The sequence below is a fragment of the Pinus tabuliformis genome, chromosome 2_1 (assembly GCF_031772625.1).
Source record: "Pinus tabuliformis cultivar Carrire ecotype Pingquan chromosome 2_1, CPIR1, whole genome shotgun sequence".
NCBI classification, from domain to species: Eukaryota; Viridiplantae; Streptophyta; class Pinopsida; order Pinales; family Pinaceae; genus Pinus; species Pinus tabuliformis.
In genome coordinates, this window is record NC_142299.1 from 603,054,017 (window position 1) to 603,126,105 (window position 72,089).

Consider the following 72,089-nt stretch of genomic DNA (forward strand, 5'->3'; position numbering starts at 1 on the left):
GACTTAATTTATTATATCGATAATATTTTGCTCCATGAACAAGGGTTTTCTTCATATTTTCAGGTTATGCAGCTGGTATTTCGAAGGCAGAGGCGCATCTATTGCAGATCATTAATCCCCTGCAACGGATCAGTGGTTTTCCGGGCTCAAATTTGTAAGGTAGATATCGTATTATTGTTCTCTTACCCCCTTGCATGTGCATTACTTGTTAATGCCTGAGAGAGGATTTCGATGGAATTCATTCAATTTAAAGCGATTTAAACATTCAGAAGGCTAACTATATATTTAGGGCACTATTTTCAGCCGGTTCGTTGTAGCAGAAGTGTCAGAGAAACTATCCACATCTCAATTCACTATTTTCTATAATGGAGTGGTGAATGTTTACGATATTCCTGCTGAGAAGGTCTTATTTTGATCCGAGCAACTCATATAATACATCAAAAAAATTTGTGTAAATTTTCATAAAACGATATGATTCTCTCATCTTTCTGCCTTTTACTTTATTTCTGACTGAGTACATTGCCATTCTCTGGGCAGGTTGAAGACATTATGAATCTTTCCAGCTCCAATAGCTCGAGCAACAAAAGAACCTCTAAGATTACCAACCGCAAAATTGAAGAGATATAGGGACAGCAGCCTTCTGAATCTGCATTGAACGGTGTCAATGAAAATCAACCTCAAAAAGTGGCAGCAGGTAAGACATGTATGACACATATGTCAAAGGGGTTGGATACATAGAATGTCAAAGGGTAAATGAAGGGTTTTTTTTGGTATAAATTGTTTTAACATGGTTTCTTATTCCGCGTGCAGGTTTGGAAATAGTGAAGAAATTATCTCTGCAACGCTTCCTCCAAAAGCGAAAGGAGAGGTAATCAAACTCTAGCTCGTCTACAATTTCCCCTCTATGTATTTAGATGATTCAATAGGAAATGAAACGAATAGATCATTTATCGATTATTGTTAGTTTAAATTGAGAGGATTGAATACGCAAATTTGTATTGAAGCGGTGGTTTTTTTTTGTGGGAGCTCAGATTGAACAACGTGGCTCCTTACAGCACGGTGGAGACGGCGACATTGCCTTCGAAAGTAGCGAAGGATTCTGATGAGAAGATCATACTATCGTTGGGTTGTCGGTGACAACAAATTTAAAATGTGGGTGGATGCTATTGACCTTTAATTGCATCCAGCGGGAAATATTTTACCTTAAACGATCTGTTATTTTCGCCCTTTTAATTGATGGAAGGGATGCGTATTTGTACGGCCGATGACGGCAACGCGTTTTTCGTATTGGGGGCCGTAAGTAGAGTGTAACAGGTGAAGCTCACCGAGCATGGGCGTAACTTGCAACAAATGTCAAGGTAGCTTCGTTGCAAGTGGCATGAAATTGCAGAGCACTAGACAACAGGCATGCATATATTAATTTTGTACAAATCCTATCCTCCACCCCCACTAGAGCTGTATTATATTCTATATTGGAATATGTTTAAATCTTTCTAAAGTTAAAATATTTACTAAGGTTATTTTCGCGACTATTTCTATCATCACAGGATTCCACTTCACGCTACATCACAAAAAAAATATATTATTTCACAATTTTGTTGATTTTATTTTTATTATTAAACCCACATATTCTTGGAATTATGGGGTGCACACATTGATGATGTAATATAATTTGATAATCCTTCGAATGGCGTGTGTTACTGGCAAACAAGAAACAATCTAGGGAAGAACATGTAATAATTAATTTTAAACTTAATAACATAAAATTCATAACAAGAAATACTTCGCGGTTGATGTTTATTAATGGGCTTTGTTACCAGGTTGTTATAAAGAAATATAAAGAAATATCTCATATTATTATCCTCACTATTATATCCAATGGGAGGCCATTTAATTGATTGCCGAATAAATTATAAAACAGACATATTGGGTGTTCATTTTTTCCTAGTGGGCGATTCACCCTAAAATAAGTTCACACATCTTTTTTTGGAAATGAAATCTTAGAAAATGTTTCACTAGAATATAGATGAGATGAACAGATTTAACGAAACCTGTTAATTATAAAACATATATATTGGGTTTTGTTTTTATTTATTTATTAAATATTGAAAATGTTTTATTAGAATAGAGATGATAGGATTGGTGAATTTTATTATAATTGGTATAATTATATTTATAAATATGGTTGATATATTTTTATAAGTATATATTATTAATATTTTATATTACAGCCAATTGAATTTTTAATATTATAATATTAAGGTTATTTAATTATTTTTTAGTCAACTTTATTTTAAATTTTATATAAATTTTTTAAAATCATAATTATGAGATTTGGAAAATTTTATTACTTTTAATTTTTCTAAAATACTTTTAAATCACCATCCATATCTAATGAAATAAAAAAAATATACTATCAACTAAATAAAATATATTAAGTGAATTTCCAAATTTAATAAGCTTGCAATGTTTCATTCTCTAATAGGCGAGTGCCTTCATTCCCTTTTCATTTTTTTTGGTTATTTATTGTGTGTAAATATTTAAAATTGCCTTGCTAGGGTTCATATAATTGTGGTCAGTGCCTCCATCCCATTTTCATTTTATTTTTGGGTTGTTTATTGTGTGTAAATATTTAAAATTGCCTTGCTAGGGTTCATATAATTGTGGTCAGTGCCTCCATTCCATTTTCATTTTATTTTTGGGTTATTTATTGTGTGTAAATATTTAAAATTGCCTTGCTAGGGTTCATAATTCCAATAAGCTTACAGAAGTTATTTATTTTTTGGTTATTTATTGTGTGTTCTGACAATACTTCATTATGGTTTACCATGTACCAATAGCCTTCTTTCTTTTTGAATTAAAAAATATTAGCGATATAAAAAAACAAATAAGATAAGCATACAAGTAATTTAATTGTATACATATTTATTCACTGAGCAAGAAACAGAGAAATATGGTATTATGGTTTACCATGTACCAATAGCCTTCTTTCTTTTTGAATTAAAAAATATTAGCGATATGAAAAAACAAATAAGATAAGCATACAAGTAATTTAATTGTATACATATTTATTCACTGAGCAAGAAACAGAGAAATAGGGTATTACAAAAATGGAATATGGTGGCATCTTCTTCTGTTCTTCTCACAACTATCATCGAGATTCTTGCCATAGGGTTTACCAAAATGTCATGGCACAACATGGCCTCTATGAGAATACGGGAAAAATACTCTACATTATTCTGTCCAACAACCATTTTGTCATCCAAGAGGTGGCCATCAAGAAATTCTTTATGATGGGTTCTTGAAGCTACCTGTTTCGTTGCATATCACGGTATCACTTGTCGAGCTCAAAATAAGAAGAATGGCAAGGATTGTGGGATTCCCTTCTCTTCTCTGCACCACCATTCTTTGCTCTATACAAATACATATTCATATTCAAGGCCATAGGGCCTTCACTCTCTGCTCCCACATTCTGATGGAATGATAAAATAAAAGAGAATAAATGCGATTATGCAACCCACTCCCCGAAATAGAAATGGAACATCATAAAATAAAAGAGAATAAATGCGATCATGCAACCCACTCCCCGAAATAGAAATGGAACTGGTGATCTCAATGTTGAAGGTACAATCACATTGAAAGTCATTGCAATATTTCCCATATCTATGTATTCTCCCACAAACCTAATTTATTTTGGTTCAATTTCGTGTCAAGTCCATACTTGCATGTCATTGTTCGGCAAGAAAAATGAAATTCCTCTATCGATATAATAGGAAATGCCTATACTAATGAATTCAAAACACAAAACATTATTCAAATTTCTAACATGGCTAGGATGGGTGATGGAGGACGTGAGTTGATGGAGATGTAAAACACACAATTGTTATGAATTTTTTAATTAAGAAACCTTTTAGAAATCCCTAATTACATCTGTCCAATTATATACAAGGCAGAAGAATATTCTCAAGAGAGGAAATCTTAGCGATTCATTTAATAGAAAAAATAAAATTCTTCAACCTTAATTCCAATATAGACTACATCTATCAGCTTAATAAGTCCACATGATTTTTCATTAAAATATTGAAAGTGCTCCTTTGAAATAGAGATGATCGTACAATTTGTAACTTCAATTGTAAATCACATCATCATCTTCAACATCAAAACAAGACTATTTATCCACTGAACATTTACTTTCTTTTCTATCTATGCATTAGTACAATATTTATGTGTATGGCATTATTTAATTAGGTGTTTTGATTTGGAAATTTATATCGAGCTCTTGTAAAAAAATGAAATGGTTTATCATGAGCATCAGTTGGCTTCAACATCTCTGGCTTCAAGTCTTACCACTGCTGAGATCTCTCCTACAATAGAATTAGAAGAAAAGGGTTTGAGGGTCCTTCAATTTTCTTTTCTTTTTTTATAGAGCCAACAAGGAAGACATGGAGCACCTCCTTAACTCTTGCAACTTTTTAGAGAACATATGGGATTGATTTTTGCTGCTATTTAGGCATTTTGATAGAAAATATGCAGGCCTCATAACTATTTTTTATCAATATTATCATGGAATCTTCAATAATTTTATCTTTCACAGAGCTTGGGTTATGATGCCAGAATTCCTCCTATGACTCATAAGGGAAGATCATAACCTCAAGCTCACTCTATAAATTTTGTGGTTTGGCAAATCATCCTCCATAGCATTCGGGAAACAATTTTATCCTCTCACTAGAATCAACAAAATTGGGAAGCAAGCCTAAATGAGTAGCTCTTTTACCCAGATTTGAGCTCTCCCCTACTATCTCTCCCCATTTGGACCCTGTTTCCTTACATCTTGGAGTTGGTTCACCTGAAATATATATCCCCTGAGTAGGGATTATCAAATTAAATTTTGATGGTGCTTTAAAAGGAAATCATGGCGTCAAAGGTATCTATAGCAACTATGCTGGTAAAAAATTTTTGTTTACTAGTAGTTGTGAAGTGAAAAACAATAATGTAATGGAATTATTTTCTTTGGAATCATGCATTTGCTTAGCTATTATCAATGGCTTTATAAAGCTTCAAGTCGAAGGAGACTTACAAATGGCTACTAATACTTAGAATACTCTTATTAATAGATCTTCTCCGTCAAATATCTAGCAAATCCAAATGCTTGAAAACTTCATCTCTCACATTAATTCTTTGATTCCCTGATTTCATGTCCTCCTTCCCTCACACTCTTGTCAATATGGAAATAAAGTGGTTGACTATCTTGCAAACCTGGGATGTAAGAACCAAAATATTAATCTTGATTCCCCTCAAAGCAATGAAGTATGCAAAGAGAGGAGTGACCATTTGAACATCCTCATCACCTCTGATCAATAATCCTCGATGTGTATGTTGAATTTCATGCTAAGGGATGGGAGAAGTTGGCAAGCCCATCACCACCTCGTACATTAAATAGGGGGTGTCGTAGCCAAAAAACCCCATGCATTCAAATAATACTAAGAGTAATGACACCTCAAAGCAATAAACTTAGAGACTTATCTTCCACTTCATCTTCTTGCTTTAGCTAGTGGCTCTTTGTAGTTATATCGAGTCTTTGTTATGTATTCAAACCACTTGTAGGATGTTTCCTCCCCTTGCACTCAAAATTGTTGCAAGTCGATTGAGGAAGGTCTAGGCCCTTTTGGCATGGCCTTCCATTTTCATTCTCTCTTGTTGATTTTATGTTATAACTCTTAATTCTCATTTATGGAGAAAGTGGATTTTTTTTCCTTTGAAGGCATAATGGCATGCCCCAAGTTTCTTCTGGGTTTTGTTAGAATTTGTCTCTTCGAATCTTGTTGGTAAATTTTCTTCCCTACTACCTTTGTAATTAGTGTTTTAGTTTCATTGTTGTGCCTCTTATTATTAGGTTCAGGTGGTCGATTTTGTTCCTATGGTCGGTTTTATCATGTGTGGAGGCTTCACGACCTCTCCGCCTCTCAAGGAGGGTTCTCTATTTTATGGTTTTGGTTCCTATTCCTCTCTATGCTTCACTTGGCTCTATTCTCCAACCCTATTTCTAAATTCCATAACCGTGCTCACTCTATATTGATTTTCCTTTGTCCTCTAGTCTCCTTCCCTTCTCCTACCTCTCATGTCTACTCCTGTTGCAACCCTTCTTCTCCCCATCACCATGTCATGAAAATGTATCCACTCATGATGGGGATTTGATGGTTGTGGCCCCCATAGCAAATCTCAAAACCAGTCTTAGGCTTAGTCTGCAGTGTCTATCGTTCATTCATCCATCCCTTGAGAAGTTCAATATGAAATCCATATACTTCAAGCTTAGGCAGTTCACGACAAGAGTGCTCACTCTGATTCATGAATTCATGTTATTTCAGGCTACATTCTAGACCCTATACACATCATGGGTTATAGTAATCAATACTTGCAGTCCATAACCTTGTATCAATAGATGAAGGCCATTGTGTGTCATTGCATTTGGGAGAAGCAAGAAGAAAAAAATGAAATTGTTTCTCACCTCAACAACATCTAATTGATCCAAAAGCATATGTGTTCTTGTTTAGTTTTCCTACATGCTTCACTAGCCCAAATATATATGCATTTATGTTGTGAGAGGTAGTCCACACTAAGTCCAAGAAAGCGGGATCCACCCCCTTCAACTTCTTCTAAGGAAGGATGCTATCCCATGTAACGCCCTCCTCCCATATCTACCCAAGCAACCAGCTAGCTGGGGATAAACATGCGATTAGGGGCCTCTATGGATAAGATTCAACCTCCTTGGTGACTTTAAGGAAATGGAATCAGAAAAGAAATAAATTGAACAAGATCATAACCAAAGCCCCATTAGCCATGACAGATGTTTTGTCAAACCTATCATCGATATGTAATCTAGAGGTGTAAATAACATAATTAAGTGTAGGGATCTCATACTTGTCTGAGAATTGCTATGAAACATTGTTCCCTCATGTCATTTTCTGCATTATCCTCCATTAAGTCATAGACACATTATACATTCACATACAAGTAAAAACATGCTGGGAGCCATACATAGTTGCTATCATAAAATGTGCATATAACCAGCATAATAGGAACATGAATACAATGAACATATCAGCCATCAAATCCATAAATACATCAATACCTTTACACATGAAAATAAAGGGAATGGATTTATCATTAATGAAAGCAATTAATGAACCGGAGATGGGACTACCACGTTCCACATGACCGTAGAATGGCTAGGCCAAATCTCTCTTCATCCATTCACCCTCGTTCCATATTCCAAGCATGAATGTGGGATATCATAGAACACATAAATCAAAACTCATCCAGGGCTTCCAGAGGCTATCCACCTAAAGCCATCAAATAATGGTTCCACCTCACGATCGGACATCACCAAAAAACCATCATCAGATTGGTTTCCATCCAAGCCTTCCATGGCTTCCATAGCATTTGTCCAACCAAGGCTTCCAGAACTAGTAACTCAACCCACAACTTATACATGGCTTCCAGGGCATTTTTCCAACCAAGGCTTCTAGGACTAGTAACTCAACCCACCAAGGGCTTCCAGAGTGTTTTTCCAACCAGGGTTTCTAGGACTAGTAACTCAACCCACACCTTAGGAAACATGGTGTTGGTATCATCCCAAGACCCTTTTTCCTTCCTAAAAACATATCATTTATCCATTCCTTTTCATCATATATCCCTTAGAATCCTTGAAAATTGATTATTAATAGTCTTATAGTTATTAAATTGCATAGAAATTGATTTAGGGGTTTTATGTTGAAGAATTAGAAGTTTTTGATGAAATGGTTACAGGAAGTACCCACATCCTGTAATGAGCTTATCGTTTGACATGTGGCGCAGCAGTTGGGCTAGAACGAAAGGCATGGACGAAAAGCAGAATGTCCAAACATGGACAAACACCTATCTCCCAGCCGAATCGATCCTCCTATATAAGCAGTCAACTCAAGTCAAAGCAGGGCACTCTGGCAGACAAAAGCAACAACAACAGCTCGTTCTATTTTTATTTGGTTTTTTTTCTTTTTGAAAACACTTAGGATAGAAACATTTTGAAAAGGCTTGATGTAATAAAAGCGGCAACAGCCGAATGTACATTCATTGTAGCAATGACATGGCTGTGGATATACATATGTAAATACAGTCCGGTTAATGGTTAATGTTTGATCGTTGAATCGTTCCAGAACAGAGTTTTAAGTTTAATACTAAGACCTATTCACAGTTACGACTTGTGTATCTCGTGCATTGATTTGGTAGCCGATCGATTATAAGCCAGTGTACCCTTCGGACGCGGATGGGCCCTGCATTCAATCGGTACTCTGTCCATTTATTTCTTTTGCATTTCGGTTACTGTATGGTTGCACAGTGGTATTGATTGGATTTTGATTTCAATAGGTTTTATATGGTTTGCATAACAGTTACAATTACATAGCTTTCGATTTCCATTGAATGTATATGGTTTGCGCTTATGGTTAGTTTGCGTTTATGGTTATGCTGCACAGTCACCACTGAGATTTGGAAGTGCGTCCTGTAAGGGATTCATCTCTGTGTGTCTCGTAAAAGCACCATCATAAACTCTGTTTTTATTCCACAATTCATTTATGATCTCTATATAGTTTGATATAGTGTAAATATCATTGAATGCTGTGTGTGTTTACTGAACAAGGGTTTTCTGGGTAATATCTTTGTAAGGAGATTAAAATCATTGTTACAGTCATACACAGTGCTTAGATTTAGTGTTTAATTTGGTAAATGCATCTCATGACAAGCATTGTAATCAAGTATATCAGTAGGGTAATCTGAGTGTTTGAATGATAGGCTACATATTCCAGTCTTCCGTAAAGAAGCCTTGTAACCTACATCATAATCACTTGGCCAGCAATCCTTTATGTCTATATATTTTAGACCATGCCTCTAAGCTTACGCACCTTGGTCGATATTAAATCTAGAGTCTAGCCTAGTACCCTAGCTAGAACACTACATTTTGGCGCCGTTGCCGGGGAGGCGTACTTAAAGGATTCAAACAAAAAGAAAAAAATTCAATACACAAAAATAAACAAAAACACAGTTAGAAATCATGTTCATTTATGCCTAGACTTAGAGACAATCAAGGGAGATTTGTAAAAACCCCCCACCATCTAAACACTAACCCATCATCATCAGGAGCAGACTCTCTAGGGAATACAACACCAGCTGAGGAGGATATCCGAACATTGGAAGAAATATTTTATTCAGGACAACAAATTACTCTTGCTGAGAGAGAAACTCTATTTGCACATAAATCACAGCAGAAGCCCTTTCCTAGATCTTCTACACAAGGGAAAAGTAGTATAATTACCAAGCAATCTTCCTTTCTCTCTTTTCCACCAAGTGACACTGACACAAAGAGACCAATTAGAATGGCTGAGGAGGGATCTGGATCAGTTCCCCACCAAGAGGAGGAAGAGTCAACTTTTAAGTTCCCTATACAAGAACCACAGGAGGATGAGGAGATCAAAATGAAAAATATACCCCCATCCGTGCTACCCAATTTCTATGGTATGGCTTCAGAGGATCCGGACTCATTCTTATTCGAGTTTGACATTGTATGTTGAACTTATGGCTATACAGATGATGCTAATAGGCTCAGATTTTTTCCAGCCACATTAAAGGCAACAGCCTTGAAATGGTTTATGGGGCTAGGTGAGCATGCCATAGTTGATTGGGATGGCATGAGGAGAATATTTCTAAGGAAATATCAGCCTTATTGCAGATCCAAAGACTCTAAAGATGACATCTTTAGAATGAGTCAGCAGGAGGATGAAACCTTAGAAGAATATTTAGAACGGTTTGTCTATAACTTGCAAAAATCTAAACACCGAACAATGCCTCCTGATCTAGTCCGCACAATATTCTTGAAAGGTATCCGGGAAGAATACATGGATGATCTCAACTTAATGGGCAAAGGTGACATTTCTGCCTTACCCTTTGAAGAAATAGCTGAGCTGTGTGAAAAATATTCAAGGAGTAAAGCTAAAATGGGAAAGAGAACCTTGTCATCAAGGGTCACAAAAACTGCCTCTGCTAGTGTCACCCGGGCTGAAATTGGTAATCTTCTAGAAGAATTTAAAACAGATTTGTTGAGCACTCTAGGGAACCAAATTGATACCTTAAAGGCCAAAAAGAAACAGGAAGAAGAAGATAATATCATGGCTATTTTCTGCCCCAAATGCCGCAAGAAACATGCATTAAAAGACTGCCCTCTAGAGAATATCCAAGTTTGTGCTTTCTGTACTGAGCATCATGATATGTTTAACTGTTCTAAAGTGAAAATTTTGCAGAACTGTAACATGGCAGCCAGTACATGGGCGCAAAGCGACCATGGCAGCCAAGGCAAGCACCCCAAGGTATGTTTCCTAATCAAAATCTGCTATTTCCTATGAATGATCAGATGTATGCACAAAACTCATGGAATGTACCCATGCCATGGCAGCATGGAAACCAACCACAAAATCAATGGAGACCGTCTCAACAGTACTCACAATCTTATCATCCATATCCGCAATCATACCCACCTTACTCACAACCATATCAGCAGTACCAACAACCATATCCATCACATTCTCAAACATATCAGCAACACCCTCAGCAAGTTGTTTATCAGCCCCAACCTTCTCAACAAGAACTGCCTGCTCCTCCACCAATAAATGTACCACAACTGCAATTTCCAACTAACCCACAACCTCCCAGACCCACTTAAATACCTGCTCAAACTGTTCCAAATCCGAATAATAGAGTAGAGAGGCCAGCCTATAATGTAGAGGAAGGAACTTCATACTCCACACTGCCTTTGCAAAACATTAATCTGAGGTCTGGTAGGGTGCTCCAAAAGGATTCTCCAATAACAGATCAGCAAGAAGAAAACTCAGAAAAAGACAATGAAATGACAACTCAAACAAAACCAAGCAGTGATACCAAAGATAAACAGATGCAATCACTGCACCCACCTTTTCCAGACCGATTGGTCCAAGTAAAACCACCACTGCCTCCACCACAATTTGATGTCTTGGATGAACTTAAAAATGTCTACATAAAAATCCCACTGCTACAAGCTATAAAGGACATTCCTATCTATACCAAAGCCATCAAAGACATGTGTCTCAAGAAGCCTGCTAGGAAAAGGATTGATCCTCAGACCATTCATGTTTTAGGAAATTTAGCAGGCCTTATGACCAATACCATCTCCATGGAGAAGTATGTTGATCCTGGCATTCCCAAAGTAACCACCATCATTAACAACATACGGATTCCAAACACTTTGATAGATCTTGGAGCCGCAATCAATGTCATGACCCTTGAAACCATGAGAACACTCCAGCTCATGAATTTGCAACATACCACGATTGTTCTTGAACTAGCTGATAGGTCCAAAGTCATTCCTGAAGGGATTTTGGAAGACATCATTGTCTCACTGGACTCTTGGGAGTATCCAGTGGATTTCCTAGTCCTTCAACCCAAATCCAATTTAGGAGGACACCCTATCATCCTAGGTAGACCATGGTTAGCGACTGCTGATGCATTCATTGGATGCCGATCAGGCAACATGATCATTTCCAGAGGGACCGAAAGAAAACAACTCACCCTCTATCCATCAGCACAATCACCAGCAGTAACACATAACTTGTGGCTTGATGATAAATTTAATGATAAAGAGGAGGTACAATCTGTTTTTAGCATTGACCAGATCTATGATTTCCATGAAGACAATAATGATTTGGTAGAATTATTTCTTTCTCAACCCGATGTATCTGAAAATTTGAGAAATGAACAATATAATGCTGCAGATGTACTTTTGGCTCAAAACTTTCAAGAAACATGCACTATCCACTCTTTGCAATCTACATTTCATGACATCTTTCCAGTTCAATCCATCACCAATACACAGAGTCAGGTCATAGAGATCAGTCCAGGGAAAACTTTGAACATAGGCAACCACCTAGACTCATCTCAGCAAGAGAAATTGATTAGACTCTTGAAGAAGTACCAAAAAGCCTTTGCTTGGGATTACACTGACATGCATGGGATTCACCCCGACACATGCACTCACCATATCTACACAGATAGCACCATTAAACCAGTGAGGCAACCACAAAGAAGAATGAACCCCATGCTCCAAGACATTGTCAGAGAGGAATTGCAAAAACTTTTGAGAGTCAACTTCATATATCCTATTTTTGACAGTCAGTGGGTATCCCCATTGGTTATCGTGCCCAAGAAAAATGGTAAGTGGCGCATCTGTGTTGATTACAGACAGCTGAATAAAGCAACGCTCAAAGACTACTTCCCACTGCCATTTATTGACCAAGTGTTAGACACCCTAGCTGGCAAATCATCATTTTCTTTTCTTGATGGTTTCAGTGGCTACAACCAGATCAGGATTGCCTCTGAAGACCAGGACAAAACCACATTCACCTGTCCTTGGGGCACCTATGCCTACAATGTTTTGCCATTTGGACTTTGTAACGCTCCAGCTACATTTCAGCGAGCTGTGTTAGCTATTTTCGCTGATTTAATTCATGATTGTGTTGAAGTGTATATGGATGATTTTTCAGTATATGGCAATTCATTTGAACATGCATTAGAAAATCTTGAGAGAGTTTTAAAAAGGTGTATTGAAGCTAACCTGTCCCTCAGCAACGAAAAGTGCTTTATGATGTTAAATGAAGGGATAGTGTTGGGCCATTATATCTCTTTTCAAGGCATCCAGGTTGACCCAGCCAAGATCCAGATTATTGCCGATTTGCCTATTCCACAAAATCAGAGAGAGGTAAGAAGTTTTCTTGGGTATGCAAGCTATTACCGCAGATTCATTGAACATTTTAGCAAGATAGCTTTACCTTTGTTTAAACTTCTAACCAAAGATGTACTTTTCAACTGGACTGAGAACTGTCAACATGCATTCGAACAACTCAAAAAGAAACTATCTACCACACCAGTCTTGAGAGGGCCTAATTGGAGTTTACCATTTCATATTTTTACCGATGCATCTGACACTGCAGTAGGTGCATCATTAGGCCAAAAAGAGGAATCTTGTACTTATGCCATTTATTTCATTAGTAAAAATCTAACACCTGCAGAGCTCAACTACACAGTTACAGAAAAGGAAACACTTGCCATTATTTATGCTGTGAATAAATTCCGACATTACATAACTGGTTATGAAGTCTTTGTACATACTGATCATTCTGCCATTATACATCTCATGAATAAAACAATAACTAGTGGTAGAGTTACCAGATGGTTACTATTGTTACAGGAATTTAACATCACAGTGTTAGATAGACCAGGCAAAGAGAACCAGGTGGCTGATTTTCTCTCTAGACTGCAAAATCCAGGTGAGGTTGTTCCAGTTGAAGATTCTTTTCCGGATGAACACTTATTTGCAATTTCCATAGTAACTCCTTGGTATGCTGATTTGGCTAATTACTTGTCTACAGGAAGGACACCTCCACACTTCACTGCAAAGGAAAGGAAAAGACTAATCAAACAAAGTGCTAGATATTCATGGCTTAATGGCGATCTATTTTATACTGGTTTTGATATGGTCATTAGGAGATGTGTAAGAAATGATGAGGTAATTGACATTTTAAAATCTTGCCATGATGAACCGTGTGGTGGGAATTTTGCAGCGAAGCGGACAGCCTTCAAAGTTCTTACTCTTGGATACTACTGGCCATCCATTTTCAAGGATGCCAAGAAGTATGTAAAGAGTTGTGACAGCTGCCAAAGAATGGGCAGACCAACAGCTACCGATGAGATGCCCCTTCAGCCCCAAGTTCACTTAGAACCATTTGATAAGTGGGCTCTGGACTTTATAGGACCTATTAACCCAACCTCCAATGGTAAGAAGTACATCTTAGTATGTACTGATTACGTCACAAAGTGGGCAGAAGCAAAAGCACTGGTGAGAGCAACCAAACACACAGTAGTAAATTTCCTTTTTGAGGAGATTTTTGTGAGGTATGGAGTACCACGGGAAATTGTAACTGATCAAGGTACTCAATTCACCTCAAAGCTCATGAAGGACATCACAGACAAGTACCAAATAAAGCATAGAAAAAGTACCCCTTATCATCCACAGGCCAATGGGCAGGTGGAATCCACAAACAAAACTTTGGAGGGGATCCTTACCAAAACTATTGCAATGAACCGGAAAAATTGGGAAGAAAAGCTCAAAGATGCACTCTGGGCTTACAGGATTACTTGGAAAGATACCACAGGATTTACACCATACCAATTGGTGTACGGTAAGGAGGTCATGCTTCCTATTGAATTCCAAATTCACACTTTTAAACTGGCTGCAGATTTACAAATTGATTTGGACCAAGCACAAAAAGAAAGAATCCAGCAGTTGAACCAGCTGGATGAGATGAGGCAGCAAGCAGAACAAACCACCATCCTCATGCAAAAACACAGGAAGCAATGGCATGATTCACACATTAAGAAGAAGCACTTCAAGGAAGGTGACTGGGCTTTACTTTTTGATTCAAAATTCAAGGATCATAAAGCCAAGTTCACCACCCATTGGATGGGCCCCTATGAAATTGTTCAGGCTTATGACAATGGTTCAGTCAAGCTCCAAACTATTGATGGCGAAGGTCACTCCTTCACAGTCAATGGTCATCGCCTGAAACTGTACACCAAGCCCATCAGCAAGCAAGATTTTCTCCATACACTATCTCAGCAAAGAGAGGTTGAGATACTGCAGCCCTCAGCTGCAGTATCACTGCCTTAGTTTCATTTCCTTTCAATTTCAAAGTTAAAAAGAAATTAAAAATATATATATATATATATATATATATATATATAAAACAAAAACTACAATTTTTTTTTTTTTGAAAAAAAGAGAATATAAAAAAATAATGGGTTAGATGTGAAAACCAGTCTCTGGCGGGTATGAATTCTCTTTCTTTTGTTCACTGTTTAATTTCTCAGCTGAATCATGACTTGAGGACAAGTCAACCTTTAAGTCGGGGAGAGAGGCATCAGCATTCTGTTATGTTACTTTTATCTCTCCCTTATAAATTCTTCAAGATTTCTTATTCTATATTTTCACTGTAAATTTCCAACAGCAGCTTGTTACCAGCATGCCAAACTTCAATAAATAAGTTGTTTTGTCATGATTTTATTTCAGAGGGACCTGGTTATAAACATTTTGCAGGGGGACCTGTTCTGTTCAGACATCTATGCTACCAACACCAGCAGTAATGGGACCTGTTTAAGACATTCAGAAGAGACCTGTTAAAGAAATTGACACCAAGGGCTACTTCAACAGAATTTCATCAAGCTTCTACAAGGATTTGGGCATTAACACTCCGTCAAATGCCAAGCTTAGTGAACCTGTAACAATATAAGGAGTTGCATGAACATTTTCAAAACTTTCTAAGGGACCTGTTACATTCAGTTTTCTAAAGGGACCTGTTACATCTTCAAATTTTCTCAGGGAACCTGTACATTCAAATTTTCTAAAGGGACCTGTTACATCTTCAAATTTTCTCAGGGAACCTGTACATTCAAATTTTCTTAAAGGGACCTGTGCATTCAATCTTCCTCAGAGGACCTGTTACAACAAGCAAAAGAACAGTAAAAAAAGGGACTAGCTACTCAGCATGTCAATACAATAACGATCAACAAAAGAGTAATGTGTTTCTGTTCTTAAACATTTAATTTCCTAGATTGATTTTTAATGTAACTTTGATGACTATGAACTGTTATGATTAGTTTCAAGGACACCTACATCAATCTCCTATCACCCCTTATCCCACCGATTCTCATCATTCCCATACATCAACCTATTCATATCCCTAAAACCCATTACCAACACATCCACCTTGTCATATATCCTACAGTCATACCAACATCCTCTATACGACCGAATACCAACTGAAAAGGGCACATGGTGAGTTGTGTTTTTAAATACAAAGGAAGAGACAGATGTAAAGCGGCCTATATATATTTCACTCCACACAGCCAAATCATAACTTCACCACCCAACGTACCCAATGATCAAAAGGGGCTCCCCGAAATCATACCCAGCATTATAGATACGCTACCAGCGCTCTTGTGGTGACATCCATGCAAGCGTACAGTACTCCTCTGTTTTTTAAAATGAATGGTTGCGTTGTGAAGTGAGTACAGGGTTATCTCACCATCATTTCCACATTCGATTCCCATAACTTTCAAAGTGAGAATCAGAAGCAAGGAGCGCCGAAGAGAGTATTATCATTTGGGTTGATTTACATAGTGAGAATCAGAAGCAAGGAACGCCGAGGAGATTATTATCATTTGGGTCGATTTACACAGTGAAGATTGAAACCAGTGAGCGCCGAAAGAGGAAGGTATCACCACTCTATTTTTGACTTCCATCACAGTCATATCGACCGGCCGAGCATCATATTGAAGACTGAAGGAAGCGATACACCAGGTAACCAACTTGAAATTTCTGTGTTAAATTTGTAAGAGTATAGACAGAGAAGGGTTAGAGGCACGACCCTCTGCCACCACCATGACTAATAGGGTCGAACCGAGTGTGTTCGACAGTTCACAATACCATGAGGATTGCATTGAGATTCTCAGAGAAATACAGTGGTTACCATTTCTAGAAAAATTCCATGGGAGTAATGAGGAAGTCACCAAGCAATTTGCCTTCACCTTTAATGGAGAAAAGGCCCTAATAGGTAACTTCTCCTTCAGAATTTCAGAGGATACTATAGCTCAGGCAATAGGGATTAGCCCAGAAGGGGAGAAGTACTTTAAAACCAAGCAATTTAAAGAGAAATCATGGACACAGTTCATGTCTAGATCTAGAGTTTCCTCAGTAAACTGGAAGAAGGGTGTTCCAAGAAGCTGGTTAGTGCATCCTTGGGATGAAATGGTTTACATCCTTCAAAAATTCATAACCTGTGAAGGTAGGTACAGTATTGTTTATCTATACCACATCAAACTACTCCTCCATTTGAAGAAACAATGTGTAATCAGTGTGCCATATTTTCTGCTACAAAGTTTAACCAAGATGGCCAAGACTATCCAGAAGCAGAAGGGGAATGAAGACAAAAGCCTGTATCATTTTGGCTTAATTAAAATCCTCATTGAACATGAATTGCAAAGAAGAGGGAAACCATGGAAAGAATTCCTAGCTGTCAATCAAATCAGAGATGAGGGAGAAAAAGAAGAAGTGCAAGAGGACTCAGGGTTTATAAAGGACATTGATGAAGAAATTCCAGTATCCAAGGCCAGCAAAGCACCTCTACCTGTGGGCAGCATAAGGACCAGGAACATGCAAAAAGAAGATGCTAAGAGGGCCGAAAAAGACAAAATTTTTACCACTTACTCACGAAGAACAAGGCGGACACCAAAAGCCCAGTTGCAAGAAGACCAGTTTGAATCTCATACACCTGCACAAATGGATGTTGAGAGTGGTGACCATTCACTACCAGCACCAGAAGTGGACATGGAGGTAGAAAGCAATAACAAACAGGAAAAATGTTCACCGCCTCCTATTAAAAGACAGAAGAAATTAGAAAAACAAATTGAAGAATTGAAGGAAGAGCTCATGGAAGCTAACATGTTGGAAAAAGTTATTAAAAGAGAAAATGAAATGCTCAGGGCGCAAAGCAAAGAAACACAGAAGAAAAATGAAAAGTTAAAGGAAAGAATCAGTGAATTGGAGACTGAGCAAACTGAGATTTCTAACTGGGCCACTAAGTGGTATAATCAGAAGAAGACCCTTAAAGAGAAATATAAAAAGTTAAAGCAGGAGCTCAAGGGACTGAAAGATAACCAGGTGAAAAAGAATGTGGACACCTTGCTCAAGGCAGCAGAGATCCAAGCAGGGACAGAGTTCAAGGGAAGCACTTCGGGGGTAGCATGAGGACATGCTAATCCTTAAGTTGGGGAGAGATGTTGGTATCATCCCAAGACCCTTTTTCCTTCCTAAAAGCATATCATTTATCCATTCCTTTTCATCATAAATCCCTTAGAATCCTTGAAAATTGATTATTAATAGTCTTATAGTTATTAAATTGCATAGAAATTGATTTAGGGGTTTTATGTTGAAGAATTAGAAGTTTTTGATGAAATGGTTACAGGAAGTACCCACATCCTGTAATGAGCTTATCGTTTGACATGTGGCGCAGCAGTTGGGCTAGAACGAAAGGCATGGACGAAAAGCAGAATGTCCAAACATGGACAAACACCTATCTCCCAGCCGAATCGATCCTCCTATATAAGCGGTCAACTCAAGTCAAAGCAGGGCACTCTGGCAGACAAAAGCAGCAACAGCAGCTCGTTCTATTTTTATTTGGTTTTTGTTCTTTTTGAAAACACTTAGGATAGAAACATTTTGAAAAGGCTTGATGTAATAAAAGCGGCAACAGCCGAATGTACATTCATTGTAGCAATGACATGGCTGTGGATATACATATGTAAATACAGTCCGGTTAATGGTTAATGTTTAATCGTTGAATCGTTCTAGAACAGAGTTTTAAGTTTAATACTAAGACCTATTCACAGTTACGATTTGTGTATCTCGTGCATTGATTTGGTAGCCGATCGATTATAAGCCAGTGTACCCTTCGGACGCGGACGGGCCCTGCGTTCAATCGGTACTCTGTCCATTTATTTCTTTTGCATTTCGGTTACTGTATGGTTGCACAGTGGTATTGATTGGATTTTGATTTCAATAGGTTTTATATGGTTTGCATAACAGTTACAATTACATAGCTTTCGATTTCCATAGCTTTCGATTTCCATTGAATGTATATGGTTTGCGCTTATGGTTAGTTTGCGTTTATGGTTATGCTGCACAGTCACCACTGAGATTTGGAAGTGCGTCCTGTAAGGGATTCATCTCTGTGTGTCTCGTAAAAGCACCATCATAAACTCTGTTTTTATTCCAAAATTCATTTATGATCTCTATATAGTTTGATATAGTGTAAATATCATTGAATGCTGTGTGTGTTTACTGAACAAGGGTTTTCTGGGTAATATCTTTGTAAGGAGATTAAAATCATTGTTACAGTCATACACAGTGCTTAGGTTTGCACAGTCATACACAATGCTTAGATTTAGTGTTTAATTTGGTAAATGCATCTCATGACAAGCATTGTAATCAAGTATATCAGTAGGGTAATCTGAGTGTTTGAATGATAGGCTACATATTCCAGTCTTCCGTAAAGAAGCCTTGTAACCTACATCATAATCACTTAGCCAGCAATCCTTTATGTCTATATATTTTAGACCATGCCTCTAAGCTTACGCACCTTGGTCGATATTAAATCTAGAGTCTAGCCTAGTACCCTAGCTAGAACACTACACATGGGAACTAACCAAAACAAAAAAAATGAAAGTAGATCCATAATCACCATGGCTATCCCAGAAATGGCAAGGCTAGGCAATCCATTGTCGATCCAGGCAATCCATTGTCGATCCAGGCAATCCTCCATGCCAATGACAGATCACAACCAAGAAACCACATGCATATGCCATGCATGCCCAAAACTAGTGAAGAAATAATACATGCAACTCAGTACCTAGAAGTGAATCTGATGTAGCTGTTGATGTCGATGCCTTCTTGCACTTTCATGCTCTCCCTTTTTCTTCTTGCTCCACGAATCCAAGTATGCCACACCCACCAAGAGTGCTCCAAGAAAACTCGAACTCTCCAAGAGTATGAGAGAGAGAGAGAGAATAAAGAGAGAGCTCCAAAACTGAACTGACAACAGGTTCACTCTGAAATGAAGAAGCTTTCCAACTCATCCTTAGAAGCCTTTTTATTAATGAGGCCTCTATTTTCTTCATTTTCCATTATTTTCCTTCATTTTCCTCCTCACATGCAACATATGACCTTTCAAATCCTTTTTCTCCTAATTTGCATTATTTTCCTTAATTTTCCTCCTCACATGCACCTTGTGACCTTTCAATTCCTTTTTCTCCTAATTTCCATTATTTTCATAAATACATGTGCCAAAATACCTTTTTGACTCTTTAATGCCTTAGCCATTTCCTTAACCATAAAAAACCAAATGAACACCCACTAGGATGTCCTGCCCACCATTAATCTTGGAATACGTGTCCCATCATCTGTGGTATTTAGATATTTTTACATGGAATTTTCACCAGGGCTATTACAGAACCCTCCCCCTTGGGGGAACAGAGTCCTCGGTGTTCAATGACACCTATAACCAACATGACTACTGAAAACAAAACATACAACCGATGGAGCTTTATAACACAGTTCATTGCAATATTTACAATGAATGACTTGCTCAAAAGCAAAACATCATGACAACATGACTAGATAAAAACCATACCGCATATTGGATCTTTATAACACAACTCATTACGTATTTACAATGATATACACATATACACATTTTATTAACCAACAAATAAAGGATACGAGGCCCATATCAATCAACAAGGGAATCCATAGGCTCACACCTCCACCATCAATGTAATACCAGGGTTCACCTCCTTCCGAAGAAGTCTAGAATCCACTACAAAGTCAAATCTGCATTTGATATCCAGCTCTGAAATCCTGCACCACTTTTCCTCTCAATGATCAGTTACTAGCTCATTATTCCAAGGTGCACTCCTAATGTGCATATGATTCCATATGGAAATGATAATGACCAAAGAAAATCCATCTGTGACCTTCCCTTCTCTACTACACAGTCCCTCGGGAATCCAGCCACCCCTTCTGTGCAGTCACTCACCTTCCAAGTTTCGCAGGCATCCCCATCCTAGAAAGTCCATCCCTTAGCAAGGCTTCCTCGCATCAGAAGATACAACAACCAAGGCATATCCCTACCTTAAAACCATCATACCAATCATAGCATGCTCATGGCAATCAATGGACGCTATTGGGTAGCACTGTCCCACAATGGACCTGCTCCTGAATACTTTACCAACATGCTGCTGCATGTTCCAATTTCTTTGTTGTTGCTGCCAATTCTTGTAGTTGATTTTAACCACCCAACCAGGGATTTCCATGCTTCCCGTACTAAGCACATAACTTCCACTAGATTCAAAATAAATTGAAATAACTTCAAATCATATGTCATTGGTTGCTCGTCAATAAGGTACATTTGCAATCAAGTTTACTTCATGTCACAACAAGTCAAACTAACTATTTGATCAAAACATCATGTATAAACATATCACATATGGTTAGCTCAAAACACAACCATCATTTATCAACATCATAAATCACATGTAACCATATAAACTAGAATCAGGCGTTTCCCTCTGAAATGAACTCCCCAAACTGCTTTCGTGTCAAAATATGTGCCATTCGATTTTGTTGTTAGACAATTGGGTAATCATTACTTGTTGATTTGAATTGAGCAATTCCAGCCGCGACGGTTGTTACTGGGTCATTGGATCCTCCAATAACTGTCAATTATCTTCCTTACGAATCGTCAACCGACTTAACTTATTATATTGATAATATTTTGCTCCATGAACAAGGTTTTTCTTCAGATTTTTAGGTTAGGCAGCTGGTATTTCGAAGGCAGAGGTGCATCTATTGCAGATCATTAATTCCCTTGCAGTGGATTAGTAGTTTTCCGGGCTCAAATTTGTAAGGTAGGTATCGCATTATTGTACTCTTACCCCCTTGCATGTGCATTACTTGCTAATGCCTGAGAGAGGATTTCGATGGTGATTTTCACGCCGGTAATGAGAGTTTTGTTTTCTTAAGCGTTTTCCGTTTGCTCGAAAGTGCCTCTCTGAGATGGCTGAGGTTTTGTTTTGGGTTTGGTAGATATCACTGGATTTTTTTGTTTCTGGGTGTCGCAGTAGTCCAGCTTTTGTTTGGGGTATGACAACTCTTTTTATCATAAATCAACTAGGGTTTATATTCTTGTAGTTGCTTTTATTAATAGTAAATACTACAATAGTTATAGAATGTAATCTCCTTGGGTATTTTTTTGAGAGGGATCTGGCATCGCATGGTAACTATGTTATTACATGACAACAGTTCTTTGGAGAAGGAAAAATGCCAAGCGGTGGGTTTCGTGTGCTGCATCTTGTGAAACCATTTCTTTCAATCTTACTAGAAGTCCAGACAGCTGAAGGAAAAGTACCCTTTAGGGAGAAGGTTCTTTAAATTGTAATCTCCCTTTTAATCTTTCTCGTATGCAGTTAGTTGCCTCTATATGGAATACATTCAGCAACCAGTGCGGATCCATTCTATTGGATGCGTGTAATTCTGGCATAAATGTGCGCATCAATCAGTTTGATAAAAATGGAAAGAAGAAAAGAGGAGTTGGAGGTTATATTTAAGAGTGGATCAACACTAATAAATTCGTTAGCGATTTTGGGATAGTGGTAGACGTAAGGAATAATTTAATGAATTTCGATATACACGTAGTCTTGTATTACATCACGATTGATGTGGGGAGAGGTCATGCTGTCGGAGAGCAATGGCATTCATGGGAGCAGTTTATTTCAATACCAGAACTGTGTATGCGATAATCTTATCTTGGCGTCTTGTTTGTCAAGTTTCACAATAGCGTGTGTGGACAGTATGTTAAAAATGAACATAATAAAAGCGAGCACTGGTTAAATATTGTCCAAGCGTCACAATATGCCCTGCATTACATTCCGTATATTCTGTATCTTTGAAGTCTGGACAACTATCACAATTTGCAAGTTGCAACTAAGGTGCATTGAATATGCTTCGATGTACTTTTATGGTCATTATCATTAATAAAACAAAACAATTACATGAGATATCGTTGAAATCCATGTGGGATAATTTAAAATATAATTGAAAGTGCTAAATGGTGTTCTTAAAAGTTGTTTATTAATGATATTAATAAAAAAATAGTGAACAAGTACATGACATATCGTTGACATCCATGTGGGATAATTTAAAATATAATTGAAAGTGCAAAATGGTGTTTTTAGAAGTTGTTTATTTCAATCTCTATTTAATTAATAATATTTCATCTATTTTAAATGTATTATAATTATTAATAATTAAAAAATAAAATAACAATTATTATAATTTCCAAAGTTATGAGAAACGCCATTCAATTACTTTTTATTACACTTAATATCTCATAGTACCCACTCATACATAACTTACTCTATATAATTTGGCACATTATTGCATACGCTTTTTTGTTAGTTTACTACATTTTTTAAAAATAATTATTTTAAATATTAAAATACAACTTATTATAAATTGAAATTTAAGAAAAATGATCTTAGCATGCATTATTTGAACAAAATATTGCAGTGTGAAGACTCTTGTATGTGATATGTCTCAGCCCTATTCAAAGTTGTAAAGTGTGTTTTCTGATGATCTCCTTGTTACTAGTGGTAATGCTTCGAAGGACAAGGGCGGTCCTTTGATAGACAAGAAGATGGGGCAAATGAATAGAGCAAACATGATGGGAATTGAATAAAATCAAGTGGTCAACTGCAGAAGAATGGGGTTCATCTGAGGATGGGAATGCTCTTTTTGATGGCAGGTCACATCCATTGCAACAATTTGGATATAACGAACACCCACTCTAGGATTTCGTGTTTCTTGGCTCCGTGATGAAAATAATGAAGACAAAATACATGTTAATCTGTTACTTGTGTTATTTGATGGAAGTTTTGTAATGAATGACTGAAAAATACACGGTGAGAGAAAAATGCATATTATGCTAATTAAGGAATGTTTTTCACTTGTTGAACTTGTAGTATTGAATTTAACACACTAACACTTTACAACAATGAACTAACAATCTTCATGATGAAAATAGTAATATGGAAGATTTATTTACATAATGAAAAAGGCAATATGGGATATTCCAATCACGTTCCAAGGCATTTTTTAAAATGTGGATTTGAGAAAAGGTTGTTGTGGAAGGTGTTGTTTGTATATGGGAAAGATTTATCTACATAATGAAAAAGGCAATATGGGATATTCCAATCACGTTCCAAGGCATTTTTTAAAATGTGGATGTGAGAAAAGGTTGTTGTGGAAGGTGTTGTTTATATATGGGAAATTTCCTGATCATGGTATGTAATCCTAATGTTGATAGATATGTCTACTTTAAAATGTGGATGTGAGAAAAGGTTGTTGTGGAAGGTGTTGTTTGTATATGAGAAATTTCCTGATCATTGTGTGTAATTCTGATGTTCATAGATATGTCTACTAAGTGGTTCCAGTTAATGGGACATTGATGTGAGCATTCAATATATTTTTATTCTTTATCAAAGTATTTTTTTGTTGTATTTGCATAATTCAATTTATGCCTTACGACGTTCCCTTTGCAACATTTAGTGCAAATGCTAGTTTTTAGCTCTTCTAAAAAAAGCCATGAGCGTAAAGAAAGACTAAGAAAAATTCAATTTTGAACACGGGTCGCGATTTTCTTTTATGTTTGACACTTCTGATAAATCAAAGCCATCGATCGACGTTAGATTCGTTTTGTTTTTCCCCTTCTAATTTTTAGAATTCGATTCGTTTTGTTGTGGCCCTCTCTAATTTTTAGAAGAGTGAGCTAGATTAATAACGTTGAGTATGTTTTATGATTACATGAATTTAAAACTGGTTATTTACCAATCTGTTTATTTATTTTCTCTATTGATTTCTTAACTTTTTAACATTATTATTTATTTTCATTTTCTTTTTAAATTTGTTTATTTATTTTATTTTTTCTTTTAAATTTGTTTATTTATTTTATTTTTTCTTTAAGGGAAATTTTTTTAAATTTGTTTATTTATTTTATTTTTTTGTTTAAGGGAAAATTTGTTTGATTTTGTAACTTTTCAACATTATTTATTTATTTATTCTTTTCCATAGAAAAATTGAATTTGTATCTTTTCAATAGCAAAGTATTTTAGTAATCCGACCTAGATTAATTCAGCTAACGCTCAAGCTAACAAATTAAAATTGACACTACCTGTCACATAATTCCTTGTATTCAGATTTCAAGATCACTACAAATATACCTACGTAACCTGTTTTCATACGCCTACAGTGTTTTTGAATTTTAATCGTTGCTTTGTATGGACAGTGTGTAAAGTTTTCTACCCTACTTGAATTGGTGATTGCCTCTCTATGTTTTGACGATTAAAGTTGGTTGTTTACTTCAACGCCTATACTTTTAAGTTACCTAGAACTTTAATAGAAATTCTGTATTGATAGTGTGTAAAGTGGTTGTTTTTTTTTTAATTATAAATTGTGGAGTTCAGTTGTAATTGTCTTTTTATAATTTTAATATGACACAAGGGTGGTTCTACATTCTATTTAAGTTATTTTAAATTGTGATTTTGTTTTAATTACATTTGTGAAATAATTTAATTTTGAAATAATTTTTTTTTTTAATTTTTTATTATCATTTTTAATATAAAATAAAAGATTAATAATTTAATTTATTAATTATTATAGATATTTTACTAAAACAATTCATTATAACAAATTTTACAATATTTTTGAAATTTTTTTATGATATAATTTTTATTTTAAATTTTAGAGTTAATATCATGAAAGTAACACTCAAAATTATAAAAATAATTGAGATCAAAAATTTGAAGTTAATATCAATGATTGCCTTTTATGTTTTTATGATTTCAAAATGACTCCATGTTGATTGTTTGTTTTTGCTCCTATTACTTGAGTTAACTTGAATCTGAATTACAACTTTGTATTGATAACATGTGTAAAGTTTTTTAGTTTTGAATTGGAATTTCAATCTTCAACAATAATCTTACAATATTTTGATTTTTTTTTATTATGTAGTTTATTACATTAGATTTTATATTTAATATCACTACTATAACAATCAAAATTATGGAAATCACTAAGATTAAAATGAAAGAAACAAGAAAATCTACACAAAATTTGACTAGGGAAATTCACTACTAGAAAAAACATTGTGTGAGAAGGTGAGGCCTATGCTAGGCTCAATTATGAAATGAAAGTACAAAGAAATGGGGTACACAATATAGAGTTGGTGTGGACACTATGTAAGTTTCAAACCTTTATAATAAAATAATGCATACATAGATTCTTTATAAACATAAAAGTGAACAATAATCACATAATACATAGAGATTTATCCTATAAACCTTTAACACAAAAATAAACATTACCCTTAACAAAAAATCAACAAATGTTTAGAGCCCCATCTTTAACTCTCATTGTATTTTTCTTGCCATTTACAATATAATATAAGATCCCATGGCATCCAAAACCCTAATTTATTAACCTAGAGTGTATTCCTTAATTGAAATTGCATTACAAGGCTAAAAAATTAGAGGTTGAAAAACACAGAAAGGGGCCACAATCGACCTAAAACAACCAAAAGAAAATTCCTTAACAACTACACCCCCAAGCCTTTGGACAAGAGGAGTCTACCTACCCTCCATGCGACCCAACTTGCTCCCATTGCAATGTATAATACATGGGTTAATTATGCAAAGAATATAACACATACTCAACATTATCCCACTTGTTGTATTCCTTGCACATGACGGGCTTAACAAGCACATGGTCAATAATCTAAGGTAGCAATGCCCATTTATCTCTACACCAAGAAAAAATCTTAATTTTAACAAACTTTTGTTGAATTAAGGCTTCTGTAATCCATGTCAAGTTTTTTGAGGAGAGTCTTCAGCTGATCTGGTCTTCCGCACTAGCAGAACACGTGGAAAAGACTAAACATCATGTTTGTATTGAAGAGGCCCATGTGATTTCCAACGTTGCGCATTTCCATCACTGGAAATTTAGGGAAGCTATAGAAATTGAGAAAAGACCAAGCAATCTCAATAGATATGACAGCTGGAATATTAGCAGTTGTTGGGTTCCTGCCCTTTCTTCCTAGCCACCTCCCCCCCAATCCTCCCTGCGTGTTGTGTGTTGTTCCTTTCTAAGAGGTCTTCTCTGCTCTTTTTTCCCCCCTCGTCTTCTGACCTGTCCCTCCCTCTAGATTAGTAAGTAATAATAATCCTTTCCATTATCATTATGATATAAATAAATGAAATAGAATTGTTGTTAGAATTTTAAAGTTATGAACTATTGATCTTACCAACCCTTTGGGTATAGTCATGAATGAATTAACTAGCCTATTAGGAATAGCTATATTCTTTATCTTTAGTTCTTTAATTTAATATTCTAATTCCATACTGTTAGATTTCTTTAATTTAGTATGAGGTCAATTGGTTAATCTACTTAAATAAACTTTTATAAAAAACTTTGTTATTATTAATGATAAGATATTGTCAACAGGGTAAGTTGGCCTCTTAATAAACAATTCTAAAAATTTCTCATTTTTTCATTCTATATTAATAATATTAGTTTGTTTGTAATTTGTATAGCTTTAATAAGAATAATAAATCTATCAAATTAAACCTTAGTTAATTATTAAGATGGTGTAATAATTAATATAATTAGTTTCACTTTAATAAAGAAATTTAATGATTGGTGCTAATTACCCCATTATATCTTTAATATAAATGAATAAGAAATTAAAAATGAATTTAACTAATAAAGGTCCTTTGATTTAATATCTAACTAACTAAATAATATTAATTTATATTTGATTTATATTATTTTAATAATAATAATGAATCTATTATTAGTTTATACTCATTTAATATTAACAGTTAAATTTATTCCTATTTAGTAATAAAGTTAACATAACAAACTTTTTAGATTGGCCCTATCCCTATCCCTCGGTCCCGTACAGTTTCTCGGTCAAATATAGTTGTTTCCTAGTCAAATATAGTTGTTATTATAGTTGTTGGTTGATCTTCTCTCCCTATTTAAACTGCTGCCATGATTTGGTTCCTCAACTTGTCCTAATGATGAACCACACTTGTTGGTTCGAAATGCATCGACAAATGTATTATTATGTGATTTCCACCGAAGACTCTCCTCAAAAATTTAAAAAACTTTGTTAGCGAATCTACAACATTATTCAAATTGTCAACTTTTACCAACAACACTTTTTTTTCTTCAAACATCTCTCTCATAGAGTCAATATGCTTCGTCTTAAAATGATAAGTTGGGTTGTTTGCAAAAACATTGTGCTACAAATGTTGCAATCTAACCTTATAGCTTGTTGTACAAACACAATATTTGTAACCAAATAACTTCCTTACTTGCATGAGTGGTTCCATGTATTCAACTTCCACAATTGAAAGAGTAATTACAAACCATATGTTGTTCATCTAACTAATTATTTATCCAAATATGCTAAATAGATAACCACTCATAATCACATAATACATAGAGATTTATCCTATAAACCCTTAACACAAAAATCAACAAATGTTCAGAGCCACATCTTTAACTCTCATTGTATTTTTCTACCCATTTACAATATAACATAAGATCCCATGGCATCCAAAATCATAATTTTTTAACCTAGATTATATTATTTAATCGAAATTGCATTACAATGGGCTAAAAAATTAGTGGTTGAAAAGCACTAAAAGGGGTCACAACTGAGCTAAAACAATGAAAATAAAATTACTTGACGACCACACCCCAGCCTTTGGACAAGGGGAGTCTACCCCCCATGCAACCTCCCTTGCTCCCATTCCAATGTATAGTACATGGGTTAATTATGCAAATAATATAACACATACCCAACATTATCCCACTTGTTGTATTCTTTGCACACAACGGGCTTAATGAGCACATGGTCAGTAATCTAGAGTAGCAATGCCCATTGCTTCTCTACACCAATAAAACTTCTTAATGTTAACAAACTTTGTTAGTGAATCTACAACATTATTCAAAGTGTCAACTTTTACCAACACCTTTTTGTCTTCAACCATCTCTCTCATAGAGTCATCTTGAACATCAATATGCTTCGTCTTAAAATGATAAGTTGGGTTCTTTGCAAAAAATATTGTGCTACAAATGTCACAATCTAACCTTATAGCTTGTTGTACAAACATAAAATTTGTAACCAAGCAACTTCCAAACTTGCATGAGTGGTTCCATGTATTCAAGTTCTGCAGTTGAAAGTGTAATTTCAAACCATCTCTTGTTCACATAACTAATTGTTTATCCAAATATGTTAGATAGATAACCACTTGTAGATCGGTTGTGAATTACATATCTGTAAACCAAATCCCAACCCCTTATCCATCCTGGGTCGTATGAGGGTTATCTGTGTGCCCTAATCTCTAAGGTTTGTTAGGAAGATGGGGTTACAACAAGCTCATTTTCCAAAGTTTTCAAAACTTAAAATAAATACAAGTATTGTGTTTAGTTAGTTGAAAGATTTGCAACGATATAAATTTTATCTCAATCCAAGTCTTGAACCGAAAGTTATGCTCATTAGAATTTAGGCCCATTAAAAGAGTCCAAGTCATCACAAGGGTGTCACATAACACCCATGCGGCCTTCGCTTGTTCCAAGTGGCATTGCCACAAAATCATTACTAGGTCCACATGCACCAAACTTTGATGGGTAGGTTTATGCAACCAAATACCCAACAAACCTTGTAGACTACAATGCGTGCTTTGGGTGCCATTCCTTTGGAGATTTCGTGCACATACTCCATCATGTTGGCTCCATCATCAAAATAGCATGCGATGATGGAGGTGGTTGGCGTGCCATGGCCTTGTTAGTCCCACACTAAACTAATTTCATTCAAGAGGCTAAACATGCCTTCATAGCCTTTGTAGAAACATCGTGCTCAAACCAATACAACCACATCGACATCGACGTAATAATAAACATGGTGAAATGTTAGCATGTAAAAATGTGAAATTATTAATAATTATTTTGAAATTCTATATTTAAAATTAAAGGTGTAAGATTTAGAGTTTTTTTATTAGAAATTTTGTGTGCATGTAAATTTTTGGTAAAAATGAATATTTGCTTATCATCTTTATGTTGAATGTAATTAAATTTATTTAGTTATTTGTATTTTATAAATAAAAAATTATGATTATTTGTGTTATTAAAAGTCTTTTGAAATTATGTAACTAATTTTGAATTCTAAAATATAATTATGAACCTATTTTTGGCTCTATTATGGGGAGATGATCTTCCCAAATCTTCTATTAGTTGGGTGTATCATTACACCTTTTGGGGGAATTGATAGCTATAAAATGAGTTAAATTATATATGCTAATGCTAATACAACTATTTATCAATAGCACATGTAAAAAAAAAATGATAGCTATAAGAAGAGTTAAATTATATATGCTAATGCTAATACAACTATTTATCAATAGCACATGTAAAAAAAAAATTATCAATAGCACATGTAAAAAAAAATTATAACGGTTATGACCACCAATAGGGTATTCCAGGTGGGGTGGTGGCCATTGTGGCATGGTTTTTCTTGAATAACGGTGATGTGGTTAGCAGCTAGAAATGGTTCTTCTCATTGCTGGTTTGACAATTAAGTTAGGATAGGTTTTACTACCTATAAGAAAAATCATAATAATTTTTAAAAATCTTTAAAAAACAATTTAATATTAAAAAATTAAAATTAAAATATTATTATTATTATTATGAAAAAATATAATATATATTTAATTAAATATATATTTAAATGAAAATAAATAAATTTATTAAACAAATTAACTAATTATTTAATAAATTAATAAACATTTATTTTTTATCCTAATTTATCCCATAATATTTCCTATAATTGTATTAATATAAGTTTATATATATTTTATTTAGTTTTAAATTAAAAAAAGGATAATAAATTTTCTCTAGATAATTATTTATTAAGCAAAGTCTTTTGGTAGAAATCACATTAGAGAAATTTTTGGCATATGAACATGCAAAGACTTAGGTTTAATTTCTTAGTATAGGTTCAATCTTTTTTTACTAATATATATTTTAAAGTTTTTATTAAACATTATATATATATAATAAATAGGTTTATATATCTAAATAGGTTTATATATAAAGATAGTTGAAAGAATTTTAGTTAAGCATATATATTTAGTTACATATATATTTAAATGAAAATAAATAAATTTAATAAACAAATTAACTAATTAATTAATTAATAAACTTTCTCCTAACTCTTGGCCTTGACAAATGTATCTATTTCTTTTCGTCAAAAATAGTGGTTTCTTTCTAACGGTTTGAATGACCGGTCTCTCTATTTAACTTGTTGCCATAATCTAATTCTTCATCATCATGATAAACTACAATAACTGGGTCAAAACAAGTAGACAAATGAAATTTGATGTGATTATCGCCAAAAACATATCTCAAAAACTAGATATAGATCAGAAATCTTAATTCAATAGAAACAATTAATGCAAAACCTGAATTGCAAAATCTACTTGTCTTTTAGTATTTTCCCCGGAACTATAACCTTATCTTTTCAATGAAGTGAAGTTTTTAGCTTGTCTTTAAATTATAATAGCGCCTTACGAACATTGATTTTGATGATCACTACCCATTCAATTGTCAAATGGAAACCATGTTATAATTTTAAACCCGTATGTTTTCTGGGTATGGATCGGGAGTTTTAGAAAACATAAATATAAAGGCAGGAGGTTTCAACAGTGAGCGGCAGCATTGACAACTAGTGATTGTCGACACTCTGCTCTCACGGTTAAGACACGACGGAATTTGAATTTTTATAATTTGAATTTGTAGAGCTGCAAGGTAACAACCTTCTTTACCAAACATTGAAACATTGAATCTATAGTCGAAGATTCTAACGGTTATAATTTTGTAACGGCTATAGAATCGAAGAAGATTTAAAGAGCAAGAAAATTTTACTGGAGTTGAAATTCATTGATATCTTAAAACCATTAGCCTGTTTTGGCTAATTTTAGCTCATCGCTATGCCTGCGTGAGACCAGTCCTGAACTTCATTATGCCCAGACAACGAAGCAAAGATCGGATGTCTACGAGTAGAATATGGCAGTGTAGAATCTGTGTGTGTGTCTCGGTTTGTTGATTCAGATGGGTTTCAGTGTCCAACACCCAGCCTATCAGCTCCGCATAATAACAATATAGTTGACACATTCTTAAGTAATTTAAGGGCTGTTTCCATGCAGATCACTTGCCCTCAGCTTTCACATAATAATTTGGATAGATTTCCATCCGGGGATAATGAATTATGTTAACACATTCTTACGTAATTCACTAATTGTTTAGTGACCAAACTCAACAACAAATTATATTTACTTTGGAAATAAATATCGAAGGTTCTTATCCACAATTTGAAAGACCCGCGTTTAGAGTGCATGAGGATGAGAGTTTAAAAAGCGCGTGTATTCTAAAAACAACACTTATCCTCTCCCGTTTCAGATACACCTTCCTCTGCGCCTTCTTCTGTAGTTCTCCACACCTGCGCTTTCAATAATCGCGCGTTTCGATTTACCAATTATTATTTATGGCTCTGCCATTCCTTCACACTCAACATATCCCATCAACGTCCGCTGCATTGTGCTCGACTTCTTCCACTGCTTTGACCGCCCAGAACATTCTGGTGGCTGTGGGCTCTTGACTTCCGCGCTTTCTACGCGTTATTCTTTGCTTAATAGCGAAGGTTCTTATCAACTCCCGCTATATATAACAATCACTATGTTCCTTCTCATCTCATCGGCAAGCGTTTAAGTTTAAAGTACTGCGACTGTGTACAAACCATTCTCTGCATTTTCGTCGATTGTGATCGAATTCACTTACAAATCATTCGAAAAGATGGGTATCAAGAAACATGAGCACCACCATCATAAGGAAATGGAAAGCAAGAACGTCGCCTCCGGGATTCCTTACGCTGGCACAGCGAGTACGTATAGGTTTAATGAATCAGAATACGAGAGTGTTAAATTTGTAATTTTGAACAGCGCGGCGGCTTCAGGGAAACCACCCCGGTCTCCCCGCACCACCTTTCGGCGAAGGCGGTTTCCGTAGCGGGGTGCTGCCGCAATCACACTCCGCCACGCGTCCCTAGTACGACGCCGAAAACTGCCCTCTCCCCGGCCGCTAAAAGTCGTTTTGTTTGCGCGACCTTGACGTGCGAATTGCGTTGGATCGGGTCAGGAGGCTCGGATCTGCGCAAAGCTACGCGGACTTTAACGACCGGGCCCGACGAATGAGGTGGCGACACGTGGCACCGAAATGACCCAACCGCGCCCGCGTCAAATGAATTTTTTTTGTCGTTTTGTTTCGTTGACCGCCGCGGAAGAAAAGTTATGGTTTTAATGCTTTTACGTAGATTAGATGGATGCCTTTAATATAGTTATGGGCATATCTTTAATATAGTTATGGGCATATAGTTTTTTTTATATATGTTTTATATATCGTTATGTAAGTTAGCGTGTGGCAGTTTTTTTTATGTAATGTGTATTGTGGCTGCGGCAGCGCATAGTGGAGTGGGCGTTTTTTTTGGTGCACAACAGTGCGATAATTTGGAATACCACAGGGGATGTAATGCTTTTGTTCCCCATTGTAAAACTGAAGTTTATGTAATTTCCACAGCAGTGGAAAATCTGTGAGAGCGAAAGAGACAGAGTTTGTTTTGTGAATCCCTCTTTGCACAGAGGATGAAATATGTATCAGTCTTTCAGTTTTAAATTAATAGAAATGTTTTGCAACTGTGTAATGCTGTCTTCTGAGTTAATTTGGTTTTAAGAGGTTCCCTATCAAAAGATCTTGGACAGAGTAAACAGAGCATCGTCTCTGTGGTGGTTATTTTATTGGTTTTGGTATTTTCTCCATTCAAAAATACCCAACAGTGGTATCAGAGCAGGCTCAGGCTCTTTAAAGAAGTTAAAGAAGCTGAAGGGAGAAGGTTGTTGCTGCAGCAAAACTTCTCAGGCTGACAGAAGACTCAGACAACGAAGGATTCAGGTATTCTTCATAGCTATCTTGTTTGTTACTGTTGAAGCAGTCAGTTGTTTTAAAACACACAGTCAAGGATTTAGTGGCATAGATAAGAATGCAAGGAATGGCCAGCACAAGCACTGGTATGGGTATGTTTAATACCCAGCTCCCACAGTTTAATGGGAAGAACTATGACTACTGGTCAATAACTATGACAGCCCTGTTTGCCTCCCAAGACTTATGGGAAATAGTTGAGGAAGGTTTTGAACAACCAGCAGATGAAACTGAGTTTAATAGATTAACTCCAGCAGAGAGAGATCTGCTGAAGAGCAATAGGAAGAAGGATTCAAAAGCCCGTATGTTGTTGTATCTAGCAGTAGACCAGAGTGTGTTTCCAAGGTTAGCAGCAGCTAAGACATCAAATGAAGCATGGGAAACCCTTAAGACAGCCTATTAAGGCATGGAGAGAGTGAAGACAGCAAAACTACAATTGCTGAGAAAAGATTTTGAGAACTTGAACATGAAGGAGTCAGATAACATTGACTCATTCTTCACTCATGTGATTGGTGTAATCACACAAATGAGAACTCATGGAGAAACCATTGAAGATAGAAGGATTGTGGAGAAAATATTGAGGGTCTTGCCCTCAAGGTTTGATGCCATAGTCACCACCATTGAAGAGACAAAGGATCTCTCAAACTATTCAGTTGATGAGCTACATGCATCACTGATAACACATGAGCAGAGGTTAAGTAGGAATGAAAACTCATCTCTTGAGCAAGCCTTCAAGACCCAGATGTCCTTTGGAAGAGGAAGAGGTCAAGGAAGAGGAAACCGAAGAGGAAGAGGCAGAAGCCAGAACAGAGGTGGAAGGAACAGCCCATCAAATGCACAAGGAAGAGGCAGCAATACAAATCAGAACCAAGGTCAAGGCAGCAGCCAACAGAGAGAACAGTATCATGCTCAAGGACAAAGGTATGATAAATCTAATGTTCAATGCTATTATTGCAAAAAGTATGGACATTATGCAAGTGATTGTAGAAAGAAACAGCATGATATGAACAGTAGACAAAATGCAAATGTTACAAGAAAAAACAACAGTCAAGAAAATGTCCTGTTAGCTTGTAACATGGCTGAAACACATAGTGAAGACATTTGGTTTTTAGACTCAGGTTGCAGCAACCATATGACAGGAAACATTGCCCTCTTCTCAGCCTTAAATCAAAACTTGAAGTCAGAGGTCACACTAGGAACTGATAGTAAAGTGTCTGTTATGGGAAAAGGGGAGGTAAAAATATTTACAAAACAAGGAGAAAGGAAAACCATAGCAGATGTCTACTGTGTCCCCGGAATGAGATGTAACCTCTTGAGTATTGGACAGCTTGTCCAAAAGGGTTACAATGTTTACTTTGTAAATGATGTGTGCACCATCATGGATATACCACCCAGCAAAAGATGCATTGCTGAAGTGAAGATGACAAGGAACAGGATGTTCCCTCTCCGGATGAGGGCAGACTTGAAGAACAAGAAGGAAATGGCAGCAGTCACCCAAGAGGCCTTCCAAAGCGTGCCAAAGGATGAAAATTGGTTATGGCACTTGAGATTCGGGCATCTAAATTTTGGAGGTCTAAACCTATTAAGCAGAAAAGGAATGGTAAAAGGATTACCATTGATAGAGAAACCGGACAGCCTATGTGAAGGTTGTATATTGGGAAAACAACATAGAGAAAGTTTTCCATCAGGTAAAAGCATAAGGGCAAAGGCACCCTTAGAGATCATCCACTCAGATTTATGTGGACCGATGCAAGCTCTATCATTAGCAGGCAGCCTATATTTCTTAACATTCATTGATAATTTTACAATGAAGACTTAGATATATTTCCTTAAAAACAAAAGTGAAGTGTTTGAGAAATTCCAAAATTTCAAAGCATTTGTGGAGAACCAAAGCGGGCTGCATATAAAAGTTTTGAGAACTGATAGAGGAGGTGAGTATATCTCCAATGAATTCCTAAAGTTTTGTAGAGAAAATGGAATTCATAAACAGTTTACAGCCAGGTACACCCCACAGCAAAATGGAGTTGCTGAAAGGAAGAACAGGACCATCATGGATATGGCGAGGAGCATGCTGAAGGCAAAGCATTTGCCAAATGAGTATTGGGCTGAAGCTGTACATTATGCAGTTTATATTTTGAACAGGTGTCCTACAAAAGCAGTGATGAACAAAGTGCCAGAAGAGGCATGGAGTGGGAGAAAGCAAGGAGTCACCCACATGAGAGTTTTTGGATGTGTGGCCTATGCACACATTCCAGATCAGCTAAGGAGGAAGTTGGACAACAAAGGGGAGAAATGTCTTTTCATTGGATACAGTGATGAATCCAAAGCCTACAGACTGTACATCCCATCTACCAAGAAGTTCTTTGTTAGCAGGGATGTTCAATTCATTGAGGAAGAAGCTTGGGATGGAAGCATAGAGAAAACAGTGAATGTTAAAAACTGTTTGTCTCATGATGAGGATGAAGAGGAGGTGGCTGAAATGAATCCCCAAACAGCAGCACCAACACAAGAACAGCAAGGTACACCATTGAGGATCAATGAGAGTGCTTCTCCAAGCACACCACAAGGAGGAAATTCAAGTGCATCTTCAAGCACTTGCACACCAAATGAAAGAGGTAAGAAGTTTAGAAATCTAAGTGACATTTATGATGAAGGAATGAATTCCTTGTTTGCCTTGTATTGCCATGTTGATGATCCTATTCATTTCGAGGATGCAATCAAAAATAGGAAATGGATAAAAGCTATGGATGAGGAGATCAATGCCATAGAGAGAAACAAAACATGGGATTTGGTTGAGTTACCAAAAGGCAAAGAAGTCATTGGTGTGAAGTGGGTCTACAAGACCAAGAGCAATGCTGAAGGCAAGATTGAAAGGCATAAAGCAAGGCTGATTGTCAAAGGCTACAAGCAGCAATATGGGAGAAATTATGAGGAGACTTTCGCACCGGTTGCAAGAATGGAAACAGTGAGAGTAGTGCTGTCCATAGCAACTCAAAACAAATGGAAAGTCTACCAAATGGATGTGAAATCAGCATTCCTAAATGGAGTGTTAATGGAAGAGGTTTATGTGGAACAACCTCTCGGATATGAGAAGAAAGGAGAAGAGCACAAAGTGTGCAAATTGAAGAAAGCTCCTTATGAGCTGAAGCAAGCGCCAAGAGCATGGTACAGCAGGATAGATTCATATCTATTGGATAATGAATTCGACAAGTGTGAAGGGAATGCACCGTCTACATCAAAGAAAAGGATGGTAAAATTTTGATTGTTGTCTTATATGTTGATGATGTTATTTTCACAGGTAATGATGATCAGCTCATTGAGAATTTTAAATCAGTCATGAAGGATGAATTTGAAATGACTGACATGGGTTTGTTGAGATACTTCTTAGGCATAGAAGTAGATCAAAATGAAAAAGAAATTTTTATCTCACAAGCAAGATATGTAAATCAAGTTTTGGGCAGATTTAACATGCAAGAGTGCAAGGCAGCGATCACTCCCACAGTGATGGGATTAAAGCTCAGCAGAGAGGACAGCAGCAAGGATTTTGATCCTAGTTTGTATAAAAGCATTGTGGGCAGCCTTATGTATTTAACAGCAACTAGGCCTGACATTATGTTTGCTGTTAGTTTAATTTCCAGATTTATGGAGAAGCCAAAGGAGGCACATTGGCAGGCAGCAAAGAGAATTTTGAGGTATGTCAAAGGTACCAAAATGTTTGGAATTTTATATCATGCCTCAGAACATTCAGATTTGGTTGGATACACTGATAGTGATTGGGCTGGAAGTGTAGATGATCGGAAAAACACTTCCGGTTATGTTTTTCATATGGGTTCAGGAGCCATTTCATGGGCTTCTAAGAAGCAGTCCATTGTAGCATTATCTACAGCAGAGGCTGAGTATGTGGCAGCGACAGCAGCAGCATGTCAGGCAGTATGGATGAGAAGAATGTTGAGAAGCTTAGGCCAAGAGCAGGCAAAAGCAACAGTGGTTTTTTGTGACAATAGCTCAGCTATTGCTTTGTCAAAGAATTCAGTGTTTCATAAGAGAATGAAACACATCGATACAAGGTTTCACTACATCAGAGAATTGGTGAACAATGGCGAAATCGTCCTAGAACATTGCAGGACCCAGGAACAGGTTGCAGACATCTTGACAAAGCCACTGGTTCAGAAGAGTTTCAAATTTTTGAGAAAATGCTTGGGAATGACCGAACGCGCGGCTGTTAAAATTAAAGGGGAGTGTTAAATTTGTAATTTTGAACAGCGCGGCGGCTTCAGGAAAACCACCCCGGTCTCCCCGCACCACCTTTCGGCGAAGGCGGTTTCCGTAGCGGGGGTGCCGCCGCAATCACACTCCGCCACGCGTCCCTAGTACGACGCCGAAAACTGCCCTCTCCCCGGCCGCTAAAGGTCGTTTTGTTTGCGCGACCTTGACGTGCGAATTGCGTTAGATCGGGTCAGGAGGCTCGGATCTGCGCAAAGCTGCGCGGACTTTAACGGCCGGGCCCGACGAATGAGGTGGCGACACGTGGCACCGAAGTGACGTCAGCCGACCCCGCCCGCGTCAAATGAATTTTTTTTGTCGTTTTGTTTCGTTGACCGCCGCGGAAGAAAAGTTATGGTTTTAATGCTTTTACGTAGATTAGATGGATGCCTTTAATATAGTTATGGGCATATCTTTAATATAGTTATGGGCATATAGTTTTTTTATATATGTTTTATATATCGTTATGTAAGTTAGCGTGTGGCAGTTTTTTTATGTAATGTGTATTGTGGCTGCGACAGCGCATAGTGGAGTGGGCGTTTTTTTTGGTGCACAGCAGTGCGATAATTTGGAATACCACAGGGGATGTAATGCTTTTGTTCCCCATTGTAAAACTGAAGTTTATGTACTTTCCACAGCAGTGGAAAATCTGTGAGAGCGAAAGAGACAGAGTTTGTTTTGTGAATCCCTCTTTGCACAGAGGATGAAATATGTATCAGTCTTTCAGTTTTAAATTAATAGAAATGTTTTGCAACTGTGTAATGCTGTCTTCTGAGTTAATTTGGTTTTAAGAGGTTCCCTGTCAAAAGATCTTGGACAAAGTAAACAGAGCATCGTCTCTGTGGTGGTTATTTTGTTGGTTTTGGTATTTTCCCATTAAAAATACCCAACAGAGAGGGCAAGGAAAGACGAGAAGCATCATAAGCGTATGGGACATTTGGGGGAAATGGGAGCAGCGGCTGCCGGAGCGTTTGCAATGGTACTGCATATTATATCCTTTACTCATTAATTCTAAATTTTCATATCCAAATGTCGAGTAAAGTATATTTAGGTCCTCCACGATATCAGTCAGATCAACTCATGGAATATATATCGTTGTATCGTTTCTTGTATTTTGTACTGTCCCCATAAAAAGTGAATATGTATGTTACATGTGTGCAGCATGAGAAGCACCAAGTAAAGAAGGATCCGGAACACGCAGAGAGACATAAGATGCAAGAAAAGATTGCGGCCACAGTTGCAGTTGGAGCAGGGGGATATGCCGTCCATGAACATCACAAGAGGGAGGAGTCGAAGAAGAGAGCAAAAGAAGCTCATGGCAAAAAACATCACCACCATCTATTTTAGCCATCCACACGCACATCATGTATTCGTTTAAAATAATAAATGTGTTCACGTCAGTCAGATAATTTGTTCATTTGTTGGATGGTTCGTCCGCTAATCCAAATAATGTATTTAATGTAATTTGACATGTGTGCAGCATGAGAAGCACCAAGTAAAGAAGGATCCGGAACACGCAGAGAGACATAAGATGCAAGAAAAGATTGCGGCCACAGTTGCAGTTGGAGCAGGGGGATATGCCGTCCATGAACATCACAAGAGGGAGGAGTCGAAGAAGCAAGCAAAAGAAGCTCATGGCAAAAAACATCACCACCATCTATTTTAGCACATCATGTATTCGTTTAAAATACTAAATGTGTTCATGTCACTCAGATAATTTGTTCATTTGTTGGATGGTTCGTCCGCTAATCCAAATAAACATTGTATGGAGAATATTATATTGTTATGAAAGTAGAATGTATGGAGCTTGTGATTCAGCGCCATTTCTATTATTTGCAGAGTTATGTATGAAAACCACCTCGTTCGTTTTTCTCGCTTTGGTCCTTGCTTTCCGGTCAACAATTTCGCATATTAATACACCCAGCGTAAATATTTTCTCGGTAATCTATTTTCGCAAGTTACAACGGGCAAAACAAAGTTCAGCTTTCAAAGTTTCAAACCAAAAAAATTGCGTACGTATTACTATTTTGAAAGAAGGTTTCACCTCTCAAAAATAGTTATGTTATTTTTTTATTATTTCCGAAGTACAAATATTATAGTAAAATCTATTTATATATCAAAACGTATCGTGTTTTGATGAATATCATCATTTTAATATTAACCCGACATTTAATATGATTGGGGCCGTAAATTTAAAATGGCCATTAGATTTATAACGAGATCTCTATTACGAACCAACCTCTAATATCATAGAGAAGTTTGACTATGCATAACATATTTATATTATTGTAAATTTAATTCATACCGGGATGGATTTCTCAATCAAAAGAAGAGTGTGAACAGTATGGTATTATGATTTAATGAAAAAAAACATTAAATTGATTATTTTGTTATTTTTATAAACTAGATAGTAATTATATATTACTCATTTAATATAATGTATATTCTTAAAGTTTATAGTTTTGGTTGGATTAAAATATAATTTAAAATATATATAATAACTTGTTTAATAAACTAGATTTATTTATGCTTATGATTGTATTTAGGTTGTTAATAGTATATATAATCAAATGGTAAAGTAAAAATATTTATTTAGATGAAGAATTGACCTAAATAGTGTCTTGTAAATCACTTTCCTCATTAGATATGGATAACTCAAGGTTTGCAAGTTTCTTAACTAAAATCATAAGTGTCAATTAGCTCCTTTATGTCTTTATATGTCATTCAAGTACTAAAACTTTTCCCATTCAGCTACTAATAAATGTCCACATTTTGCAAGTATCTTGCTTTTCTAGTATGCACCCATCTCTCAACATCAATAATGGGTTATCACTTAATTCTCACTTCTCATTTTACATCTGCAATTTCCTTGAAGATATGAGAAGCCATAGACTACACATATAGGACTATTGTTGACCTCTCAGCCAGAGGACCACTAGCAAGAGGCAATAACTTAACACCTTATTCCCTTGCACCTACATGAATGGGATGAAAGAAACGGGACTACAAAAGAACTAACCAAGTGCACAAAATGGTAATGGTTAAGAAAATAAAAGTTAAAAAAACAAAGGGAATTTTTTCCAATGGATGAGTGAAAGAGATGGGGAAGAGTAAATTAAAAAGAAATGATAGTGAAATAAAAGAAAATGATGAAAATGCAATTTATAAAATTAATTTCTACAAACATATTCTTAATTAAAATAAAAAGTATACAATAGAAATCACACATATTAACACATAGCTTTTATCATACATATCCAAATGAGGAAAACCAACAAAAGATATATATATATATATATATATATATATATATATAAACTTTTGAACAATATTACAGTACAATTTATATCCCTAGGAATCATCAACCATTGAGGCTTTTACCCTATATTAAAATATAATTATAGTTCCTTAACTAAAACTATAAAACCATGGGAAAAACCATCATGTGCCATATAAATACTTTTAGAAAAAACTATGTGCCAACAACCACCAAATGTGAACGCAAAAAATAACTCAAATTTTATTTTTAGGGGTCCTACCCCCATGTCCCAGTCATTCCACCCCAGGTCCCCATCCCCCGCAAACCACCCCAATACAGGGGCCTACCACCCCAATGCATTGTGATAGTCATGCAAAGAATAAACACATATTCAACCCAACATTCAAAGACTCGTTATTTTCTTTGCATGCAATGGGTCATAGGATTGCATGATAAATATCTAGGACATTAATTCCCTTTATTTCTCTACCCCAAGAGAACTTCTTAGTGCTAAAAAATTGTGTTATTGAATTTACAACATTCTTCAAAGTTTCTAATTCTTCTAATAGCACCTTCTTTTCTTCAACCATAACTCCCATGAAAGATATTGGACATCAATATGCTTTTTTCTTTGAATGATAAGTTGATTTCTTCACCAAAAGTTGAATTCGTTGGATGCGAATTTCTCCGGCTTTCTGCGATGTTTTCATTTCTTTTCACATTTATAAAAGTAGCCACACCGTCCCGTTTATTTTATGACAATAAATATAAGATAATAAAATAGCAAGTTTGAGTTCAGAGCAGAGGGATTTTACAGTTAAGGATGCAGAATAAGTTTATATATATTATATTAAAAGATAATATAAATACTTTTATATATATATATATATAATCTTCAAAACTATTAAATTATATTAATAAATAAATTTTTAATGAGAAAAGATATTAAAAAATAATCACGAGGATATACCAACCGAAAGTAATTCTTTAATATTAACTTTCGAATTAGTAATTAAAATGTTCAATATGTAACTGCAAAGCTTGAAACTATGTTATTTATGGTAAATTTGAATAAGTTGGGTTTTGATAATTAATAATGCACAAATATTTTAGTAAAAATGATGAACACTTTGTAATTGAGTGACTTGTATATTAAAATGATCTTTGATATTTTTTTAACTATTTAATATAATAATTATCACTAATTAGAATTGGGAGGATGTGGTATAATGGTTAGATGGGGAAGTTTGGTCTCTACATATCTCCTGGTCCAATCTAAGGCATGGTAGATGGCCCTTTGTAATAGCTACTAAAAGCATAGTAGATGGCCCTTTATAGTAGCTAATAAAGACATAAGTTAGGGGTGGCAAAAACTAACATCAAGACACTTACATCATTATACATTTCTTATTGTTAAAATAAAAAGAATGATACAAGTTAAATAAATTATAATTTTATTTTAAACTATTATTACTAATAATTATAAAAAGAGTTAATTTTAAATTATTATTATTAATTACGCTCAAGTTGTACTTTTTTTTTTTAAATTTTAAATTTGTCACGCTAGGCATTCGTCTATCCTTTTCATCTTTGTTAGGTCTTTTTTAGATACCTATCCGTTTGTTGTTTTGCCTTAAATACCTATCCGTCTATTGTTTTGCCCATTAAATGACATTTGTTAATATTTTTATTCGAATATTTGTTGTTGTCGCCACCTAGTGTGAACTCCGCAGGGTAAATGATTTTCATGTACCATCTTCCCATGGAATTCAACGTAGATATCTTCAAAGAGTGTGAGTCCTCGATTTTACACACATCAAGAACATCTTTGTTGTTTCGGCTATTGCAATTTTCCTTTATGTTTGACACTTTTGATCAATCAAAGCCATCGATCACGACATTAGATTCGTTTTGTGGGCTTTGGCTCATATTTTTGTTGCCATCCCCTCTAATGTTAGTTGGTGCAACCACATTTCTCCTAACCAACCCCAAACTAGTACGGTATCTCCACTGTTTTATCAACCCGATAATCATGTTAAGAAAATGTTTCTCTAAAATCCTCGAGAGACACATATCAACACCTTCTCTTACATTTTAAAGTCTTGATTTTCTCACTATTTTAGCCATTTTCGTGATAGGTTCAGAGGAGCACATTTCTGGTAAATACAACAAAAACAATAGGAAAGTTCAAAACACAAGACAGAGCACAAGACAACAACGGAGAAAAGACTTCTATTACACACAGGCCTTGCCTTGGCTTTCATTGCTCATGAAGAGGAGAGATTAGAAATTTTATTTTAGATTTTAGAATTAATATCATGAAAGTAACCCCCAAAATTATAAAAATAATTGAGATAAAAAATTTGAAGTTAATATCAATGATTCCCTTTCTATGCTTTTATGATTTCAAAATGACTCCATCTTGATTGCTTGTATTTTTGTCCTAATACTTAAGTTAACTTGAACTTGAATTACCACTTTGTATTGATAACATGTGTAAAGTTTTTTAGTTTTGAATTGGAATTTCAATCTAGAACAATAATCTTACAATATTTTGAATTTTTATTATTATGTAGTTTATTACCTTAGATTTTATATTTAATATCACCATTATAACAATCAAAATTATGGAAATCACTAAGATTAAAATGAAAGAAACAAACAAATGTACGCAAAATTTGACTTGGGAAATTCACTACTAGAGAAAACATTGTGTGAGAAGGTGTCAGATAAGTACTTTTGATTAAGTGTTAGATAGGGATAGGGAGAGGATCTGAATAAATGGAAATCTATTGCGGAGTGGAGCTTGAGGAGGTTAAAGAGGGTTTTTGTAGGTTTCCCTCACGCACGCTATTAGTCTTTCACCCAGGGAAACAACAAAGAACACAAACCCGACCCCGTGGGCCATTACAACTCGCAGCTATTAACTTGGATCTGACCAGACTGCCCCCTACGCATCCTTACCATGAATCTTGAATTTTTTCTTTTGCATGGTCTAAGTTTGGTTCTGGGTTGATCCTTTCCCCCACGAAGCGCAGCAACATTCCCAGATCTGTTAAAGATCCAATAAAACTGGTCATCCAAAAAAACGTTCGGATAACCTTTTGGCCAGATCCAGGGGTCAGATCATGTCTACATGCTGTGCTACACCAGATCACAACCCCAAAATGCCGAGAAGGGTATGCAAGGGAAACACTATCAGGAACTTGGGGAACACATAATCTTTTGCTAACCCTAATATCTTATCGAGAACTTGGCTTCTCCGGGGAACATTGGCACATGTAGTGGACAGAACTGGTGTATGCCCCATTGCAAAGCTTCCATGGCCCAGATATGACAAATCAAGGAAGAGATAGTATACCGCTCTGCCCAGATCTATCAGATCCAGATCTATTGGCAGCAGATCGATCCCTTTCTCAGACAGATCCACCCACTACTGATCCAGATCTGATTCAAATCTTCATCAAAACGTTGCAATGAAGGAATATATGTAGGAGGATCAGGAAGGGGAGGCAGATCAAAGACTTAAAATATGAAATCGAGACTCACCTAGGCATACTAGCATGCATGCAAAAATTGATTTACACAGGACATAGTTTACAGTATAAACGCACACTACAGGATTATGGTATTGTCTCATATTCAAACATCATCGTCGATCTGAGATTGCGAGGTGGATGATCTGGAACCAACTTAAAGGGCACATTCTCTTTTAAAGATGCAGTCTAAGGGAAGGAAAAAGCCCAAACCAAACCAACATCACATCCAGAACTAGTAGGGCCCTACATCATGGAACAAAAATCTCAGACTCATGCCTTAACAATCTCAATTCTTGAGGTAAATGAGCTATATTCATATTTCTATACCAAATCAGTCATATGTAGATTTAATGGTTTTTGGCCTAAATCTGATGCTCTGCACCAATGGACATTTTCTACATGGACTACAAATTGTCAAATTCATTTATGTTCCAAGGGGTTTTTTATTTTCATATTCAACACAGTTCAAGATAAGGAATATGTCCTCAATGAGGGACCATGGTTTTGGGGCAATGGAGGACTCTTCATGATCCCTTGGTTCCCAGGTTTTGATGCCAATACAATGGTGGTATCAAAAATGCATGTATGGGTCAGGTTACACAACATCCCACTACACTTATGGCATCATAAAGTCTTAGAAGGTATAGGGAACTCCTTGGGTAAATTTCTCAAGATTGATGTAGATAGACTTACAAGAAGCATATTCACTTTTGCCAGAATATGCGTTGAAGTAGACCTTAGAGAAGGTCTACCAGATTGTATTATATTGATTCACAATAATATATAGTGGGCTCAACCATTAGACTAAGAAAATACGGCTTTTCGATGCCATGGATGTCTACAAATAGTTCACCTTCATAGTGCATACCCACAAGCTAAAAAAGACCCCAGAAGGAATAAGAAGCATCACAAAAAGCCAAAGGGTTAGAAATGCACAGAGCCCTTGGAAGAAGAAGCATAGAGAACAGAAAATAATGTAGAAACGGATGTATAGAACGTACAGAACAACGCACAAAAGGAAGAGATAGATGACACGACTGCCCGCATTCTGAGGCCCAACAACCCTTTGCAGCAGCATGAGCCCCATACATCAGGAATGGAAGTAAGTGGAAGCAAACAAACTCATCGATCATAGGGATCTAATTATGACAAAGAATATCTAGTAAATTCAAAAGAAAATCAAATGTTCATTATAACATCCACTCCCAAAACTGGAGGTTGGAGAAAAGTGGAAAAGAAGAAAGGTAGAAAAGAATATGTTAGCTATAATTTTTTAGTTTTTTATGAATTTTGTGAAAACAGGATCAAAAAATATGCATATGCTCTTTAGCATCTACAACATGTAATTTTTCTCATTATGAATAAAATTACGATTTTTCAAAGGGATTTTTTTTTTGTGAGAAGGTGAGGCCTATCCTCTCCTTAATTATGAAATGAAACTACAAAGAAATGGGGTACACAATATAGAGTTGGTGTGGACACAATGTAAATTTTAGAGCTTTATAATAAAATAATGCATACATAGATTCTTTATAAACATAAAAGCGAACAATGATAATCACATAATACATAGAGATTTATCCTAAAAACCCTTAACACAAGAATCAACAAATGTTTAGAGCCACATCTTTAACTCTCATTCTATTTTACTCACCATTTACAATATAATATAAGATCCCATGGCATCCAAAACCCTAATTTTTTAATCTAGAGTATATTCCTTAGTCAAAATTGCATTACAATGGGCTAAAAAATTAGTGTTTGAAAAACACAAAAGGGGGCTAGAACTCACCTAAAAAAATGAAAAGAAAATTCTTTGACAACCACAGTCCCAAGCCTTTGGACAAGGGGAGTCTATCTTCCCTCCATGCGACCCCCCCTTACACCCATTCCAATGTATAATACATGGGCTAATTATGCAAAGAATATAACACATACTCAACATTATCCCACTTATTGTATTCTTTGCGCAAAATGAGCTTACCGAGCACATGGTCAATAATCTAAGGTAGCAATGCCCATTGTTTCAGTACACCAAGAAAACTTCTTAATGTTAACAAACTTTGTCAGCGAATATACAACATTATTCAAAGTGTAAACTTTTACCAACAACACTTTTTTGTCTTCAACCTTTTCTCTCACAAAGTCATGTTGAACATCAATATGCTTCATCTTAAAATGATAATTTGGGTTCTTTTCCAAAAATATTGTGCTACAAATGTCGCAATATAACCTTATAACTTGTAAAACTGAATATTTGTAACCAAACAACTTCCTTACTTGCATGAGTGGTTCAGTGTATTCAACTTCCACATTTGAAAGAGTAATTGCAAACCATCTCTTGTTCATCCAACTAATTGTTTATCCAAATATGTTAAATAGATAACCACTCATAATCACATAATACATAAAGATTTATCCTATAAACCCTTAAGATAAAAATAAACAAATGTTTATAGCCACATCTTTAACTCTCATTGTATTTTTCTAGCGATTTACAATATAATATAGATCCCATGGCATCGAAAACCCTGTTTTGTTAACCTAGAGTATATTCCTTAATCAAAATTGTATTACAATGGGTTAAAAAATTAGTGGTTGAAAAACACAAATAAGGGCCACAAATGACCTAAAACAACCAAAATAAAATTCCTTGACGACCACACCCCAAAGCCTTTGGAGAAAGGGAGTCTATCTACCCTCCATGCGACCCCTCTTACTCTCATTCCAATGTATAATACATGGGTTAATTATGCAAATAATATAACACATACTCAACATTATCCTGCTTGTTGTATTCTTTTCACACAACGGGCTTAGCAACCACATGATCAATAATCTAGGGTAGAAATGTCCATTGTTTCTCTACACTAAGAAAACTTCTTAATATTAACAAACTTTGTCAGCAAATCTACAAAATTATTCAAAGTGTCAACTTTTACCAACAACACATTTTTGTCTTCAACCATCTCTCTCATAGAGTCATGTTGAACATCACTATGCTTCATCTTAAAATGATAAGTTGGGTTCTTTGCCGAAACGATTATGCTACGAATGTCACAACCTAGCCATATAACTTGTTGTACAAAAACAATATTTGTAACCAAACAACTTCCTTACTTGCATGAGTGGTTCCATGTATTCAACTTCTACAATTGAAAGAGTAATTTCAAACTATCTCTTGTAGATCATTTTTTATTTACATCTCTGTAAGCCAACTCCTAACTACTTGTCCATCCTAGGTTGTTCTAGGGTTACCTGTGTGACGTAATCTCTAAGGTTTGTTATGAAGATGGGGTTACAACAAGCTCATTTTCTAAAGCCTTAAAAAATTAAATTCAATACAGCCATTGTGCTTAGCTAGTAGAGAGCTTTCCAACGATATAAATCTTGTCTCAATCTGATTCTTGAACCGAAAGTTATGCTCATTAGAAATTTGGCCCACTAAAAGAGGCTAAGTCATCACAAGGGTGCCACATAACACCCACGCGGCCTTCACTTAGTCCAAGTGACACTGTCACATCATCATTACGAGGTCCACAAGCACCAAACTGTGGCGGGTTAGGTGTATGCAACCAAATAACCAACAAAGCTTGTAGACCGCAATGCGTCCTTTTGGCACCATTCATTTGGAGATTTCATGTGCGTACTCCATCATGTTGGCTATGTCATCAAAATAGTCTGTGACGATGGAGGTGGTTTGCGTGCCATGGCCTTGTGAGTCCCACACTAAACGTATTTCCACTATCTCGTTCAAGCGGCCAAACATGGCTTCATAGCCTTTGTAGAAACATCGTGCTCCAACCAATACAACCACATCAACGTAATAATAAACAGGGTGAAATGTTAGCATGTAAAAATGTGAAAATATTAATTATTATTTTGAAATTCTATATTTAAAATTAAACAAGATGTAAGATTTAGAGATTTTTTATTACAAATTTTGTGTGCATGTAAAGTTTTAGTAAAAATTAATATATGTTTGTCATCGTTATGTTGAATGTAATTAAATTTATTTAGTTATTTGTATTTTATAAATAAAATTTTATGATTATTTGTGTTATTATTATTATTATTTTTTTAATTGTGTAGCTGATTTCCAATTCTAAAATTTAATTATGAACTTATTTTTGGCTCTATTCTTGGGGAGATGATCATCCCAAATCTTTTATTCTTTCGGTGTATCTTTGCACCTTTTGGGGCAATTGCTAGCTATAAAAAGAGTTAAATTATATATGCTAATGCTAATACAATGGTTTATCAATAACACATGTCAAAAAAATCACAAGTATTTCATATATAAAAATTGCTGATATGACTCTTTTTTAGTTAATCAATTAAATTAAAAGGTGAAAAGAACATAATTATTTTGTGAATTAATGATTTAAAAGGTGAAAAAAACATAATTATTTTGTAAATAAAATTTAATCATTAATTTGTATATACTATTGTAAATATTCTGAAACATTTCATAAAACTTAAATCTCTACCATTTTTAATAATTATTGACAATTAAATTAATTTTTTTAAAAACTTATTCTAAAATAAATAAACTAATATCATAATACTTTTAAAAATATTTAAAAAATTATTTAATATTAAAAAGTTAAAATTAAAATATTATTATTATTTAGAAACAATATAATGCCAAAGCTGAATTGCAAAATCTAATTGTCTTTTAGTTTTTTGCTCCAAACTATAACCCTATCTTTTCAACGAAGTTTTTAGCTTTTCTTTAAATTATAACATCGCCTTACGAACATTGATTTTGAATTCGATGATCGCTACACATTCAGGGGTATGGATCGGCGGTTTTAGAAAACATAAATATAAAGGTTTCAACTGTGAGCTGCAGCATTGATCACAACTAGTGATTGTCGACACTCTCTGCTCCGACGGTAAACACACGGCGGAATTTGAATTTGTACAAATGGCAGGTAACAACTATCTTTACCAAACATTGAATCTAACGTTTATAATAAGCTTTTTTGGTTCCCAATTTCTTCGCTTCCAAGAAAGTTGATACTAAACTACGCTATCTTTTTGGCTTCGGACATACATACAAATGAATGAACGAATTTGTCCGATGAGGTTATAGGCCACGTAACATCCGCCCTTACTTTTTCTAGCTGAGGGGTTTGGAAGAGTTATAGAGAGTGGAGAGGCAAGTATTGTGAGAAAAGGAGGCAAGATGTTTGAGTTGAGGCGGAGCAAAAGTTGTTGTGGGAGAGGGAGGATTGGCCACGCGCGTGGAGGGGAGTATTATGGGAGAAGAGGATAAAAATGATATTGCTAGTGTATGGAAATATAGAAATGGGAAGGAGGAGATTTTAAGAGGAAGAGTTTGTTTGTAGGGAAAAGTAGGAATAATGAATAAACATAAGAAAGGGATTGGTGTGGCTAGAGGAGGATATGGTGGAGATGGCGGTTGAGGTGAGAAGGAAGTACAAAGTTTGGAAAGGAAGGGGAGAGGGGAGGATTAAGTTTATTAAATGTGTGGGTGTTGATGGATGGTAGGTGAGAAAAAATGGGGAAGAGGAAAGAGGTAATAATAATGAAGGGAACATGAGTTGGTACAAGAGTTGTGGGAGGAGAGAAGTGTTGACAAGGTGGTTATTATGAGAAGGTATTGATCTTGTGAAGTTGAGGGTGAGGTAATAATGTTAAGGATGAAGAAGAAGGTGGAACAGGGGGATAATGCGATGATTATTAATAGTGTGTGAGGAAGGGTGAAGGAGATGGGTGTGGGAAGACGTGAAGCTAGAGAAATAGTGAGGGAGGTTGTAGGATCATCCAAGGGAAAGGGGGATATGTGGGTTGGATTTATGATGGAGTACATGGGGAGATTGGAGATAGAAAGGAAGGGCATATGGGTAAGGGGATGACGAAGAGGAGAGGAGGTGAGGGAGAGGTATTGTGTAGTGGTAGAGCATGAAGATGGGGATGAATTATGGTGTAAGAAAGGGAGAATTTAATTGGGGAAAATAAGATTGAGATGGAGGAAAGGGATGGAGAGACATGAGGAACGTGTGGGAGGACTGAAGGGAGATGGGGTGAGGGAGAGGCTAAGGGAGAATGGGAGGGACTATAGGTATTTCAGGTAATGTAGGTTTAAGATGATGTAGGGGCATCAAATAACATGATCCTCATGCTTTCTCTCATTGCTTAAATATTATGGTAGGTGGATGTTCAATCCCCTTCATAAATATAGAGAAAATTCTTATTTATGTCTCATATGATGAAGCTTATTCATTGAAACTTAGTTAAGTCGGTAATGATGTATGAGTCCAAAATCCCATGCCATTTGATTGCTTCCTTTTATTTTTATAATTATAACCAAGTCTACCTCCATTTTTCCTTTTGCATTTTGATCCAAGTAGATCATCCAATTCTAGACAAATGAAATGTTCATTACACCTAAATTTTTTCTTTTGATTCATTTAATGTTTGATGGTGCATAACATCAAAGTCCATATGGAGGTAGTTAGGTCAATCCATGTAGCATTTAAGTTGTTTAATAGAGGGACTAAAAGGATAACATGTAGAATTTTGTAATAGTATGAATAGTTTTTCTTCATTTTAAGTCATTGGCTATTATGAAGGGGATATTAAGTTTACATGGAGCTTTGTGGAGAGAGTAGTATAGTATTTTTGACAATGAATAGGAATTCAAAGATTTTTTTGAAGGGGAGAATAAGTGAAGGAAACAAGAAGAGAAAAATTGGGGGAGAGGAGGATGAAGGATTAAATGGAAAAGATGAATCACAAATGTAAAGATAATTATAATTTAAATTGCCAATATAATTTAGTCCACAAAAATTTCTAAGACAATTTATTTCCTATTTCCTATTTGTGTCCATACGTTTTATCTATTGATGATTTTAATTTTAGCTATGCTATCATGTTTGATATTTTTTTAGGAAGGAATATGTTTTAGTGTCATGAGCCTACATTATTGGAGGAATATAGGGAGATTGGAGTAGTGTTTCATGGAAAGTAGGGAGTGTGAGGAGTCAAAGAAGGAGGGGGAGTAGGAGAAGATAGATAAAACAACATGAGTGGAAATTGAGAGAAATCGTAGAGATGAGTGTAGGGAAGGGAAAGGAGTGTGGGTAGGAAAAGTGAAAAGGAGTGGTGTAAGTAGTTCAAGCATGAAAGGAAAACTTTAGGAAGAGTAGAAGGGAGAGGGGAAGGGAGGGGTGAAATCAATGGAATTAGAGGATTATGGAGAGACTCAAAATGAAATGAACATGAAGGGGAGGATAAGGAGTAAAGAAAGATGGTAATTTACCCTCATAAACACATGAGCTCTATGTTGCAGACTACGTTGATCCACAAAAAAAACCTAAGACCAAACACAATTTCAATGTCCATGCACATGTCAGCTTATGATATTTTTGCTTGGGAATTTATGTGTTTCTTGTAAAGGAAAATGAATGCAAATAGGTTTCTTGGGAATTTTACAAATTATGAATTCAAGGATTTCCAAAATTTAATTGAATTTCAGTGGTATCAACTACAATACTATTAGATTCATGTGAGAAGGTTCAAAATACCTTTTCAGAAGTGGGAACACATTCCTAGCAAGGAAACATTTATGTAGGTTATTTTGGTGGAAATCATGTGCAAGGTTTTTTTGGGAAGTTTCCATCAATATACAAGTTAGAAAAACCCTATTGAGTGAAATCTCATTGGAGATATAGAGACACATTAAAGTAAAGTTGGTTATATTCCCCAGTTCATGCAAACTCAAGTCCTGGGTATTTACTTGTGAAGATGTTGCAAGTAAGAATAAATCTCTTGGGAAACGAGAGTTATTTTTCTAGATAAATTTGTGATGTGCGGGGAAAATCACTCTCAGGTGGAAGAATGTTTGAATGTGTGGTTTGGATCAACACTGCTATTATTTAAATTGGGTTTATGATTATATCCATGTATTTGTTCACATATGACATCAGAATCAAGCGGTGGAAGTTGCATTCTCTACAACAATAGATTTAAACAATGTGTCTACAACATGGATGATTGTAAGCTAAGTACTACATATGAAAATGAAGTTTAGTTGTGGGGTACCCAAAAATTGGTTAGTGAATGTATTAAATATTAAGATCCCAACTCCTAGCAACTATTACAAGAAGTGGTGATCAATCATTGGGAATTCACGCCCAACTCTATCATTGAAGAAGATTTGGTCCAATCATGATCAAATCGTTGAAAATTGGGGTTTAAGCTAAATTCGTATATCGTAGCATATAAATTTTAAATAGTGAGAATGTATTTAGACCTGGATGGAGCCTTGGGATATCAATTAGAATGAGATCCTCAAGAAAACATATTCTTGTAGTTTGTGGTTGAAATAACTTAGCAAAACGAGGAAGTGAAAATGTGATGGAAAGGCGGATTCTTGCAACACAATGGTGTTCAATAAATATTGTTTAATTTTTGTAATAGTTATGCACATCTAGTTACAAAGAGATATACCAAGTAGAAAGAAAGGACTACTTCATGGTAAAAGTTTACAGATTGAATTACAGGTGGTTAATCATGTATAGTGTCTTTGTTTGATAAGATTACCGTTTAGATTTTGGATCATGATGTTTATGAATCTCAGTATATTCTAGTTTCAAATGAATGTTGAGCATATTTGAATGGGGAAATTAGGAAACACAATTTTGTGTTTTAAGCTGTAATTGGTGTAAGGATTAGCACAAAGAGAAATCCAAATAGAAATGTGTTTTTCATTCATAATTATAGGAAATTTAGTTTCCTCTAACCAGAAATTGAGGAAAGATTTTTTGGAGCAGGGATTGTTGGTAGCATTAGCAGCTTACTAACATCCTGACTGCATCAAAGAAGCAAGTGAAAAGAGAGATCAAGGTAGAAGGAAAATGGATATTTTGGGAAAGTATGATTACTCGAAGACTTCACGTAACTATGATAAATTAAGTTATTACAATTAGATTTACATTATAAGAGAAAAATGTAAATAAAAATATAGAGTAACAAGGAAAAGCTAGCATGAATTTTTTAAATGTACCCCAAACAGTGGAATATCAACGCTGAAATTGATAATTGGAGCAATTGGTCTATTTTCAAGGGCATAAAAATCAAATTTATATATGCAGATAATGTAGTAGAACTTGTGAATTTGTTTACATACTATGGAAGAAAAAATTGGAAAACACCTCCACCTGTATATGCAAGAATACAGGCCATAACATTAACATGAAACAAAAAAGGAAAATTAAATGTGCATAAGGAAAAAAAATGATAGTATGTATCACTAAATAGAATCATACTATGGATCCTTTACAACAACATCCATATGACCAATGTGATTCAAACCCTAAAACATCAACAAATATGACCTCAATTGTCATAAATTTATCACTTGGGTGCATGTTGACCAAATAAATGATATCGACGTTCATCAAGAATGGCTTGACTCTAAAGATAAATAGGGAATATATACACAATTGCAATATTGTATGTCAATTTTGTATCAATTCCGATTGACCAACCTCAGAGCATAATGAACAATACCTTCATTAAAATTCTTTTGCATTGTACTGGAACTTATCAATGAAATCTTAGAAACAAAAAACACAAACAACTTATTTTATTCCTTGGGTAAATATTTGAGTATAAAATTAAAGATCACAACATGGTAGAAAAATGATCAATTCTAAAACATTACTAGGGAGAAAAGAGTTCCAAGATTTTCATCAGATTCGACCTATTTAACATATAGAAAAATAAAAATAAATATGCATATAATCCTTTGTGTTCTCGTTTGACTCAAAATATTTTTGTTGATGGAGCAGTTGTTCATCTCAAGTTCTCTCAAAAGTATCATAGTCACTATTGTAACTTATTAGTTTTTTCCCATGTCAATCCAAAATATATGTAAGCACTTGCACCACATAAGAAGCTAAAGAAATTAGTTGTAGCAAAGAGAAATAAATGGAACATTTCATGTGTGAAAAGGATACACAAACTTCTTATGTGTGCAAGAATCCATTTACTCAATAGATCATAAAATAAATATATATACCTTCAACTTTTTGAAGGCTTCAAAAGTTGAACGGATTTAAATACCATATTTAAGGATTTTCTAGCATGTGACAAAATAGTAAATGTTTTTGGCCATTTCAAAAGATATGAATCAGTCCATAAAACTACATGAAGATCAAGGTGACAACAGACACATATTGTCCATACGAAAGAGAATACTGAGTTATTGTCGGTTATTCAAATAGGGTTCCCAATGGCAAGTAGTAACAACTCATTACAATGGGTTCATAAGTGAAATCAAGTCATTTGTAGAGCACATGCAAGAGAAATATTTACACACCATCCTCCAAAAGGGCCTTTGTTGTCTTTAATTTCATATTTGGAGTGAAACTATGTCCTTGAAAATTTCAACATTAGTAGCAAATAGATGTGACTAGGACTTTGAAAAGTCAAAATGAAATCCCCTTGCAATAAGAAAAACCCACATATTAAACTAATGTGATAAAAGTACATCAAAAACTAGGCATAACACTAACAGGAAAAAACATATATGAACCAACAACCCCATAATTATGTTAGCATGCCAAGAGTATAATTTATCTATGTTCATTAGTCCACAATAACTCCATATACCAGCATCTATTGATATAATTCTAGTAACTCTTGGTATCATATCTAACGATGGCTTTCAGGTATCTCTTGCTCTTCATTTTCCTTGGTCCCTGTCAGAATTTTAGAAAACCATGTTCTAATTTTGATAGCTCATTTTAAATGGGAATTGAGGTTTCCATCCAACTTGTAACTAAGAATGGGCATGAAATGCATGGTCAACTTTCTAAAGATATAGAAAATCTAAAAAACAACGAACTTTAATGACCTTATAATTCCCTTATGTAATAAAATGGGGCACTTGCACTATTTTCATGGAGCTTATCTTCAACATCATGTAATAAATATTTAACTTCCAGATAAATCTCCACCCATCTATTGCTTCCTATAGAAACTATTCATGAATTACTTTCTTCAACATTATTTCATCTCTATCTTTCGCATTATTTAAAGCATCAGATCAACAATACCTTCATTTTGTCATGTATAACTAGAAGTGACCTTTTAATAGTGCATTCAATCATACCCATGAGGGTTCACCCAGGTATTTGTATTGAAACACGTGGACATAAATAGCATTATTTGCATGTAAATCAAATAAATATTGCAAATAAAAAAGAAATTTGCATGTACATTACTTTGATTGTTGACATGCAAGTTACATATATGTTTTGGGAGTCTTATACTAATTTCCCCCCCACGCATAATATTTAGAGGTCATCATGATGTTTTAATTAAGTTAACATGGAACACATGAATAGCAGGAGAGATTTTCAAGGGGAAATTTCAGTATCCTTTGAAAATATGTCAAGTTTACAAAGCAAGAAGGAAGACTCTCGATACTAATATTTTTAATATCCTTACTAGATCATTCTTTTATAGTTAATTTCCTTGACTTGAATGCATTAAGGTTTCTTGTATATTCTAAGAAATAATTCTATGCATTCACTATTTGTATCAATATTAACTTGTGAATATAACACAAATCATTGATTTGTGTTGAATGGAATATTCTCAAGTATAGACTACACCTTTAAAGTGTCATTTTACCATATAATTGTGAATTTGAACTTGTTTCCAAGTTGTCTAAGACATATAGCCCACTTTTATATTGATTCAAAACAAATTAGCTTCTTATGTATGACCATAAATAGCAGTTCATATAGACATTCATCATCTTCTTCATCCTATGAGGCCCAGTTCTTAAAAAATCCTTTAAGAAATATTCTACTACCAACATAATTGTAAGGAATAAAAATATAGATCATACTTATTACCAATAGTATGTTTATGCTTATATCATAGTATAGCTCTCAAAATGGTACACAAAGTCGAAGCTCACATCCTTCCCTGCTCTAGGTGAAAGGGCCACACAAGATCGTATTCACAAAGATGGGCTAGTTTTGAAGGAGGCCACTTGAAGGTTATAGTTTTCAAGGTTATACATTGTTTGATCTACGTCCAACCAAAGAAGGAATTACAAAGAGTGGAAGTTTAAGATATTAAAAAGGGTATAATTTTCATAGTTAAATATTATTTCATCCGTGCCCAAGCAAAGAAGGAACTATAGAAAGGGGAAGTATAAGATATTAGAAAATGTATGCAGTTCATTCCCAACAACCAACTTTTCAAAATATGCAAGATAATTTTTGTAACTTATTTCCAAGTGTTTGTGGAAAAATCAAAGATGGAGGTTATGCAAAAGCAACTGAAGTATGCTCGGTTTTAGTTCCCAAAATTCCAACGAAACCTTGGTTAACTCGTGAGCTCCTCTATCCCCAATTATCACTATGATGTGCATGACCAAAATGACATTTCAAAAAGGAATGAGGCCTCCTTCATTTCATGCAAATATAACACCATAAACAATTCTAAGGGAAAGAATGCATGTCGAGGTCTCTAATTTGAGACTTTGCCCATGACATGAAAAATAGAGGTGAATATTCGTAGAAAATACCCAACTTAATGAGCTCTAGATCTGTCTAATTAATATGCAATGTATGTTTATCACAACATAAAAGAGCCATTTCAAGCCTCTAAAATAGACCAAAAACATAGAGATGGGTTCCCACAAAGGGAAATTTATATCAATGTCATCTCCTAGGGTTTTAGCAAACAAAAAAAATTGAGAAGATTCAAGCAAGATGTAGAATTAAGAAATGAAACCCCAATTTTAGTTCAGGTTGCATACCTCAACATGCAACCAATAGTCATGCTTTGAGTTCTGACCATACTTTGAAAATATTAACCCTTTTCGTGGTTGTTAAAAATCATGGAGATGTTGGATAGAGAAAGGGCTATGAGGACCCTTCATTTTGCAACAAAATATCCTATGAACCTAGCTCCATTTTGCAACAACATCTCCCATGAACCTAGCTCGGATTGGGAAGACCGAACCTAGATCATATTAGGAATACCAAACATAGATTAGGAAGACTAAACAATGATTTATAAATGGAATTCATTATACCTAATCTCTTTTTTTCTCGATGGCTGAGGAATCTTCTCCATATCTGATTTTGTAGGCTGCCTTGTTCGTGTCTAACAAAATACTCGAATTGAATGGATTTGACCATGAGGACCCATCAAAGTCTCCCGGCAAGTATTGTTATGGTCCTCTGCTCCTTATAATACCTTTCTTCCCCAAAAGATCCCTTGTGCTTCTCTTCTCCTTACAATATTTTTCCTCGCAAGGGCTCTTATGTTCCTCTCCTCCTCATAATATTTCTCCCAATAATAAAAAGTGTCACGATTCACTGGATATTTTGGGAAAGTATGATTACTCGAAGACTTCACGTAACTATAAGAAATTACGGAATTACAATTAGATTTATGTTCTAAGAGAAAAATGTAAATAAAAATGTACAGTAACAAGGAAAAACTAGCATGAATTTTTTAAATGTACCCCAAACTGTGGAATATCAAACCTGAAATTGATAGTTGGAGTACTTGGTCTATTTTCAAGGGCATAAAAATCAAATTTATATATGCACACAATGTAGTAGAACTTATGAATTTGTTTACATAATATGGAAGGCAAAATTGGAAAAAACCTCCACCTGTATATGCAATAATAGAGGCCATAACATCAACATGAAACAAAAAAGGAAAATTAAATGTGCATAAGGAAAAAAAGTGATAGTATGTATCACTAAATAGAATCATACTATGGATCCTTTACAACAACATCCATATGACCAATGTGATTCAAACCATAAAACATCAACAAATATGACCTCAATGTTCATAAATTTATCACTTCGGTGCATGTTGATCAAATAAATGCTATCGAAGTTCATCAAGAATGGCTTCACTCTAAAGGTCAAATAGGGAAGATACACACAATTGCAATATTGTATGTAAATTTCGTATCAACTCCCAATGACCAACCTCAGAGCATAATGAACAATAACTTCATTAAAATTCTTTTTGCATTGTACTAGAACTTATCAATGAAATCTTGGAAACAAAAAACACAAGCAACTACTTTATTCCTTGGGTAAATATCTAGGTATAAAATTAAAGATCACAAAATTGTAGAAAAATGATCAATTCTAAATAATTGCTAGGGAGAAAAGAGTTCTAAGATTTTCATCAGATTCGACCTATTTAACATATAGAAAATAAAAAATAAAAAATTATGCATATAATCCTTTGTGTGTTCGTTTGACTCAAAATATTTTTGTTGATTGAGCAGTTGTTCATCTCAAGTTCTCTCAAAAGAATCATAGTCACCATTGTAACTTATTAGTTTTTTCCCATGTCAATCCAAAATATATGTAAGCACTTGCACCACATAAGAAGCTAAAGAAATTAGTTGTAGCAAAGAGAAATAAATGGAACATTTCATGTGTGAAAAGGATATGCAAACTTCTTATGTGTGAAAGGATCCATTTACTCAATAGATCACAAAATAAATATATATACCTTCAACTTTTTGAAGGCTTCAAAAGTTGAACAGATTTAAATACCACGTTTATGGATTTTCTAGCATGTGACAAAATAGTAAATGTTTTTGGCCATTTCAAAGGATATGAATCCATCCATAAAACTGCATGAAGATCAAGGTGACAACAGACACATATCGTCCATATGAAAGAGAATATTGAGTTATTGTCGGTTATTCAAATAGGGTTCCCAATGGCAAGTAGTAACAGCTCATTACAATGGGTTCATTAGTGAAATCAAATCATTTGTAGAGCACATGCAAGAGAAATCCTTACACGCCATCCTCCAAAAGGGCCTTTGTTGTTTTTAGTTGCATATTTTGAGTGAAACTAAGTCCTTGAAAATTTCAACATCAGTAGGAAATAGATGTGACTAGGACTTTGAAAAATCAAAATGGAATACCCTTGCAACAAGAAAAACCTACATATTAAAGTAATGTGATAAAAGTACATCATAAACTAGGCATAACATAATAGGAAAAAACATATATGAAAAAACCACCCCATATTTCGGTCAGCATGCCAAGAGTATAATTTATCTATATTCATTAGTCCACAATAACTCCATATACAAGAATCTATCGATAGACTTCCAGTAACTCTTGGTATCATATCTAACAATGGCTTTCAGGTATCTCTTGCTCTTCATTTTCCTTGGTCCCTGTCAGAATTTTACAAAACCATGTTCTAATTTTGATAGCTCATTTTAAATGTGAATTTAGGTTTCTCTCCAACTTGTAATTAATAACGGGCATGAAATGCATCGTCAACTTTATCAATAGACAGAAAATATAAAAAACGACAAACTTGATTGACCTTATAATTCCCTTATGTAATAAAATGGGGCACTTTCACTATTTTCAGGGAACTTATATTCAACATCATGTAAGAAATATTTAACTTCCAGATAAATCTCCACCCATCTATTGCTTCCTATATAAACTATTCATCAATTACTTTCTTCAACATTATTTCATTTGTATCTTTCACATTATTTAAAGCATCACATTGACAGTATCTTCATTCTGTCATGTATAACTAGAAGTGACCTTTTAATAGTGCATTCAATCATACCCATGAGGGTTCACCCATGTATTTGTATTGAAACACATGGACATAAATAACATTATTTGCATGCAAATGAGATAAATATTGCAAATAAACAATAAATTTTCATGTACATTACTTTGTATTTTGACATGCAAGTTACATATATGTTTTGGAAGGCTTATACTAAGTTTCCCCCCACCCATACTATGTAGAGCTGATCATGATTTTTAAATCAAGTTAACATGGAACACACGAATAGTAGGAGAGATTTTCAAGGGGAAATTTCAGTATCCTTTGAAATAAAATGTCCAGTTTACAAAGCAATAAGGAAGACTCTCGATACTGAGATTTTTAATATCCTTACGAGATCATTCTTTTAGGGTTCCCAATGGCAAGTAGTAGTAGCTCATTACAATGGGTTCATCAATGAAATCAATTCATGGGTAGAGCACATGCAAGAGAAATCCTTACACGCCATCCTCCAAAAGGGCCTTTGTTGTTTTTAGTTGCATATTTGGAGTGAAACTAAGTCCTTCAAAATTTCAACATCAGTAGGAAATAGATGTGACTAGGAGTTTGAAAAATCAATATGGAATCCCCTTGCAACAAGAAAAACCCAAATATTAAACTAATGTGATAAAAGTACATCGCAAACTAGGCATAACACTAACAGGAAAAAACATATATGAACCAGCCACCCCATAATTCGGTTAGCATGCCAAGATTATAATTTATCTATGTTCATTAGTCCACAATAACTCCATATACCAGCATCTATTGATATAATTCCAGTAACTCTTGGTATCATATCTAACGATGGCTTTCAGGTATCTCTTGCTTAATATTCCTTGGTCACTGTCAGAATTTTACAAAACCATGTTCTAATTTTGATAACTCATTTTAAATGGGAATTGATGTTTCCATCCAACTTGTAACTAAGAATGGGCCTGAAATGCATGGTCAAATTTCTAAAGGTATAGAAAATATAAAAAATGACAAACTTTATTGACCTTATAATTCCCTTATGTAATAAAATGGGGCACTTTCACCATTTTCAGGGAACTTATCTTCAACATCTATAAGAAATATTTAACTTCCAGATAAATCTCCACCCAACTATTGCTTCCTATAGAAACTATTCATCAATTACTTTCTTCAACATTATTTCATCTCTATCTTTTGCATTATTTAAAGCATCACATCGATAGTATCTTCGTTCTGCCGTGTATAACTATAAGTGACCTTTTAATAGTGCATTCAATCATACCCATGAGGGTTCACCTAGGTATTTGTGTTGAAACACGTGGACATAAATAGCATTATTTGCACACAAATAAGATAAATCTTGGAAATAAAAAAGAAATTTTCATGTGCATTACTTTGTATGTTGACATGCAAGTTACATAGATGTTTTGGGAGGCTTACACTAAGCTTCCCCCCACCCATACTATGTAGAGCTCATCATGATGTTTTAATCAAGTTAACATGGAACACGTGAATAGCAAGAGAGATTTTCAAGGGGTAATTTTAGTATCCTTTGAAAATAAAATGTCTAGTTTATAAAGAAAGAAGGAAGACTCTCGATACTGAGATTTTTAATATCCTTACCACATCATTATTTTACAGTTAATTTCCTTGACTTAAATGCATTAAGTTTTTTTGTATATTCTAAGAAATAATTCTATGCATTCACTATTTGTATCAATTCTAACTCATGAATATAAAATAAATCATTGATCTGTGTTGAATGGAATATTCTCAAGTATGGAATGCACCTTTAAAGTGTCATTTTACCATAGAATTGTGAATTTGAACTTGTTTCCAAGCTATCTAAGACATATAGCCCACTTTTATATTGATTCAAAACAAATTAGCTTCTTATGTATCACCATATATAGCAGTTCATATAGACATGAGATCATCTCTTCATCATCTTCTTCATCTTATGAGGCCCAATTCTTAAAAAATCATTTAGGAAAGATTCTACTACCAACATCATTGTAAGGAATAAAAATATAGATCATACTTATTACCAATAGTATTTTTATGCTTATATCATAGTATGGCTTTCAAAATGGTACACAAGGTCGAAGCTCACAACCTTCTGTGCTCTAGGTGAAAGAGCCACCCAAGATCATATTCACAAAGATGGGATAGTTTTGAAGGAGGCCACTTGAAGGTTATAGTTTTCAAGGTTATACATTGTTTGATCTACGTCCAACCAAAGAAGGAATTACAAAGAGTGGAAGTTTAAGAGTTAAAAAGGGTATAATTTTGAGAGTTAAACATTGTTTCATCTGTGCCCAAGCAAAGGAGGAACTATAGAAAGGAGAAGTACAAGATATTAGAAAATGTATGCAGTTCATTTCTAACAAGCAAGTTTTCAAAATGTGCAAGACAATTTTTGCAAATTATTTCCAAGTGGTTGCGGATAAATCAAAGATGGAGGCTATGCAAAAGCAACTAAAATATGCTCGGTTTTAGTTCCCAAAATTCCAAACGAAACCTTGGTTAACTCGTGAGCTCCTCTATCCCCAATTCTCACTATGATGTGCATGAAGACCATGAGGACCCATCAATATCTCCCTACAAGGATTGTTATGGTCCTCTGCTCCTTATAATACTTTTCTTCCCCAAAAGAGCCCTTGTGCTTCTCTACTCCTTACAATATTTTTCCTTGCATGGGTTCTTGTGTTCCTCTGCTCCTCATAATATTTTTTCCCAATAATAAAAAGTGTCACCTTTCAATACAACACAAGCTCAAGAAGCACATTAGTCTAGGTCAAATGCTAAATTTATTCTAATAGAAATGCAAATATAGGTGATGATACTCACTTGTTTCAAGCAAATGGGTCCCAAACATTCAAAATTATGACCTTCAAAATTCAGATATGCGGAGAAGAGTAGGCACAATAGAGTGCACAAGCTCCTCCCTATAAGAACCCCTCAATCTCTTCTCAATGTAATTATCACAGTGATTATATAGACTCTTGAAATTCCTCTCACTTTGATGGAAGTGGATGACCTAAACTTGACACGAGTCAACATGTGTACCAAAAAATTCGAAGGTTTTGCATTTGAGTGTGCATTGAATAACCAAGGGTTTACCGAGGCTTGAATAATGGGGCTTGATAGGGGTAACTTTTCACTAATTTCTCAATTAAGCCATAGGATAAATCACAAACTTTCATATTGCCTCACTCTTGCGAATTCTACTTAATATAGTTCAATGTTCTTCAACAAACATGTAGTTCTCAGCCTCTCGTAGATGCAATGAACGCAGGTGCAAATTTTTATTATTTGTATGTGAAGGAAATCAGTTTCAGGTGTCAGGTTGTGCCAATACATCCTCCTATGTTCCAAGTTAGAGATGGATCAAGAGGTATTGTAATTGAGAGTGGCACTACTAGTGTTGTCCTTGCAAGTTGCATCTACCAAGCTCTCATGCTCTTTAACCTCATTTGTGCCTTATCTCTTGCCAATCGCGTCTAACTCTTTCTCATGCTCTTTAACCTCGCTCTCATGCTCCTTAACCTCGCTCTCATGCTCTTTAACCTCATCTCTTCTTTATTTTCTTTATGTCCCTTTCTGCGCAATTTGTGATATTTTTTCATAATTTTAAGATGAAATGATAGTTTCGTCTTAAACAAATGTCTTAAATACCCTTTTATGATATTTTTTCCCACCAACAAATAATAATTTAATATATTGAGACAACGATACTTTTAAAATGTTTTAAATACCCTTTTTGTGTAGTATTAATTTAATATATTGAGACAATGATAATTTTAAAATGTCTTAAATACCCTTTTTGTGTAGTAGTGAGTGGTAGCACAAAAATACAAAAAGAAATTTACTTTGGAAATAGATACTTTGCTTAACTTATTTTTTATATAATACTCATATGGAGAATTCATTAGGCATGCATTCCGTTGTCTAGAAGCAGACCTAGATGATAGGGAAAGGGAAGATTTTCTCCATCTAATCCTATTCATTTTCTCAATTAAATTTAGAGAGAATTATTAACTAAACTGAACTCGAAAGAAGATTTAAAATTGTTAGATCAACAATGGTGATTTTTTGTCGATGATATTAATGAGTTATGATATTAAACTAATAATATTACCTGTAGTTAAATCCTTTAAAATGCCGATAAATATTGATTTTAATTCACCATAATTAAGCAAAACAATCACCTCACTTAAAAGCTTGGGTCAAATCCACTACATTTTAAACGAAAGATAATAAAGACTTATTTTTATTCAATTGAAATATTCCCAAATAAATTATTAATGTTATTATGATCGATATAACTACTTTTTAATTATTTTATTCTGAAACAACATTAAATGGAATTTGTTGATATGTATTTAATGTATACAATACAATCGATTTCGTAGGAAATCAAGACATTTTGCCAACTACGATGGATGCGAAGATAAAGGGTAAACGAACTATCTCATCTTAGGGATAGATGAAGCAATTTTTCACCCCTTATTTCTCTTTCATCAGCACAGCCAACAGGTCCCCGACCATTGCCATCTCACCATTTTCTTATTTTTTCCTGCATATGCTACAAAATCACCTTGGTAGTCAGCATGCTTACGAAGAGAACCCACAGTACTGTTTCCATGTATAGAGGCAAAGCGGTAACAAAACTTTCAGTATTTTTGTTTTTCTGATATGGCTTTCCCCAAATATTCAAAGATCCCATATTACCAATCAATTTCTATATACAAACATTCATAATAACCAATTATCAAATTATCAGTGTTTTGCAATAATTATTCTTTTGTACCATAATCAAAATTTCATAAACAAATAAATTTGTACCATAATCAAATTCAAAATTTAATTTTAATGGGATAGGAAACGGCTATAATCTATCAATTCATCCCCAAATTTGGAAAGGTACGGTTATTCATTAAAGAAAAAATATAACAAAAAGGATTACTATTCAAATGAAGTCAAATGAAGGCGCCAAATGAAGATCAGCTCGTGTGTCTTCAATCTCAGGATCTTACACAACAGACTGTGCCTCTTGATTCTCGTGGTCATCAACAGAACCATATTGTTTTTTCTGAAATTTCTTTTGACTCGAACATACTACCCATGTTAATGCCAAATGCCCACATGAGAAAAACATCATCATCAGAATTAAAAATATCTGAAAATATAGACATGTTGTTAAAGTCTAGCTTATCTCACTTTATCTTGCTTCGAGATTTCTTTTCGACTCCACACGGTCCTCTAACGAGCTCCAACAACCCCGTTACCACACAGGCGGGAAACTTCTCCCTTTGGTAGCTCTTCAACTGTAGAACCTTGTAGACTATGGCTTTTGTGCCACGCAGGTCTCAGTGCCCTCAGCTCTGGCGACAAGCAACAAAACGACCTCTCACAAGCTGGAAACATTATCAATATCTAATTCTGATGTATGTAATTAGCAATTTCTGATAACACATATTTCTGAAGATAAGTTCAAATCAACAAGGACTTTCACATTTTCATTGTGGCATAAAATAGGTTAGAAGAAAAAATTAACCCAATTGATTTTAAGATCCCAATTGATTTTCCTATCTCCACAACCTGCAACTTAATTTTCTCAAACAATAAGATTTCGCGGCCTCCTCCATGTGGATCAAGCACGTGGATTGTTCAAGCATGTGCACTGTTGAAGCACGTGGACTGTGGAAAGCTGAAGCACGCAACCTCCATAGAGAACACCTCCAATCTACACAGATGTTGCTACTACACACGCAAACCTCCTTTGCAGCCTCTACTATGCACAGATCCTCAGAAATTTGTGATGGGATGCAAGTGGGCTTTAGATTCCCAGACAAAATGACATGACGATTTTATGTGCGAGCTTCTTTGAAACAATCAAATTGACACCGCAATCTCTTGGCAGACGCACCAGTCTGGCCGAGCTCCTCGGATCTTCGGCCTCTTCCACAACTGAAGAAGCAAAAAGCGAAAACGTGCCCCTCTTTCCATGCTCGCAGGCTTTCCAATAAACAAAAAACACCCAACTTTTTTTTTTAAGTTTCCGCAGTCGGCGTGATTTACCTCCGCAAACTCACGAAGTTCATCGCCCTTGTACAACACGGATTCGCGATGTTCTAACTACATCTGCGACGAAATGTTAAAATAAAATACGTGTAAACTGTCACAATGGGATTGTCATGTTTATGCACTGAAAACATGTGACGATTTCGCCTCAGTCGTGCCCTTCACTCAGCGTACAGGGTCGACAACCTTGCAACTCTAATATCATGTTAAAAAGTGAATATATATACTATATATTAAATGGCTTATATATATATACTATATATTAAATGGCTCTCCATGTGAGATACCTGGAGAGTGTACAAACACTCATACAAGCCCTTCTACTTACATTGAGTCAGATGAGCCTCAAATATATAGGCTTTCACACTCCACTCCCTAGATATTAGGATATGAGGTCTAAGATTAGAGTCTCAAACCTATCATCATCATAACAATAATCTAAGTTTAGCTTTCTCCATTACTTCCAACATGTTGAGGGGTTTAAAGGTTGAGGGAACATTATGCTTCCTTAGGATTCTCGCAATCTTGTCAGTGGTCCCCTGGATGAAAGGAAGATGCGACCTTGAGATTCGATCTCTAGGGTCTTTCTTCACTCTGGGACCTCTGATAGCTTTAAGGAAAGCTTCTAGACCTTGGCACCTACTATATCCATTATTAACAAACACATTAAAGAGATGGACTTTCTCTTTATAGAGGTTGTTTTCATCAAAGATTCTCAGCACACGAGTAGCTAGCGTGTTGAGAACACCCAACTTTTGAGTAGAGAAATGATGAGACTTAGAATGAAGATATTTCTCAGTATGAGTTTTATTCCAAAACACCTTCTGGGAAAAAGAACTATCATCCTTCTTCGAAATGAGGACATCAAGAAAACGCAGGCACCCGTCAACTTCATTCTCCATAGTAAATTTTATGGAGGAAGATTGATTGTTGAGATGTTGAAAACACTAATCTAAAATAATTTTTACAAATGTACCGAAATGTTTAATATTTTCTATTAAGAAAAATGGGAATAAATTATTATTTTATGTTTTCAAAATATGTTTTTTTTAAATATATTTATTCTTACTTAATTTAAAGTATATAATTAAGCCAAATGCCTTTTTATGGTGAGGCTTTGTCTCACACAAAACTGTAGCTAGATTCGTCGGCCGCCACGTAATCTAGCAAGAGTGTCTCACCATTCATCTTAATTAAATTTCTTGCTGCAACGCGAACCAGAGATGTAGAGATGCTAAGAAATGATGATTGCGTCATGTGAATAAGGTGGAAATTATTAGAGGACCGAAAGGCGCACCACTGCCATAACCTGTGGGAGGCCATAGGAGTTTCCATCGCCATGAAAGTAGAGGCGACTCAGAGTTGTCTGAATTCTGGCATACATGGCTGTGTGTGACCTGTTTTCAGGTACTTGTAGGTGAACAAGGTCTCTGCTTTAGCCTCCTCATTCCCTGCATTAGATTGAAGTTCTTTGGCCATTTGCTTCGTCGATCGTGCGGGATAAAAAAAATGAAAATGGAGATTATCTTCCTCCTGCAGCTGCTCTCATTACAATATTGAGTGTTCGCTAATGCAAAATGTCCAATGGACTTACAGTATGTCAGTAAATTTCCTTAGGATAAGTCTTCCTATGAATCATGTATTAGTGGCGGGAATGATAGCCCATGTTGCGAGACATTGCTTGGCTTGTTTGGAGTAGGATTAGCTCAGTACTTGAGAGACACATCCCTTTTTGATCTTCCCAGAAATGCCTTTGTCGTTGCCTGTCTCAAGCAATTTCAGCAGAAGTTGGGCTCTCTAGGTCTGTTGCCAGACTTGGTGGCGATCTGTTTGGAGAATAGTTTGTGTGGGTTTGTATCGAGCCCTCTCCTCTGCGTGGGCATACAAACCAAGCAGGACCGTATTCACAAAATGGGAACTACTAACCTCGACTCAGCCTGCAAAGGAAACCTCTCAGATATGGCTTCCTGTGAGCTATGCAAAGATAGTGGAGACCTCGTTCATAAGATTCTGGTGGACATGTACAAAAATTTGACAAGTACTGCAACTAGTGAGAAATGCTACTATTTTATGGTGTTGTATTCCACCAGAGTGGTCAATGAATTTGGGCCCAAGAGCCCAAATACTGTTCAATCTATTCTTCACCTGCCCTTCATCCAAACCGTCTCTCGCTGCCCAGTTTTAGCCTATAGAATACTCGACACTATTGCAACCCTCCTGATCTGCACTTTTGGGCTTCTCTACAGTTTGTGGGTGAGGAGGAGGAATCATAAGGCTTTGTACAAGGGATTCATGATGCGGAATGAAATTTTTTTGAAGTCTGCCATGAAACCCAACACCGAGGCAATGTGGTTCGGCATTCAGGAGATCAAGATCGCCACCGATAATTTCAGTGACAGAAATATCATCGGCCAAGGGGGCTTCAGTACAGTGTACAAAGGAACGATTGATGACGGTCGGCGGATCGCAGTGAAGAGAACCAGAAACTGCACTCCGGAAGGGGATTCCGAATTCATGAACGAGGTGGAGATCATCAACAACACGAGGCACATGAATCTGGTTGTTTTGAGAGGCTTCTGCGTAGCCAAGATGAAAGGGAAGGGCATTAGCGGTTTCTGATATACGATTACATGCCCAATGGCAGTCTGGATGACCATCTCTTTGGACAAAATTCCATGGCCCAACCTTTGAGTTGGCCGCAGAGCAGGAATATCATGATGGGGACAGCCAAGGGGCTGGCGTATCTCCACGACAGAATCGAGCCTGTGATTTATCATTGAGACATCAAGGCCACTAACATTCTATTAGACGAAGATATGAATGCTGGTGTTGCCAATTTTAGTTTGGCAAGGATCATGACTAAAGAAGATATCGAAGAATCTCGTTTGACAACAAGGGTAGCAAGTACGCACGACTACTTGGCCTTCGAATATGCTCTCTACGACCAACTCACAAATAAAATTGGTGTATATAGCGTTAAGTCACGTGCTGCTTTGAGCGCATTAAATCCCTAATATATGGTTGGTTAGCTCTTTTTCTGCAGAGTCGACCTCCCATTATCTCATCATAGATTGAGCATGGGCGTTGGTAAAATAAGGAAAGACAAGTAAAATAATAGATGACAGAATCAGGCATAACGAGGTGGAGAGATTTGTTTTGGTGGGTATTCTGTGTACCCACGTTATGGTAGCATTTAGACCTGGAATAGTGGAGGTCGTGAAGATGTTGGAGGGAGAAGCGGAGTTCCCTAAAATTCCCAACAGAACTTTGCCACTGATGCATCATGGAATATCTTTCCTTACAGATGAATGAAACGATTCTCTAGGGATTTCTGACAACATTTTTCTACTTACTTCAGAGGATCTACATAAAATATCTGGGGCGATGAAACCAGTGAAGGCGAGTAGGATTGCAGCGGATGACGATAATTGTCCAATGTAACATTCTGTAAATGAAATGAACTCAGTAAATTTGGGCTTCCGACGTGTTTTTAACCTTTCTGTAAATGAAAGTAAATCAATATATATTTATGTTGGCGGCAGTGAGATAGATGGGAGTTGTCTATAATGCGATTTTTTTGGAGATTTCGGTTATGGAATTCGGTGGAAGAAATTGAGGTTAAATTTTGATTTGTTGTAGTTAAAATGGTTTTTTAAGTGCATATTTGGATTCAGCACCGTGAAAAACCCCTGGGACGCTTTGATTGTGCAGAAACTAGCTATCAAACTTGCGATTCCAATAAATTACTGCCGAATTTTGACTAGAAAAATCCACCGGTAAAATTTCCAAAAATTCTCATTATAGACAACAACAGATAGATGTGTTCATGAAAATGCACCCACATCCGACATCATCTCTGATGTCATGATTTATCATAAATTTCTTGGAATATACAGTGGCATTCCAAACAGTGCAAAAGGGCAGCATGTGCGGTGCATGACCTCTCTCTATTTCTTGAACTTTTTGGATCTTGTCATCACACCACCTACCAGCATTCCTTTCGAAAAATGTAATTTATTTATTTATTTCCTTTCTCCAAACGATTTTAATCGCGAGTTATTTTTAAAATCTCTTTTTCCTTTCCTACCACCAGACAGAATTTAAGTTGGGGTTATTTTTAATTCTAACGAAAGAAATGTGTACTTATTGATAAAATGTTACATTAAAATTTGATTGAGACTATATATCTATATGCTAAAATTTAATTAAAGCTAAACAATATTTTTTCCCAAATATTATGCTACTAAACACACTATCTATATTGACGAAAAAAATATACCTAAAAAAAACCACAATATAAAATAGAGAAATTACTTAAAACATTTTAAATATTTTTTTTCAATTTCTTTATATAATATATACATAATCTTTGTTATTCTTATTAATAAGGACTTTATATTTTAATTTTATATTTTAATTTTTTATTTTATTTTTTTGGACATTAAATTTTTTATTATATATGACATTAAAATATTTTTTTGACATTTCTTTTTATATTTATATATAGAGATATATGAATTTGATATGGACATATGCTAGATTTTCAAATAGTTTATTTAAATCCATGTTGAAATATTTTTAAAAGCATAAATTTAAACATCTTACTCACACTTTTTAACTTCTAATTACTTTATTCCCTTTAAAAATTGATATAAAATTATATTAAGTAATATGGATATCAAAATATTTTATTTATTATTGAGAGTGAGTAAAATATTTTAACTGTATTTGGTTGTAATACCAACGACATCCAACGATGATAGTGAAGTTGAGATTATTAATATTTTATAATTATTTTAATTAATACTAATTAAATATGCATATTCATTTTTGTTTTTTATTTTGGTTGACATTACTTTTTTGTTTAGAAAATATTCTATTTTTATTTTAAATGATACACATGTTAAATTCAGATTGAACCATAGCGGAATTACACTTTGTTCTCATAATAGGTGATGGCGGAATTACACTTTGTTCTCATAATAGGTTGTAGAATAAGTTTCTCAAAAATCAAAGCTTAAATTCTTTAACATGTTTACTTCATATTTACTTCATTCATTTATTTTATTTTGAATATTTTTTAATATGCCATTTAATAATTAAACGAAAAAGATTTTCTATGATATGCCCAATCAAAATTGAAAAAGGAAGTATTTACAGTAAATAATTATTTTAAAATATTATTAATATAATATGGGAAAAAAGAAATACTTACATCAAATCGTTATTTAAGAAAATTACTAATTTTAATATATATATATATATATATATTTTGAAAGAAAATATAAAAGTTAAATTATATAAAATTATTATTAATAAAACGTTTTAAGGAAAGAAATAAAAAAATATTTATTCAGTAGAGTATTAATATAATTATTATTTAAATTATATTTAAACTTTAATATATTATTGTCAAAATTTAAATTTTAAAGCTTACATGTATGTGAGACGTGTTACGTGTG

The 72,089-nt window shown here is 35.1% G+C and overlaps 2 protein-coding genes across 2 annotated transcripts; both read left to right on the plus strand.

Moving 5' to 3' along the window:
* Window positions 1-39,035: 39,035 nt before the first annotated feature.
* LOC149201909 (abscisic stress-ripening protein 2-like) lies at window positions 39,036-39,579 on the plus strand. Its single transcript, XM_089399855.1, has 2 exons — window positions 39,036-39,116; window positions 39,299-39,579. Exons 1-2 carry the CDS (start codon window positions 39,066-39,068, stop codon window positions 39,482-39,484), a joined length of 237 nt encoding a protein of 78 aa, XP_089255981.1. The 5' UTR covers window positions 39,036-39,065; the 3' UTR covers window positions 39,485-39,579.
* Window positions 39,580-66,404: 26,825 nt separating this feature from the next.
* LOC149201910 (putative receptor-like protein kinase At1g11050) lies at window positions 66,405-69,246 on the plus strand. Its single transcript, XM_089401404.1, has 3 exons — window positions 66,405-66,536; window positions 68,035-68,120; window positions 68,274-69,246. Exons 1-3 carry the CDS (start codon window positions 66,405-66,407, stop codon window positions 69,244-69,246), a joined length of 1,191 nt encoding a protein of 396 aa, XP_089257530.1.
* The last annotated feature ends 2,843 nt before the right edge of the window (window positions 69,247-72,089 follow it).

Excerpts from the sequence above, each read along its gene's own strand:
- LOC149201909 (XM_089399855.1), top strand. The coding sequence starts at position 39,066 with ATGGGACATTTGGGGGAAATGGGAGCAGCGGCTGCCGGAGCGTTTGCA. Across the intron at positions 39,117-39,298 it reads CTGCCGGAGCGTTTGCAATG|CATGAGAAGCACCAAGTAAA; the intron begins GTACTGCATATT and ends ACATGTGTGCAG.
- LOC149201910 (XM_089401404.1), top strand. The coding sequence starts at position 66,405 with ATGACGATTTTATGTGCGAGCTTCTTTGAAACAATCAAATTGACACCG. Across the intron at positions 66,537-68,034 it reads AAGAAGCAAAAAGCGAAAAC|GTACTTGTAGGTGAACAAGG; the intron begins GTGCCCCTCTTT and ends ACCTGTTTTCAG. Across the intron at positions 68,121-68,273 it reads GGCCATTTGCTTCGTCGATC|TGGCGGGAATGATAGCCCAT; the intron begins GTGCGGGATAAA and ends ATCATGTATTAG.